This window comes from Myxocyprinus asiaticus, chromosome 20 (assembly GCF_019703515.2).
Source record: "Myxocyprinus asiaticus isolate MX2 ecotype Aquarium Trade chromosome 20, UBuf_Myxa_2, whole genome shotgun sequence".
Lineage (NCBI taxonomy): Eukaryota > Metazoa > Chordata > Actinopteri > Cypriniformes > Catostomidae > Myxocyprinus > Myxocyprinus asiaticus.
Window position 1 is genome coordinate 24,955,710 of NC_059363.1, and position 72,089 is coordinate 25,027,798.

The window sequence follows — 72,089 nt, forward strand, 5'->3', positions numbered from 1 at the left end:
GGGTTACACCCCTACTCTTTTACGAGAAGTGCCCTGGGATTTTTGATGACCACAGAGAGTCAGGACCTCAGTTTAACGTCTCATCCAAAGGACAGTGCTTTTTCACAGTATAGTGTCCCCATCACTACTGGAATGTAATTACCCAAGTAAGTACAGAGTAATACATGATCAATAATATGAAACAACATGTACTTAATATGTAATCAAGTTATGGAACAGCATGTACTTACACATTGTAATTATGTATGTGTAATAGACAAATATTAATACATATGTGTAACAGGCCAGTCTTGTAACATACCTGTTTGTGTAATTAGAAGATCACTAGTTTCAATGCAAGTTTACAGTTCACCCAAAAATGAAAATGATCATTTACTCAGCCTTATGCCATCCCAGATATGTATGACTTTTTTTTTCCATCTGCTGAACTCAAATAAATATCTTTAGAAGAATTTTTCAGCTCTTTTGGTCCATATAATGCAAGTGAATGGGTGCCAAAATTTTGAAGCTCCAAAAATCACACGTCAGCATAAAAGTAATCCGTACGACTCCAGTGGTTAAATGAATGTTTTCAGAATTGATATGATAGATGTGGGGGAGAAACAGAACAATATTTAAGTCCTTTTCTTACTATAAATTCTCCTCCCTGCTCAGTCAATCTCCACTTTAACTTTCACTTTAACATTCTTCTTCTTGTGTTTTTGGTGATTCACATTCTTCATGCATATCCCCCCTAATGGGCAGGGAGAAGAATTTTAAGCAACAAAGGACTTAAATATTGAACTGTTTCTCACCCACACCTATCATATCACTTCTGAAGATATGGATAAAAACACTGGAGTTGTATGGATTACTTTTATGATGCTTTTGTGCTTTTTGGAATGTCAACTTTTTGGCACCCATTAACTTGTATGAACCTACAGAGCTGAACTATTCTTCTAAAAATCATAATTTGTGTTCTACAGAAGAAAGTCATACACATCTGGGATGGCATAAGGGTGAATAAATGATGAGAGAATTTTCATTTTTGGGTGAACTATCCCTTTAAGCACAGCTTGTTATGTAGTTACACTTGAAGTACACATAACACCGTCTAGAGACACCTTATTTTAAAGTGATTGATACTATGTTATATTGTGTAATTTTAATGTAATTATGAAGCCATTACGTGTATTCAGCTGTGTACTGCCGAGTTAATTTAAACTTAAGCACAGCTTGTTAAAGTATGTACTCACACATGAAGTAAACTGGCAGTGTAGCTCACATAACTTGGTGTATTCTTTTTTTATTTTATTTATTTATTTTTTTTTTTTATGCATTACATTGATATTTCAATATTTATCTAATTGGAACAGTAAGCCAATTTTGACACAACCTACTTATGCCCATACTCACAATAGACCCATACTGCTTAGAATAAATTATGTGGAAATCACACAGAGAAGCAATTGTCTCTAGGTAATAATTTTAGGGGTTTTTTACAGTTGGAATAGTCTTTGACCATGCAAAGCCTGCACAAGATTTGTCTGTTCCACATACAGTGTGCAACAAGATCTTCCAATTGCACAAATAGGTGACAAGACTGGCTTGTTACACATATGTAATAAAACTTGTCTGTTACATATACATAATTACAATGTGTAAATTCACGCTGTTCCATAACTTAATTACATATTAAGTACATGTTATTTCATGTTATTACATTACTTATTAGGCTACTCTGTACTTAGTTGGGTAATTACACTGTAACATGGACACTGTAAAAGTGTTACCATGTGCGAGTCCAATGAATTACATTTTTATGATGGGGGAATCATGCTAAGTCAATTTTATGTTATATATTCGTTTCTCTAACATGGGATTTGTGACTCAAATGCTGTAAAAAAAATGGAACACCACAGCGTTACGTATTTGTGGAAGTTGTCATTTATCTTTAGTCTCAGTTTTTTTTCCTAGTTTGTACTTTGTTGTTGTTTTACCATTACCATTACCAATTTAAAGAGACAGGATTTATTCATTAAAAAACCTAGAGGAAAAAAAATTGATTGGCAAATGTTTTAAAACAGTGTCAGTGTAAATTAGCATAACACAAGAGACCATTGCATCTATCGGTTTTCTCTCCACAGTGAAGTTTAAGAGGAGTGCATGAACTGCTCTCAGCAGGCCTTTGCTTCAAGTCCCCCTTCTTAAATGTCATGTATTTGCTCTTACATAACATTCAGAAGGGCTCTTTTAATTATGTGCAGAATTTAATCTTGCATTAGGATTTGTGGGCTGTGGCAGTACATCTATGTGGCCTGCTGTTATGTGCTAAAGTCCACATTGCCTGCAATGAATTGGTTAGAGTAGTCACCAATAAACTATTGCCAGAATTTCTCAATGAACCATGCTGTGAGATTTATAGAGGCACTGAGTAAAACTGAGATCTCAGGAGGACAGGGAGACTACGGTTTACACTGTCATAATTCTCTTTTGACAAAGGGCATAAATCAATTCAGTATAAGTGGAGCGCAGAACAGAAACTCCCAGCAACAGTTATCTAAAGCCCAATCAATACAAAGATACAAAGACAAACAATTAAATGTAATATCTCTTCACAACTGAGCAGACCAGACATGCCACAAATCAACAACTGATCAAACAGAAGCTTTTAGCTTTTGTAAGAAAACAGACTCGTTCTGTTGGAAGCACTTAGTAAATCACTGAGTTTATTTCTAAAAGTAATAGTTGTATGGATAAACAATTTAGATGCCTGTAAAATATGATGAACATCATTTTGTAGCCCAGACCATCTGGTTCCAAAGAGCATCTATCTCTTTTGACGGCCATCTGCCATTCAAAAGTATAACTATTTATTCTAATTAAAATACATTTTTTGCAAAGCAACATATAATAATTTGCAAATATTTCATTCTATCATGTAAACTATCAGTTACCAGGGCTCTTAAAAGCATGAAATGGACTGCCATAGGGATCAATGGGAATGCTAACAGAAAGCCAGCTATTATAGACCTTTCGCATCAGACTCTTTCAGATGATGATCCAAGATTAATTTCAGACGACCAGCTAGTTTTCAGGACACATGGACACTAATTTGAATATCAGTAATCACATTAACAAGGGGTAAAAAAAGGGGGAAAAAAAATTTCAGCCACGACTAATTTGATTTTGTCAACACACCTCTAGAAGGTCAGGCCGGTCAATCATTTATCTTTTTTGTCGAAGTTGCCTGACACTTCACGTTAGTCCACAGATTTTGCCATCTTATTCAATCTCTGTCCATGTGCGGTTGAATTAAATTTGCTGGCAGAAACAGACTGAGTCTCATTGCTCCATACAGACATTTTCTCTTCTCTGTCCAGAAACACAAGACAGCCATCCTGAATGTATTTTCCTTCTGAGACTCCTTGACATACACCAGATTGTTACTTCCAAGAAATTTTCACTCAGATGTCAGAAATGCCAACTGTCTATTTTTTCTGCTTAAACATATGTCCAATACTGTTCTACTAAGACAACTATTAGCTCTGCAAACATTGTTATATATGGTTGTATAGACTATTATAACAACTGTGCTGTGAGCAAACTCGCAGACATCCGGCAAGCTTCTCCCCTTTGCTTGTTTTCAGCCTGCAGGCAACATGCTTCTTACTCAATATGGCTATTGTCAGGGCCTTGAGACATTGCCAGAGCCCCATGTCTTCTGTCTAATATAATCACTCCCAGTAAATTACTCTCCCATCTAATAACATTATGACCCTGTGACACTAATTTAGTCCCTTTTAGGCTGGGGTCCTCTACTCCCTCATATTACATGGTTAGTTTGCCTCATCTACTGTCTGAAGAGATTTGTAAGAAAAATATGTGGGAAAATATTTTCTGAATATTTGGCAAATAATGTCCAATGATCAGCATTTGAGGGAAATTACAAAGGTTTGGGTTGAGCTGGCACTTGTTTGGACATATGTTTGTGCCAGTGCGAAGAAGAACAAATGTAGTCTAAAGTAAAAATGTGTAAAACAGGAGCTCATCCAAGTGACAAGATAAAATGATTGAGTGGAGGACAACAGAAACACTAAAAGAGAGCCATTCAACAGTGTTTATGGATGCCTGTGGGCACAAACTGAATATCAGGCATTACTATTAATACACCAGCGCATCTGGGTTCTTGCCCTTAACCTGGCATAAAGTCATATGACCATGTTAACATTACCAGAAACCATGTTTTTTATTTTTATTTTTACATTTAATTTAGCGGCCCCAACAAAAGAGCCATCTGTGCCCGTTTTTATGCATATGGAGAGGAAAGATGAGAAATTTGATTAACAACCAAGTGACAAAAACATACTGACAACCCTGTAAAACATCTGGTTGAAAAAAAAAGCACTGTGCAAAAGAGCAGTGTCCTGACAGGTTATTTCTGTACAGGCTGGAATATAACTTTTTGTATTCTGCTGTAAATAACTGTGCTATTGTGAATATCCACAGTCATTATTTGGATTTTGTTTGGCCATGAGACAATGCTGTTCATTTTAATTCATTTAAATTTTACACAGAAATTATGGTTTTGGTGAAGGGGGGAACTGAACAGGGTTTGTGATTTTAAAGGAACCAAAAGGAACTTACTCATGCCTTATGCCGTTCCAAATCCATTTAACTTTCTTTCTTATGCTGAACACAAAAGGAAACATTATGACATAATTACACATTATATCTTTTCAACACAATGGCAGTTGATAGTGCCTCACTTTGAAGCTTAAAAAAGGACCCAAAAGGATCATATAAGTAGTCTATGGAATCTTTGTCTTCTGAAGGCATAGGATTTGGTGAAAAACAACACAAATGTAAAATTTTTAATGAACATCCATTGCACATTGAAGTGCTATAAGAGAAGCTCATTCACAGTGGCTCACATGTTCATGCAAGAATTTTGTTTAGTGGTAAAAACAAAGGCAGTTTTTATGTGAACACGTGAGCCACTATGAACGGGCTTCTCTCCATGCAAATGTCAAGAATTTCACAAAAAATTACTTACATTTTGGGATGTTTCTCACCAAAATTGTATGCTTTCAGAAGACTTGGAATATGATGCATGACTTGCATGATACTTTTGAGCTGCCATAATTTAATTGATGGATCGAGATATTTATTAAAACATGTATGGAGCAGATTTGGAACGACACAAGGGTGAGTAAATTATGACGAAACATACATTGTTGGGTGAAGTATACCTCTAAGTATTTTTCAAGTGGTAAAAACAATTCTGTACATTCCCAAAGTACTGACTAATGTTCTTGCAATATCATTAGAAAGGTGGCTCTTAAAATAAAAAAATGTCAGTGAAGGATGGAAACATTTTGCTCCTTTTTTTATTTTTTCCTTGAAATATTTTTTTTATGTGGATATTAACATTTGAACTTTTGGACCAACTATTATTTCAAATGAAAAGTTATTAGATTATTACTTTGTAACATTTTCTTTTTTGTTGCTGTTATTTGTTTTGTTTTAAGGAGAATGCTTGATGGAAAAAAAAAAAATTCTGACACAAAAATATGTTGCTAAAAATTGTAGTAATATACACATTTATTTTAAAAAAAAAATGTATTCATTTTTGTTGTGCAGCTAGTGAAAATATTGGCAGGCATGTAAATCTGAACTTTTGAACTGACCGGCCCAGTATAAAAATTCTTACTGCTGAACCCTAGTAGTGCCTTAAAGGGATAGTTCGCACAAAAATAAAAATTCTGTCATCATTAACTCACCCTCATGTCACTCCAAACCTGTATGACTTTCTTTCTTCTGTGGAACACAAAAAAAGATATTTTGAAAAATGTCTCAGTTTTTTTTTTTTTTTGTCCAATTTTGTTTTGGATCCCATTGACTTTCATTATATAGTCACTTCAAAATATCTTCTTTTTGGGTGATCTATCCCTTAAACATCACCAGTTTTAAATAAATTTATAGAAAAGCAAAACACAAAAAGTGCATCGTATCTGGGATATTGCTAGTTCATAAACAAGTAAATGGCTTCAAATTCACATCAACAGTGTGCAGTAGCATCAAGTTTAAAATGACACAAATAAGTCTTAAGTCGACCAAAACAAATTTGTATACCTAAGATTGAATAGTTGTGATCCTATTGAGATGCTGTTTTGCCTACAGGAGCCGCAGTGGAACTCAGTGCCCCCTGCCTGTGATATAATTTATTTATTGGTTGATTTCTATAGGGACAGTACAAAAACATGATTTCAGCACAACTAAAAAAGATGCTCTGTACACAGAGATTATAGCACATGCTAATTTGCATCTCAGGTCCCTAGATAGGCTTTTTTTCATTAAAAACTACATAAATCAAGCAATATAAACTATAAAATAATGATAAATGGCTAAATAAATACTAAGGTTGCTCCCACCCCTGGTGACATACAGCTCTGGAAAAAATTAAGAGACCACTGCAAAATTATCCGTTTCTCTGGATTTACTATTTATACTGTAGGTATATGTTTGAGTAAAATGAAAATGTTTGTTTTATTCTATAAACTACTGACAACATTTCTCCCAAATTCCAAATAAAAATATTGTCATTTAGAGCATTTATTTGCAGAAAATGACAACTGGTCAAAATAACAAAAAAGATGCAGTGTTTTCAGACCTTGAATAATGCAAAGAAAACAAGTTCATATTCATTTTTAAACAACACAATTCTAATGTTTTTACTTAATTTTAGTTTTTACAGAAATAAATATTTGGTGGAATAACCCTGATTTTCAATCACAGCTTTCATGCGTCTTGGCATGCTCTCTACCAGTCTTTCACATTGTTGTTGGGTGACTTTATGCCACTCCTGGTGCAAAAATTCAAGCAGCTCGGCTTTGTTTGACGGCTTGTGGACATCCATCTTCCTCTTGATCACATTCCAGAGGTTTTCAATGGGGTTCAGGTCTGGAGATTGGGCTGGCCATGACAGCGTCTTGATCCAGTGGTCCTCCATCCACACCTTGATTGACCTGGCAGTGTGGCATGGAGCATTTAGTTGGAGAACATTGTCAGAGTAGAAGGAAGCAAGTTTTCTTGAAGGATAACATTGTATGTGGCTTGATTCATGCGTCCTTCACAAAGACGAATCTGCCCAATTCCAGCCACTGTGGGTGCGAGACACTGTGGCTTGTAGGCCTCTCCAGGTCTCCGTCTAACCATTAGACCACGCCTAGTTGGAAAAAGCTGAAAATTGGACTCATAGAAGATGAGCTTACTCCAGTCCTCTACGGTCCAATCCTTATGGTCTTTTGCAAACCTCAGCTTGCCTCTTCTTTGCTTCTCATTGATGAAGGGCATTTTTCGAGCTTTGCACAACTTCAGCCCTGCCCCAAGGAGCCTGTTTCGAACCGTCCTCTTCACCCCAGCTGCCGTTTGCCATTCTTTTTGTAGGTCACTTGATGTCATCCTACAGTTGTTGAGTGACATTCGAATGAGTTGGCGGTCATCCCGGTCAGTGGAGAGTTGTTTTCACCCTCTGCCGGTCTGTAGCTTTGTTGTCCCCAGTGTCTGCTGCTTGACCGTGTTCTTATGAACCGCCGTCTTTGAAACTTTAAAGGATGGATGCAACCTGATGCTCACTGTATCCCTCTGCCAGTAAAGCCAGAATTGAACCCTTTTCCTCACTGAAAACTTTTGTTTTCAACTCTTTTGGCATGGTCAATAGTTATTTTTTGATTCCAATTACTTTTGAGGTACTAATAGCACTGTTTTTGCCATCCAGCTGGTCCTATTGAAAGAGGGTAGTGATGACCACAGCAGTGGTTTTTATACTTTTCCTCATTAAATAAGATTTGGTTCAGGTGATCACCTAATCAGTACCTTATTAAGTAGAATGAAAGGGTGACTACTTTGAAGATGCTAAAATATAACACAGTTTTTATTTATTTTGGATTTTGTTTAGTCACAACATAATTCCCATAGTTCCATTTATGTTATTCCATAGTTTTGATGACTTTACTATTATTCTAAAATGTGAAAAAAATTATAATAAAGAACGAGTAAGTGTTTCAAAACTTTTGACCGGTAGTGTATATGTTGAGATGCTGATTTTTTGTAATTAACATTTTTTATTGATTCAAAGAAAATAACACAACAGAGAAAAACACATCATATACACACTGAATCAACATTTAACTTTTAACCCTCACTAATATCCCTCCCCAGACACCAACCCCACCCAACCCCAAAGAACACCCCTGTGGTCACATAAAATAATACACACACAAAATGTTTTTTTTTAAATAAATACAAATACATAAAAAATACAATATATAATAAACATGCATAATTAAACTAAACTTCCACTAGAGTCCCCCAAAACTGCCAAATACCTACCCCACTTCCTGAAAAACAAGTCCTCCAGCCCCAGCCTTCTATCTGTCATCTCCTCAAAAGCCGCCACCCTCCCCATCTCCGCCGCCACCCTGGAAATGGTGGCGCTCCGTCTGACTTCCAACCCCTTAAAATAATTTGTCTGCCAATCAACATGCTAGTCAGAACCCAATTTTTTATATATTTGTCCCCCAAATTTATAACTGCCCCATCGCCCAAAATACAAAATCTGGAGCAAGTAAAATTTTAGTGCCCAAAACGTCACACAAATAATTCTGAACCTTTAACCAAAAATCTTGGATCTTAACACATCCCCAAAAGACATGGGTTGTGTCTCCAACTTCTGATTGGCATCGCCAGCAGGTAGGTGTGTCTTTAAGACCAAGCCTATATAATCTAGAGGAGGTCCAATAAAATCTATGTAAAATCTTAAATTGCATAAGTCCACACTCCTTCCTCCAATACCAAGTTCAAATCTTTCTCTCATAATCTCTTGATAGAAGTTAAAGCTCCATCCCCCAGACTCTGAATAAGCAGGGAGTAATACACTGATGCCTTATAACCTTTCCCAAAAGCAGTAATCACCTCTCCCAAAGTATCTGTTGCTTTAGGGGGGGTGTGTGCTACTCCCAAAAACAGTACAGAGCATGTGGCACAGCTGTAAATACCTATAAAACTGAGATCTGGGAATCCCAAAATGATGACCCAAATTCTCAAAAGATCTCAACACTCCACTCTCATACAGGTCGCCGAGTGTAGTAACCCCCCTCACAATCCACTCTGACCAACAGAAAGGGGACTTGTTGATACATAATTTTGGGTTAAGCCATATGCTTGAGGCAACATTTAAATAAATGTCCGAATTAAATACTCTGGCCACTCTTGTCCAAATCACATGCAAATGTGAAAATAACGGGGTGTGACTTAACTTCTCCGGTTAGTTTGACAGAAAGGTTTTGCAATGGCGAAATAGGGGCAAGAACTTCCTGTTCAATAGAAAACCAGGGAGAGGCTCTTTCAGGTGGAAGCGACCAATGAGCCAAATGCCTGAGACCGAATGCATAATAATAAAACAAAATCTTGGGTAGGCCTAGCCCTCCTTTGTCAATCGGCCTATGTAATTTGTTGAAATGTAGTCTGGGACGTTTACCATTCCAAATGAAGGACTTCTCTATGCTATCAATTTGCTTGAAATAAGAGAGGGGGGCATCTATAGGGAGTGACTGTAGCAGGTAGTTGGATTTTGGAATACAGTTCATTTGAATAACATTAACCTTCCCAATCATCGATAAATGTAATGAAACCCACCTGTCCACATCACTCGAAAATCTTTTTATTAAAGGGTCAAAATTAACTCTAACTAAATCAGACAAATTTGCTGGGAATAAAATACCCAAATACTTAATGCACTGTTTCAGCCACTGGAAGGCACCCGGCTGGAAGGCCGTTACTGGACAGGACGCTGTCAGAGCCAAAGCTTCGGATTTTGACCAATTGACTTTGTATCCTGAGAGCTTGGAAAAGGAATGAATAATTCTGTGGAGGCAAGGCATAGATCTGGTAAGGTCAGAGACATATAATAAAATATCATCTGCGTAAAGCAGTAGTTTATGTGCCACACCTCCCGACATCACCCCTGGAAAATCATCCTCTTTCCTTATCATGGCTGCTAATGGTTCCAGGGCAAGACAGAACAATAATGGGGAAAGAGGGCAACCCTGCCGAGTGCCCCTATTCAGAGTAAATTAATCTGAAATTAATCAATTTGTTTGTACCGCTGCTACAGGGTGTCTATAAATTAACTTAATCCAACCAATAAATGTACTCCCGAACCCATAAAAATCTTAAAGATAATCCCGTTCTACCATATCAAACACCTTTTCGGCGTCAAGTGAGATGGCAGCGACCGGAGACCGATCATTCGATACTGACCACATGATACTGATGAAACGCCTAATGTTATCAGAAGAGTTACGGCCCAGAATAAACCCCACCTGATCTATAGAGATGTCATAACTTAACCAGTTAGCCAAAATTTTTGAAACAATTTTTACATCTAGTTGGATCAGGGAAATTGGACGGTAACTTTTACACTCGCTTGGATCTTTGTCCTTTTTAAGAATCAGACTGATCCGGGCTTGTGTCATGGTTGGGGGAAGCTTTCCATTCTTTAATGATTCCGTATAAACTTCTAACAAAATTGGAGCCAATTCTGTAGCATAAGATCAAAAAAATTCAGCGGCAAAACCATCTGGCCCCAGAGCCTTTCCTGTAGGTAAGGCCTTAATTACCTCGTCAAGCTCCTCCAAGGTTATCTCAGAATCAAGAGAATTTTTTTGCTCAGTCGTCAATTTAGGGAGTTCTAATGGTTCCACAAAGTTTCTAATATCTTCATCAGTAGACGAAGACGTGGAACTATAAAGATCAAGATAGAATTCTTTAAAGGCATTATTAATATCAATGGCCGAGGTAAAAATTTCACCACCAGCAGATTTCACTGAGGGAATGGTAGAAAAAGACTCTCTCTGCTTTATATATCTAGCCAAAAGCTTCCCTTCTTTGTCGCCTGACTCAAAGTATGACTGTCTCGCCCTGGATAAAAAAACTTCCACTTTCCATGACAAAATAGTATTATATCTGTATTTCAATTCTCTGAGGCCATCAGACAACATTTGGTGCTTCAGCTCTGCCTCGGCACTTTTAATATTCCCTTCCAATTCCATGACTTCTCGTGTTTTGGATTTTTTGGTAAATGAGGCATATTGTATGATTTGACCCCTAAGAACCGCCTTAAGTGCCTCCCAAGCCACGTCCACAGAAGATACTGAGGACCAGTTGGTCTCCATATAAACATTGATTTCAGTCTTTAACATTTGTTGGAAATCAGAATTTTGCAACAGGGATACATTAAAGTGCCAACTATAGGATTTCTTTTCCTCCATATGTGGCAACATCTCTGAACTCACCAGGGTGTGATCTGAGACTAAGATGTTTCCAACTGAGCAATCAACAACAGATGAAATGAGGGACTTAGTTATAATAATAAAAAATCTATTCTAGAATAAATCTTATGAACTGATGAAAAAAATGTATAGTCCCTACCAGATGGGTTCAAAAGTCTCCAAATATCTACAAGACCAAGATTTTTACACATCCTGTGAAGCGTCAATGTTGCTCTAGGGGGCTTACATACTTTTGCTTCACTATGATTAAGGACTGAGTCCATCAAAAGATTAAAGTCTCCTGCCAATATTATATCATGAGGGGTGCTTTAATCTGTTTGAGAGATTTGAATTGTAGATGTTTACTTATCAATGTAATGACTCCCCTACTCTTACTTGAGCCAGCACTAAAGAAAACATGCCCACCCCATATCTTCCCAATTTTTTCAGCTTCCTGCGAGGAAAGATGTGTTTTTTGAAGAAACACTATATCACATTTCTTACGGTTAAGAAAAGAAATAACCTTCCTTTTTTTTTATGGGGTGCCCCAACCCATTCATATTCCATGTGGAAAAAGATAACCCACTCATATTAACATTTGATATAAAAATAAATTGTGTGTCAAATGCAAGATTATACAGCCCACATTCCTCATTAGTGCAACAACCAAACCCAGAACTCCCCCCCCCCCCTTACCAAACAAACAGAAAAAAAGAAAATTGTGTGCATTAACCCCGCGCACGACAGCGCCAACCGGCGTCAATCCCTCTAAACTCAAAAGGTCCATGTACGCCTACGAGAGCCCCCATGACAACTTTGCCATCGGATTGCTCAATTTTGCCTCAAATTTGTGAGGCAAAATTACACAACAGAAAATACTTTGTAAAACAGACCCCAGCCGTTAGGCAGAATAAACACAAAGAATGTGTTGATTCATTCACAGAACTGTTTTAAAGGTGTGTTCCTCCACAAAACAAATTCCAGCCAATATAAAGCCATTCAGTTTCCTCTGACAGACAAACAAGTGTTCAGTGAGCCAGCTGTTTATGAGTGCAACAGATGACATAATCATTCCAATGTCCCACAAAAATACTCCACATAAACAAACTCCAGCCAACAGGAGGCATAAGCACAAAGAACAAACAGATTCATCCACAACTGTCCCGAAGCAGTGTTATTCAACAAAACAAGTTCCAGCCGCTAGGCAAAAACAGGCATCCCGGTTCCTCGGATGGTCAAGAGTCAAATTCACTCGGAGGGAGATGCTGTTTTAAGAAAATTTTTGGAGTGGCCTCTTAATTTTTTCCAGAGCTGTATAGTATAAGTCAAGTCAAGTCAAGTAATTTTTATTTGTATAGCGCCTTTCACAACACACATTGTTTCAAAGAAGCTTTACAGAAGATCAGGCATTAACAGAAAACAAAACTGTAATATCTATAATGTCTTTGAGTCATCATTGTGTAGTTTGATAAAATATGATTGTGAATTGTGTTTAAAAATAAGTAATTAAATAATAATTGTATTTATAACCCCAGTGAGCAAGCCGAAGGCGACTGTGGCAAGGAACACAAAACTCCATAAGATGTTGGTTAATGGAGAAAAATAACCTTGGGAGAAACCAGACTCACTGTGGGGGCCAGCTCCCCTCTGGCTAACATCATGAATATAATGCCAATATTACTTATGTATAGTGCAAGTCATGGTTTCAAATTATTAAACTAAGTAAGTGTTAAGGGTCAGTTTTTAAACAAAGATTTTGTATGAACTGTAAGATTAATGACTAATGTCTTTGAAGTCCATCCTGGATTTACTGCAGTAGTTCACATAGATGCAATTGTCTTTGTTAGTTGGCTGATGAAGGGTTTTGTTGGCAATTAATTGATAGTCTATGTATTCCATTTCAAGAGTGTAGTCCATCATTAGACCGAGATGATGCAGTCAGAGATTAGTAAGGTGCATCGCAGTTCAACCTGGCCGGTAATTTCGGTGAGGTCTATCCTAAGTCCAAGGTTCAGGCAATGGCATATGAAGTATCCCATGTCTTATGGTTGGAGCTGGCATCAGTTCATCCTCTGAAGTCCATCGTAATAGACTGAAGTGATGTTTGGCTGGCACCGGCTACAATTAGACATCATCACACAGCGACACGTAGCAGTGGAGTCCAACACGAAGCAGGAATGGAGCTGGATCCCGCCAGTTCTGGTGACCTTCAGGACAGGAGTCCCGAGGTTGAGACAGGGAAACAAATAAAATAATATTAGCATAGATGCCATTCAATTTATTGCAGAGTTATAGATCACAATCAATGTTTCTGGTTTCTGGTTCTGGCAGACCTAACTAAAGCAGCCTAATTGTGAGTTGAAGGATAAATTAGGTGTATGTCTGGCTAAATAGATTAGTCTTTAGTCTAGACTTAAACTGAGTGAGTGTGTCTGCATCTCAAACAGTGTTTGGGAGACTATTCCATAGTTTAGGAGCCAAATATGAAAAGGATCTACCTCCTTTTGTGGATTTTGATATTCTAGGAACTATTAACAGGCCAGAATTTTGCGATCGTAATGAACGTGAACAGAGAGCATGTGTCATAATTTTGTAATATTTCTTAGGTGGAAGAATACTGTTCAACAAACATTGGCAATTTGATTTTCAAAGGACAGATTGGTATCAAATATAACACCTAAGTTCTTCACTGTTGAAGACGATGTAACAGTACATCCATCGAGAGTCAAATTATATTTTAGTGGCTTATTTTTATAGGTTTTTGGTCCAATAATTAGTACCTCTGTTTTGTCGGAATTGAGCAGAAGGAAATTTCTGGCCATCCAATCTTTTATTTCATTGATACACTCTGCTAATTTGGAGAATTGTGAAATCTCATCAGGTTTTGAAGAAATATAAAGTTGGGTATCATCGGCATAACAGTGGAAATTATTCCACGATTCCTGATAATATCTCCCAGGGGAAGCATATACAAGAAGAAAAGCAGAGGCCCTAAAACTGATACCTGTGGCACTCCATACTTTACTTTTGTTTGGTTTGACAATTCCTCATTTACATAGACAAAGTGGTAGCGGTCTGCTAAATAGGACCTAATCCATGCTAATGCAACTCCACATATGCCAACATAATCCTCCAGCCTATTCAAGAGAATATCGTGATCTATCATGTCGAATGCAGCACTAAGATCTAAAAGCACTAGACGTGAAATGCAGCCACGATCAGATGATAAGAGTAAGTCATTTGTAACTCTGATAAGTGCAGTCTCTGTACTGTGATGAGGCCTAAAATAGAAATATACTATTTCTCTGTAGAAATGAACATCTTTGGGAAAATACTACCTTTTCTAGTATTTTCGACATAAATGGTAGATTTGAAATCGGTAACTAGCCAGTTTGCCAGGATCAAGCTGTGGCTTCTTAATAAGCGGTTTGATAACAGCCATTTTAAAGTTTCTTGGGACATGTCCTAAGGATAGCGATGAGTTAATAATATTAAGAAGAGGTTCTGAGATTACAGGGAATACCTCTTTTAAGAGCTTGGTTGGTATTGGATCTAACAAACATGTTGTGGCTTTTGACATTTCGATAAGTTTTGTTTGCTCTTCATGATCTATGACGACGAAGGATTGAAGTTGCACGTGAGGAAAATTATGAGACACTGTTTTCTGAGGTACTGTGACAGATGATTGCATAATTCCAATTTTATTCCTGATTATTTCAATTTTATCAATAAAGAAATTCATGTAGTCATTACTATTGTGCTGCAACGTTATATCTGGTTCTGCTGAGGCTTTATTCCTAACCAATTTAGCCACAGTACTGAATAAACAACTAGGATTGTTGTGGTTATTTTCTATAAGTTTGCTAAAATATGCTAACCTGGTAGCTTTTAGTGCCTGTCTGTAGCTACAGACACTATCCTTCCATGCACCGCGAAATACCTCTAATTTTGTATTCTTCCACTTGCGCTCCATTTTCCGAGCTGCTCTCTTGAGAGCATGAGTGTGATCATTGTACCATGGTGCAGGGCTTTTTTCTTTAATTTTCTTTAATTGAAGGGGGTCGACACTATCATGAATGCTAGAGATGACTGTATTTATATTTTCTGTTATTTCATCAAGTTCTTCTACTTTTTTAGGTTTACTGAGTGTATGAGATAGACCTGGAAGATTATTAGTGAAGCTATCTTTAGTGGTCGAAAGAATAGTTCTACCTGAACGATAGCATGGTGTAGATTGAGTACCATTAGCTGATCGCAGCATACAAGATATGAGGTAATGATCTGAGTTGTCATCACTCTGTGGCAGAATTTCAATAGTATCAACATCAACTCCATATGACAGAATTAAATCTAGCGTATGATTATGGCGATGAGCTGGTCCTGTTACATTTTGTCTGACTCCAAGAGAGTTGAGAATATCGATAAATGCTAATCCCAATGTGTCATTTTCATTATCTATGTGAATGTTGAAGTCACCAACAATTAAAGCTCTATCTACAGTAACTACAAGATCTGATAAAAAAAAAAATTGCAAATTCACCAAGGAAATCAGAATAAGTCGCTGGTGATCTATATACTGTAGCAAGGGTAAAAGACGACAGAGAGGTTTTTTTCATTTATATCTATATCTGACGGTGTCACATTAAGCATTATTAGTTAAAAAGACTTAAATTTATATCCTGTCCTCTGAGTAACACCAAAAACTTCACTGTAAATTGTAACAACACCTCCTCCTTGACCCTTCAGACGAGGCTCATGTTTATAACAATAACCTGGGGGAGTAGATTCATTTAAACTAATATCTTTATCCAGTTTAAGCCAGGTTTCAATCAAACAGAGCACATCCAAACTATGATCTGTAATAATTTCATTTATAATTTTTGCTTTGGTAGAAAGAGATCTAATGTTTAGTAGCCCTATCTTTATATTATTTTTTATCTTTAATTTTTTTGTTTTGTTCAAGTTTGACCATAATCAAATTTTTTCTAAATGATTTAGAGAGGGTTTTGTGTTTGGTAGTTCGGGGAACAGACACAGTCTCTATGTGATATCTAGGTGATACAGTCTCTATGTGTTGTAGTTTATGTGACCTGTGTGACGTCTCAAGGCAGCTAGCAGATGTTCAGATTAACCAGTTTGTCTGCTTCCTGACCTGGGCCCCAGTTAGTGAAATTCTATCATTATTAAGACTATGAGCCAAATTACTAGAGAGGAGAGTGGCACCTTCCCTGGAGGGATGGAGTCCGTCTCTCTTTAGCAGGTCAGGTCTACCCTAAAAACTCTTCCAATTGTCTATACATCCTGTGCTATTCTCCGGACACTACTCAGACATCCAGCCATTCAGTGACACTAATCTACTATAACCATGACAAGCACGGAGGGTGCCAGAGCATATTACAGTGTCTGACATCGTTTTTGCAAATTCACACACCTCTTTAACATTATCTCTAGTGATCTCTGACTGGCGAAGCCAGACATCATTAGTGCTGACATGAATAACAATTTTAGAAAATCTACGTTTAGCATTAGCCAGCACTTGTAAATATGATCTGATGTCAGATGCTCTGGCACCCGAAATGCATTTAACAATAGTGGCTGAAGTCTCTATTTCCACGTTCCTTACAACAGAATCACCAATAACAAGGGCTCTTTCAACATGATTCTCAGTGGGTGCATCACCGAGTGGGAAGAATTGATTGGAAACCCTAACAGGAACGGGAGAGTGGTGTCGCTTTGCTGAGCGAATATGCCGCTGAGACATCACCCAAACGCCCTGCTGTGGGGGCTTCAAAGTATGTGTGTTGCTCTCTGTACTGCCTGCATCCAAAACAGTATTTACTGGCTTCTCTTTCTCACTGATCTCCACTAGCGTTTGGATGCGTGTCTCTAACTCATTAACCTTCTCCGTCAGTCTAATTCCTTACATTTATCACATGTGAATCCCTCACTGCTGACGGAAGAGGCTATTGTAAACATGTGACATGCAATGCAGGAAGAAATAACATGAGCGTATGCCATGACTTACCGCAGTTGTTTGTTGTTGTTGGTTGTTCCTGAGAGGTGAGGGTTTGAGATCGATGTGAATCCCTCAAGCAATTGTTTGTTGTTATGGTTGTTCTTGATAAGCGGTGCTTTGAGATCGATGCAATAATCCGTGTAACACAGTGGAGAAAAACGGGTGCGTGCTGTAAAATGCAAAGTTTAATCGCGATAAAAATAGAAAGCGGATGCACGTGGAAAACGCACGCAGTTGAATCGCGATAAGAGAATAATGCAGGGGGAAACCAGATGCGCGCTGAAAAATGGCAGATGTTAAGGATTAAAGGCTGAAAACATTTAGATAAGCGATGCTAAAAAAGCTAGCAGGCTACAAACACAGACTCGAGCTAGGCGCCAGCAGCAACAGGTAAAATACACACAGATGAAACAGTAGAAAAGCAGAAAAACCCAAACATGCTGTAAAATGACAGGATTTATTTTATATATAAAAGATTAGGCCTAAAAAAAAAATTGAAAATAAAAAAATTAGTACAGCTTTTTTTTCTTTTAAACCATCACTTAACCAATATTATGAAAGATTTTATGTCTGTTATTGATTTTATTTCAGCTTGTAGCATGTTCCAGAGTTGGGAACCCTTCACAGGAAAGGCCCTTTGCCTGAGTTGTTTATTCTGCAATAGTCAACCCTATAGTTACCATTCGCTCTGCTCCTTGTTGTTCTACTACCATCCTGTCTATTTAGCAAATTACATGACCATTTTATGTAGGATTCTTTTTTTTTTTTTACATTCTTTAAAACTAAGAATGTTTTTTTAAATAATGCACATGATTTGGTTTATTTTCCATGATTTTTAATGCATGATTGTAAAGTGAAATTATGCGATTTACTGTGGATTCACTTGTTTGAGTCCAAACTGTAATGCAGTATGAAATATGAGACAAAATCATTGCTTGCATAAAGAGCTGAGATGCTTTGCTTTGAAATGCACTAATATATTTGAAAGTTAATCTTTATCTTTTTTTAAAGTTTCTTTCCGTATCTATCAAATGTGAGTAGCAAATCTAAAATATAAGAAATTGAACTCTTTTACTTCTATTTCTTTGTATCTTAATTTTCATTATTCCTTTTTGTTTTCTATAATTAAGAGAAACTCATAGAAACTGTTTTTCCAATGGTCAAAGTGAGGTGGATATTTTGGAGCCACTGAGATATCCCCTCCAAGTTTGCATTTAAAATCTCAGCTCCCTTTGCTGGTGTTTTAGCTGATGTGTAAATAATGGTGTCGTCAGCATAAAGCTGACACTTAATATCTGGGCAGCAACTTGGCAAATCATTAATAAATAAACTAAAAAGTAATGTACCTAAAATTGAACCTTGGTGTATTCCTAGATTATTGTTAATAAAAAATACTTTTTTCCTGCTCAATTAAAACACATTGCACTCTTTTTTGTAGGTAAGAGGCAAACCACTAAAATTAAAAGCAGTAATTTAGACAAAAAGAATATCATGGTTAACAGTGTCGAATGCCTTTTTCAGGTCAATAAAAACTGCTCCCACAACATGCCCCTGATCTAAAGAACATCTTACATTTTCCAAAAAATAATAGTTTGCCGTTTCCGTAGAGTGCTGGGGCCTAAAACCAAACTGCTGTGGGTGAAGGCAATGATTACTCTCTAAGTGATTTATTAATTGTTCTGCCACTACCTTCTCTAAGACCTTAGACAGGTAAAATTGAAATTAGATCTATTAAAGTTGTTCTACTTTTTGTAATTCTTCTTGGACTTTTAATAAGCTGGTGGTACTTAAATGTATTCATAATCATTTAAAATTTTTGTTTTCCACTTTTATCCAACCAGTTTATGTTATAATCTCCATACAATATAGTTTCAGTTTGATTATCAAACATTTCCGATAAAATCTTTATTTCATCATAAAAAGATGCAGTGTATGACAGGGGATTATAAAACGATAATATTCAAATTCATGCGAGGAGTGTAACATTTAAGGCTAGACACTCAAGCGTAGTATTTAATTCAATTTCCTTACAATTAAATATACCTCTTATGTTTATTAATACCCCACCACCCCTGCCCGATGATCTATCTTTTCTTAAACAGACATACCCAGGATTATCATACCATATATCATAATCTGAAGCCATTAGAAGCGTGTGACTAGCATTAGCAGTGCTCACAGGAGGGCTCATTGTCTTCCACTGGCAAGCTAATAGTCAGCATTCCTATAGAGGCTAACAAGCAACCTCTGCTTTTCCCATTCTTTCTCATTCTGCTTTAGAATTAATTCCTTAATTACATTTAAAGACAACAAGAAAAGGAGGAAGCTGCAAGCAATAACAAAAACATAAGTTCCCTATGCATTCATAAGGATAAAACATCATGCCATCTTTCCTGTGCCCTACTTATACTAAATAGTCGACTAGATTTTTACATGTAGCCTCAGTGAAGCTTGCCCATGGGTGTAGCTATGGAGTTGTTAAGATGTTCTGAGAGGTTGCCAGGTGGTTGCTTACTGGTCCAAGTCTACGATATTGTGGCCTCTAGATATGTTTCTTTATGGGTCGTTTTTACCTGTTTTATTGTCCACCAAGAAAAATGTATAAGTCATAACTCATAAGATCACATAAAAAAAGTAACAGCACACCTTCCTCAACAAGTGGCAAGATCTGAGGTATTATTCATGACTGTAATAAAGATATTGCGGGACGTGTTCCAGTACCAAAGTTTAGGGGTTTTTCAAACCCCCTTACCCCAAGTATGAACAATTGTAATAGTCTGAGATCATTTAAAAGACAAACTCAACAGCAGTAGGCTAAAGGTAGACTGTAGTTTTAAGATCAAACAGTGACCAAGGCTTTCAATCATATTTTTATCGAAAAAAGGTCAAGTCAAAGTTAAGGAGAAAAAACAGATACCCCTTTATCTATTTTTGCCCACAGGCATTTTCTATATTTGATTTTGGTCAAGCTGCTTTTGTGGTATGGTAATTTAAGTATTGTGAAGGGTGAATGATGTTTGTTTCACAGACATAAGTAGAGCATGCTGCTCATGCCTCTCTGACTCATCTCAGTACTAGTTGAAAAAAAAATAAAGAACATTTAGTTATTTGAGATTCCCCATGACTGTTTCTGCAATTAAAGAATCTCTAAACTAACATTTGTTGTGTTGTTTCAGTGCAGGGAATCTACCTAACTGCTCTCTTTCCCATCAGTTGTAATCATAAATCTACATATGGCTTCAAAAAAATTGAGAATAAGCCACCTGGACTATTTTACTGGAAAGTACGCAATGATATTTGCACCATGCCAAACCCAAAGAAGACAATGTTCTGTTCAGGGAACCACACAGTTTCATGAAATACACATACAAAAAGTTTATTTCAAATTCTGTGCTTGGCTCTTAAAGGCCATAAATGACTTAAGAGACATGGATAGTTCACTCACTATATAGCCAAATGTACATGGACACACTCTTCTAATGAACAGGTTTGGCTTTTTCAATAACTCGGGTGAAAACAAACCCAAGTGAACTCCTTTTGGGATGCAAAAACAACTTTCTCTAATTTATTTGGGATGCACACAATTCTCTAAAGTCATTAGATGGTGTAGCATTTAGATTTGCCCACATAAAATTACTTGAATAGCCAAACCCTTTAGTTAGAAGGGGGTGTCCACATACTTTTGACCATGTTGTTTAGATCCCCCAGGCCAGGAGAAGAGCTTCTAGTACATCTGGGACCATAAGGTTTTTACTCTTCACCTCTGTTCCTCTTTCTCCTCTGTTCCCACAACGCTTTCCAACCTGCGTGCACGGATTGGGGGCAGCTGTTCATAGGTGCTGAAGCCTAGCTCGGCATCCTGCTGGGGCAGCCGGAAAAGAAGCAGGTGGTTCTTTAACACCTGGAGAAACAAAGAAACCAGACGTGCCACTGAGAAGTAGACAACACAAAACAGAGCGAGGCAGAGAACATCAAGAGAGAGAGACATATAGTGCAGATGAAAGCAGCTCGATTAAATGATAAAGGAAATGTAATGTCTCTTCAAAGTGGAAGTGAGTGCTTTGTGGTACCTCATCTGTCAGGTAGTAGGTCTTTCTTAGCATGCTGCGACGTGCAGCATCAACCTCCTACAGAGAGTGTAAGTCAAATCATTGTCATAACTCACAGCACAATGACAGTAAGAAAACTAAGAGACTATCAATCACATTGGCTTCACTGTTGCAGCATATATCAAACGAAACTACTCCATTTGTCATTATGTATAGCTCTATAGTGAGAGAGCACTCGCATATATAAATTACAGTTTGCCACGGCTGTCTAGAAAGCACTCCTTTTTCCCCCCAGAGAAAGCTATCTTAAAATATATTTTACCTTTCATAGACTTGCCATGATATCATAATTTTCACACTAGTACGGCGTTCACATTCAAACCGACTAACACCTTTATTACCGCTGGTTGGACACTAAGTGGTTCTATGGGGTAATTTTCATTAAGCAATAGCCTACACAATAACGCAAGGCAGCTTTGATTTCAAACTTTGAACTTTATCATTTATTTTAACTACATATTCAAATGAAACTGAAAAAAAAAATTAAGTGCAATTAAAATGTGTGTTGTTCTTTGGCAACAAACCTACTTCATCCGTGCATTCTCTCCATCATGGTCGGGTATTTTGTTGTCTGAGCAAATACATCACTTATTGTGGGTTGTTGCGAGTTTAATGTTTGCGTTTTATTACCTTTCATCCCAGAACCGAGTTTAGCTGCTTTGGAAAGGTAATGAATAAATTTGTTTTGTTCCCTCCTAGGGCTGGGCGATATTCAAGAAATATGTTCACGATATAATTATTATTTTTTTTTTTAAATCACAATATCAAATTGCATCGTCAAATCGTCAAAAAGAAATATGTAAATCCTAAAAAATAGGCTAAAATATATATTTTTTGAGTGTAAGAAAAAAAACTGGTTTACTTTTTATAGATGTTATAGATAACCTTACTGTTGTTGATACGAGTAAATTTACATCTGCATCCAACTCAAAATCAATGCTGTAATGTAGAATGAGCATTTTAGTCTGACAAAATATGCAATATTATTGGTCTTTTCACATATTTTTTAAATATATGAACAATATCACTTTTATTATTAGTTACTGTTTTCACATTTTCATTTTATAGGCCCCAGATATAGCCCTCCATCCGTTTCAATTCGAGAATCGCAAGGTTTGGTCTCACATTCATGATGCGTAAGCCTGCTGAATTTATTAACAAAACTTTAAAATTATGCAATGCATCAAAGTTGCATCAAGCAAATTAAGAAAATAACACAAATATTGAGTTTTGTGTTTTAGGTTTTTTTTTTTTGGGGGGGGGGGGGGGGGGTTCATCAAAAAAAGGTTGAGAACAGCTGTCATAGACGATACTACTCTTGCAAAATAACAAAGAGTGAGAACCCTTTACATACGCGTGTTCCACGAGACTGCACACCTCTGAACAAACAGCGTGTCATACATGCGCACAGACAGCTTTTCTGTGATCTGTTCTTAAAAATATAATAAAGTGTGTTTATTCAAGCACATGTCTGTGTCAAACAGCATTTCTTGTGTCATTCCAAATCCGAGATGTCTTACAGTTACCCACCATGCATATTATATTCGCTACCTGCAATTAAACATCTTCTGTCAGTTCGTGTACTTTGCTGCCTGTGTAATTTGATAAAGAACATCTGGCTTTCAATGTGTTATTTAGGTTCATTTATCATGGGTCGCAAACTCTTCATTAGGCATCTATTCTTTATTTTAGGCTATTCTATCTGTTAGGCTATTGTATTGATATTGGAAGTTCCATTCATAATGTTTCCCCCTTTTACCCGGTATAAAATTTCACACCGGTGTGGTCCCTTGTACCAAGTAAAACTGGTAACACCGTACACCGTGGCAACCCTATTTCATACAGACATCTGACTTCAACTTCTGATGCCCTTATATTCATCATAAAAGAATATCAGGGTGAATCTAACAAAACCTGTCCATATCATGTCCGGCTTATATTTTGTCTTGGTGCCCTAGCACTTTACCTCTGCCACGGCATCCTGAGAGAAGATGAATGCATTGAGGTGGGCAACAGCCACAACATACAGCACAGGACACCAGTTCCTCTTCAGAGCTCCAGTAACTAGTGCCCGAAAGTACAGCCACAACAGAGGTAGGGAGTCCTCCATTGGGGATGTGAACTTCTCCAGCGGAATGGGCAGCTGTGCAGGAAAAGCAAATCAACACTTTTCAGATGCAATGCTTTGCCTTTGTTTTGACATCTGTCATGATGGTCAACTAGTTTATCTAAATTGTATTCTTAAATATATTTTGTTTTGATATTTTTAGCCGTATTGCTTTAATTACCATGCTGTGCGAATTAAGCAACAGTGATTTTACTGTTAGACAGCCGGCATGGTAAAACTAAAGATATGCAAATCTAAAAATTTTAATAACAGACTAGTCGGTGGGTTTTCTGAACGACTATTCTGTGATAATGAACCCATGCATATTTAGGCTCCATCATGTTGAGGTGACCCGGATCAGACACATTTCAGAGAGATATACTGATGCTTAAGGCAGCACTTCAGTCTGGTAACTAAATTATATTCAACAAATAAATAGGCTGAATAACTATAACCTCTTATCGCACAAAACTATCAAAGCAAGAATTAAGCAAGGCTCCAATACAGAGGCACAAAACCACTTATGCTTATTCCTTCAGGGCGATCCTCGCTGCGCACGCATTAAAAAGCAAATAACTTTAAGATTGCTGGTACACAACCTCAAGGCGTGCCCCAGGGCGTGCTGAGTGACTCCAGCCAGGCTTCCTAAGCAACCAAATTTGCCCGGATACTAGGATGGGTAGAGTTACATTGGGGTAACCTCCTCATGGTCACTTTAATGTGGTTCTAGCTCTCAGTGGGGCATGTGGTGAATTGTGCGTGGACACCGCGGAGAATAGCGTGAAGCCTCCACACGCGCTATGTCTCCGCGGTAACACGCTCAACAAGCCACGTGATAAGATGCGTGGATTGACTGTCTCGGACACGGAGGCAACTGAGATTCGTCCTCTGCCAGGAGGTGAGTCACTACGCCACCACGAGGACCTAGAGCGCATTGGGAATTGGGCATGCCAAATTGGGGAGAAAAGGGGAGAGAAAAAAAAAGGTCACAACATCCAGAAGTTTAAACCTTTTTACAGCAAACATTTATTTAAACAGTTTCAGACAGAATCAGCAAAAGACTTGTATCTCTCCACAGCACCTCACAAATACAGGAACATTACTCACACCAGAGGATTTAACGTCCAACAGTGATTTTCTGTAAACACAGTGCATAAAAAGAATAAACCTAAAACATTAAAGAGACTTCTAGAAAAGGGTTTAACAAGGCTGACTGTTATTCACTGTTAAAGCACAGCAAGCTATTGTTAGTCGACCCCACTAATCGACTAGTTGGTTGTTTAACAACTAGTCGATTAGTCAACCACCCTGGCACATCCCTAGGTAAAAATCGAAATGTTGTCTTTAAATTCATCCCTGTTAAAACTCTGCTGCTACAGCCATACAAATTCACACAGACTTCTTTCTGTGGTAAAAAAAAAAAAAAAAAGTAAAAAAAAAAAATAAAAAAAAAGTCCAACTGTCTGTTCTATTTTATTGTGCTTTGTTTTTGAAATCAAGAACAAGAAATATTAAGAAACAAGAAACATGTCTGATCCGGTGCACCTCCATCAGCCTAAATATACAGGGCTTCCTTAAAGTTGCACTCAGTAATTTTTTGTTTAAATTGTGCTGGTCAATATGGCAGTTGTCCTGGATTTACACTGACACCTAGGGGTATGGATGATCACTATTCACAGTCAGCAAAGATTAATTTAATCCATGAGTGAAAGTGTTCAATAACAGGGTGGTTACTGAGATTTATATATTATACTTTTATATACAGTAGGTTGATGATATGACTGGAGTCTTCATCTTATGTAAGTGCTTATGATTTTATATATGTGTTTCAAAATTATTTCTCATGCCCACGCATGCCCAATTCCCACTGCTTACTAGGTCCTCGTGGTGGCACGGTTACTCACCTCAATCTGGGTGGCAGAGGACAACTCTCAGATGCCTTCAGAGATAGTCAGCCCACGCATCTTGGCACGTGGCTCGCCATGTGCGACACCGTGGAGACTCATAGCATGTAGAGGCTCATGCTATGCTCCACGATCCACGCACAATCTACCACGCGCCCCACTGACAGCGAGTACCACTAATCATGACCACGAGGATGTTACCCCATGTGACTCTATCCTCCTTAGCAACCGGGCCAATTTGGTTGCTTAGGAGACCTGGCTGGAGTCACGGTAGTCAGCGTCAGTGCTCACTAAGCTACCCATCCCCTCATTTTGTAAAACTTTATTAATGCGGAAAATATTATTGAGTGCGCCTTTAAGATGAAGCTTCAATTTTCTAGTGACCTTGAAAACTAGGCTTTACAGTTCAAATCTCAGCTTGAATTGGATTGCAGCCCTAGATGCCCAGAGTTGGAATGAGAACACAACTGCACTGTTCCCATAATCATGCATAAGTTGTTCAAGGCATGGCAAAGCTTTTATACAATATGATCTGAGGCAAGACATACGATGTTGGACGTAGCATGTCTAATGATAAAACCCCCTTACCTGCTGCAGTGAGACCCCCAGTGATCGCAGCATCCCCACATGTTCCCCAAACACAGCCAGCCTCATGGTGACACTGTAGCATCGCTGTAGAGGCAGCAGCATGAAGCAGCCAAAGAGTGGGTCACCAAATGACACCGCCTCATACTGGGACAGCAGAGCCGAATACAGGTCATGAAAGGACGCCAAGCCTGGTGGAGGTGAGACTAGATCCAGCGCCTCCAGCTGGGCCGGCCGTGTCAGCCTGCGAAACATTGCCCAGGTAAGCTCTTGCACGGGCCGTTCAAGGAAAAGGTCACTGGAACACAGGAAGACACAGGCCAGCCGGGCTAACTTAGCAGCTGGTGGCACTACCTGAAGCACCTGCTCCCTCCAGCTTTCCAGAACAAGGACCCATTGAAGGCAGTGAGTGGCTGACTGCACTAATCCAGCTGGGAGAGACTCAACCTGCTGTCCCTCGCCACCCGACAATCTCATTTGCTCATACAGGCTGATGAGTGGTAAGAAGGGCCAATCAGATGGCAAAGAGGGACCAGTAAGCTCAGGTAGGAAATGAGAACTGACAAAAAGAGTTCGGCCGAGGTACCGGTCACGGGATACAAGGACAGCAGGTTCCATGTGTGCAAGATGGGTGAGGTAGCAACCTCGGATGGAGGGTAAGTGAAGAAGAGCATTGTGGAGGAGAGAACCAATGCTAGGTGAAGTCTTCTCCTTAAGTTGCAGCTCAGCCAATGCAGTAACATCTGGTTCACCACTACCACCCTCACTAAACATGAAAAAACAAAAATGACTCCTGATTACAGAAGTAAAAACAGGTAAATCCCTTTATGGCAAAGAAAAATAGAACTTGGCAGCATGGTACTGCAGGTATGGTTGATTTTAGTATAACACATTCCTTATGTTTCTCATTTGAAAGTCCCTTTGGATAAAAGTGTCTGCTACATGACTAAATGTAAAAATATATTACAGTATAAATATATGGTATATTACAACCCAAATTCCAAAAGTAGGGACAGTATGGAAAATGCTAATTGAGTTGAAACAAAAAGGAGTGATTTGTGTAAATTCGATTCACCCTGTGCTATATTGAAAGCACAACAACAACACATTCTTTGATGTTTTACCTTATGAATTTATTTGTTTTTTTATATACACTCATTTAAAATGAGATGATTACAACACACTCCACTTTGAGACAAAGGCAATTTAGGACTAATAGCAATCTGATGAGTTGAAATAACAAGGTGATGTGAAACAGGAGATGTTAAACAGGTGAGGCAATTGTGTTACAGTATTTAAGGACCCTCCAAAAAAGCCTAGTCCTTCAACAGCTAGGATGGGCTGAGAGAGACTCACCAATTTGCCAACAGATACATCAGCAAATAATCCAGCGTTTTCAAAACAGTGGTTTCAATAGACAAATTGGAAGGATTTTGGGCATTTCACCCTCTACATTGCACAATACAGTTAAAAGATTCAAGGAATTTGGTCAAATCTCAGTGTGTAAAGCGCAAGGCCGAAAAAACATTTCTGAATGTGCATGATCTCCGATCCCTTATACATCACTGTCTTAAACCGTCATGTGTCGGGGGGCCTGGGAGGCTCAGTGAGTAAAGATGCTGATTATCACCCCTGGAGTTCGCAAGTTCGAATCCAGGGCGTGCTGAGTGACTCCAGACAGGTCTCCTAAGCAACCAAATTGGCCCGGTTGCTAGGGAGGGTAGAGTCACATGGGGTAACCTCCTCGTGGTCGCTATAATGTGGTTCTCATTCTCAGTGGGGCATGTGGTGAGTTGTGCGTGGATGCCGCGGTGGATGGCGTGAAGCCTCCACAAGCACTATGTCTCCGCAGTAATGCGCTCAACAAGCCACGTGATAAGATGCACGGATTGACGTCTCAGACGTGGAGGCAACTGAGATTCATCCTCCGCCACCCGGATTGAGGCGAGTCACTACGCCACCACGAGGACTTAGACAGCATTGGGAATTTGGCATTCCAAATTGGTGAGAAAAAGGGGAGAAAATACCAAAAATACAAAATAAAAAAAATATCCTGCTTCTGTAATGGATTTCATGACACGGGCTCAGGAATCCTTCAGTAAACCTTTGTCAGTCGACACCATTCACCGCTGCATCCACAGATGCAAGTTAAGGCTGGCAAAGCAGAAGGTATGCAAATCAGAAGTCATACATCAACACTGTCCAAAAATGCCGGCGACTTCTCTGGGCTCGGTCTCATCTGAGATGGAAGGTGTACTGTGTACTGTGGTCTGACGAGTCCACTTTTCAAATAGTTTTTCGAAAAAACAGCCATAATGTTCTCCAGGCCAAAGAGGAAAAGGATCTCCATGCTGTTATCAGCGTCAGGTCCAAAAGCCAGTGGCTGTCATGGTATGAGGGTGTGTCAGTGCCCATGGCATGGGTAACTTTTACATCTGTGAGGGAACCATTAAAACAGAAAGAGATGTACAAATTTTGGAGCAGCATATGCTGCCATCCAAATGGCGTCTTTTCCCTGCATTTTTCAGCAGAACACTGTATACTGCCTGGATTACAAGTGCATGGCTGTGTAAGCAGATAGTGTGGGTGCTAGACTGGCCTGCCTGCAGTCCTAAACTGTCTCCAATTGAGAATGTGTGGCGCTTTATGAAGCGCAAAATACGACAACGAAGGCCTTGTAAACTGCGCAGCTGAAGATCTGCATAAAGGATCAATGGGGGGGAATTCTGCTTGCTTAATTTAACAAACTTGTGTCATCACTGCCCAAACACTTAAGTGTTACTAGAAGAATTGTTGATGTTACACAGTGGTAAACACTCGAAAGTCCCAACTTTTTGGAGCATGTTGCAATCATGTGATTTGAAATAAGTATATATAAAAAAAAACAAAAACAAAAAAACATGTTTTACTTACCTTTAAATTCATAAGGTAATTCAACAATGTAATGTATTTTCTAATAAAAAATTTTTTTATTCAAATGCATACAGATTCACTATAGAATCAATTAGACCAATTTGTGAAATGATTTGACAGATTAATTGAAAATAACTGACTCAAAAGAACAATTCACTCACAAATGGGACTCACTATGGCACTATAGCTTTTACTCTACAGAAGAGGAATATCTGTCCGATTAATTATTTTTGAGCAGAACATGTTGTATATTCACTGCAAAAATGTCCATGCCTATTCTCTATTTCCAGGATTTTCATTACTACAAGAACCATGAAAGTAGCCAATACTTAAAGTTTTCAGACACTTTTTTATTTATTAAAAATAACTAATTAATAATAATAATTAACATAAAACGATAGTTCCATTCACGGATGCTGATTGGTTAGGACAGTGTTTCAGTCATTTTGTATTATGATGCATATATCACTGTCTATTAAGCTTAGCACTAGGTAGGTTTACATGTCAAGGTCTATATCTATTAGTAGAAAAATGGCACTTAATTACCATAGCAAATTAACATTTAATGAAAAATGATGTCCTAAATATTTATTTTTATTTTTATTTTATAAAAGAAATAAGGCACACTAGGCCTTATAATATGCTATATTGTGAATGTAGTTATTCTCCTGCCTCACAACAACCTTTAGCCATGACTATGTTCATTAAAAACCTTATAGCTTAAGTGTTCTGTAAGGATACACAAAATGAAGGATTTGTTAACAGATAATGACCGCTGAAGTCAACTGTCCATGGAATGGCTATATCCTATTTGAAGCACTATTTGCTGCCCTCTTGTGAGTTGGATGTGGTACTACAGCTGAAAAAGCAGGGAACCTGAAACCTAAAATCTGTGATTCATTTTCAGAGTGCAAGAGTTCACATCTGGTTTGCTCAGACTTGCTTGAAATGTATGTAAATTGAAAACTCATGGAGATCAACATCTTTACAAAAAGTTAACACCATCAAAATGCAAGCAACACCATAATAACATGCATTTAAATCTAAATATACTGTACAGCCACCTGAGCAGTTTAAGACTGGAGACCCTTTATACAATCTCCCCCATCGTGTTTAAGCTTTTATCTGGTTGCAATTAAGGAAAGATGTCTGAAGAGGCCTCCACACTGTTTGTCAAGAATATTAATTCTACCATTTCAGATCAAAGCTACAAAATAGACATGAACAATCACATGACACTGAGATACTACAGACTCCAATTGATTCTCAATAAATCACATCCTAAAGCCCTCCGAACTGTATGCACCTGTACTACCTCTTATCAGTACTTAAGCTCAAAATAAGAAATGAGGACTGAATTGGTTCAGTACTCACTTGTAATTAAATAAATGATATAATTATGGGACATTTACAGAGACCCAAAAAAGCATTTGGACACCTAAACCATACATATAAATGAATAAATTGTATTGCATTAAAGGGATAGTTCACCCAAAACTGATAATTCTGTCATCATTTATTCACCCTCATGCCATCGCAGATGTGTAAGACTTTTCTTTCTTTGACTTTCATATGTGAAAGTAAAACTAAACAGGCACCACATGTGACTTTCAGGTGTAAAAGTGAAAGTGGAGATTTAGAGTTAAAAAAAAAGGACATACATTTTGATCTGTTTCTAACCCACACCTATTATATCGCTTCTGAAGATATAGATTTAACAACTGGAGTATTAAATATTACTTATATTTCCTTTATGTGATTTTTGGAGCTAAAAAGGTCTGGTCACCATTCATGCATTGAATAGACCTACAGAGCTGAGATATGTTTCTAAAAATCTTTGTTTGTGTTCATCAGATGAAATAAAGTCATACACATCTAGGATGGCATGAAGGTGTGTAAATGATGAGAGAATTTTCATTTTTGGGTTAACTTTTCCTTTAAAGACCACAAAGACTGTAAGGCAAACATTGACAGGACAGAAGTGTATAGTAAAGCTTCACTAAATACTTACGGAAGGAGGCTGTGGCTAAAGATCATGGTGGACATGAGTTCATGTGCCAGGTATTCACAGCCAGGAAGCAACCAGGACACTAAAGCCAAGGATACTAGGTGGAACAAGGAGGCGTTTTTGGCAACCTCTGGGTTAACTGGGACCTAAAGGTATTTCAGTAACAGAGTTCAAGTCATGTGTTGCAATTAATAAGGTGAATTAAAGAAATGTGGGACAATGGTAATGTGGGACACCTAAACTCATAAGCAAGTCTTTGTTAGCATAAACTAATTCTAGCTGGGTTGTCATGTGGTAGCCCCATTTGTTGTTCTGAAGTTTTGGGGTGACAATAACAGTACAGTGCAGAAGTTGAAAGTGGGGGGAAAAAAGAAAAAAAATGTCCCAGACTGACTTAATTCACCCTACTGAAAGCAAACCAATTAAAATACATGATCAAATGCTTTAAGGAAACACCATCATGCTTTTGAAACAACCTTTTTCAGGTCCGAAAATGTCAATTAAACACAATGAAATCTATTAAATGTATTTATAATTCTCAATATGGATAAAAAGCATGTAAAAAACACCTACAAATGGGGTATTTAAATGTAGAGGTTACAGTACCAGCTTGTGAGCGAGTCTGAGTAACAGATACAGCAGGTGGTGCTCATGGCGAAGAATCCAGGCGCTTGTGTGAGAAACAGAGGGCATAGCTCCGATACAAGCCCGCAGATAACACAGCACAGAGTCAGAAAGGAGCAGAGAGCTGAACTGATGAGAGAAAGAATAAAAAAAGAGAAGAGACAGAGAAAAATTGTAGGTTAATTTAACACTAATTGGCAGCATAATTTTATTTTTGATTTACCATGAAAACAGTTGAACTAAAGCAAAACTACCCTCTTAGTTAGGCCTTTGTGGATGGAGGTGATGGTGTTCAGCAGGTTTAGGAGGGCAGTAGGGAGAAACAGAAGGGAGTTGGGTCCTGCCAGAGTGCTGGTAGTCTTTAGCTTTGAGCAGCCAAGTCCTGGCAAACTGGGCACAACCTCCCAACCAGTAGCACTAAGCCCAGGGTTACAGATCACAGAACTAGATCTGCAGCAGCAGGATAACATAATCCATCATCCACTTATTCAATATTTATGCCTTGCATGGCCAGAAATTCGTTAATAAGGCAGACTTTAAAATTAGGATAAAAATATGATTCTCAATTCTAACATACTATCTATTCAATAATCAGCTCAGAAATATTTTAAAAAGACTAAAACATATAGTCCACAGATAGATTTGATTTTGTGGTAAAAACAGTTAGGACATTTTACTTTGTTTAGCAACAACATAAATATTATTAACTGTACATACTGTAACTGCTAACTTCATTTAGCTACTTTATTAATGCAAATGCCTCTGAAATACAGTATTACAAGTGATTGTGTTTTCTAAAAGCGTGTAACTGATTTATTTGGGGGGGAACTGGTGAATTAAATAATCTAATAAATACACATTTGGTCCATCTCAGAACACTAAGCAGGCAAGTCAACACCCCACCTGAAGCTGCTGATCATATTCATCATGGCCTGATGTGATATCAGCGGCAGAAGCACCTCTGAAGTTAATGACTCCAGTTCCTGTAGACACTGTACTGGCTGAAAAGAACTCTAAAACAACCAGTGGAAAACAAAAAACCAAACATTTAATGTAAAGATTGTGCAAATTACACATGCAATTGACTGTTTTATTTAAATGGAAGGTATCTGCACATTACACCCTAAGAGAATCAGTGAGAAGGCCTCTGTGTTGATAAATGCACCAGAGACTATGTGCATAGCACTCAAGCTCTACTAAGAGTTAAAAATATATATAAAATTGTAAGATATTTTTGTGGTTACATTATCAGCAGCTATTTTTACATAGAAGGCACTATCTTGTCTTCAGGGACATGACTTGCAAATACGCTGAACAAAGTAAAATAATCTCTCAGATTTGGGCGCTTTTGAATTGTTTATCTCAGCAGAACATTTGATTCAGGGCAGTTTTGATCTGAATATACCACTGAATATCCACTTTGAATGTTTGGAATGAGCTCCTAAAGTTTGACATATCATTAAGGCATACAGTTGAAGTCAGAAGTTTACATACACCTTAGCCAAATACATTTAAACTGTATTTTTATAAAAAGTCCTGATATTTAATCGTAGAAAACATTCCCTGTCTTAGGTCAGTTAGGATCAGTACTTTATTTAAAATATGTGAAATGTCAGTATAATAGTAGAGAGAATGATTTCTTTCAGCTTTTATTTCTTTCATCACATTCCCAGTGGGTCAGAAGTTTACATACACTTTGACAGTATTTGGTAGCATTGCCTTTAAATTGTTTAACTTGGGTCAAATGCTTTGGGTAGCCTTCCACAAGCTTCTCACAATAAATTGCTGGAATTTTGGCCCATCAGACTGAGGTCAGGGCTTTGTGATGGCCCAATATCAACATTGTGATGGCCAGTACCTTGACTTTGTTGTCTGTAAGCCATTTTGCCACAACTTTGGAGGTATGCTTGGGGTCATTGTCCATTTGGAAGACCCATTTGCGACCGATCTTTAACTTCCTCACTGATGTCTTGAGATTTTGCTTCAATATATCCACATCATTTTCCTTTCTCGTGATGCCATTTATTTTGTGAAGTGCACCAGTCCCTCCTGCAGCAAAGCACCCCCACAACATGATGCTGCCACCCCCATGCTTCATGGTTGGGATGGTGTTCTTCGGCTTGCAAGCCTCTCCCTTTTTCCTATAAACATAACGATGGTCATTATGGACAAACAGTTACAATTTTGTTTCATTAGATCAGAGGACATTTCTCCAAAAAGTAAGATCTTTGTCTCCACGTGCACTTGCAAACTGTAGTCTGTTTTTTTTATGGCGGTTTTGGAGCAGTGGCTTCTTCCTTGCTGAGCAGCCTTTCAGGTTATGTTGATATAGGACTCGTTTCACTGTGGATATAGATACTTGTCTACCTGTTTCCTCCAGCATCTTCACAAGGTCCTTTGCTGTTGTTCTGGGGTTGATTTGCACTTTTCGCACCAAACTACGTTCATCTCTAGGAGACAGAATGCGTCTCCTTCCTGAGCAGTATGATGGCTGTATGGTCCCATGGTGATATACTTGCATACTATTGTTTGTACAGATGAATGTGGTACCTTCAGACATTTGGAAATTGCTCCCAAGGACGAACCAGACTTGTGGAGGTCCACAATTTTTTTTTTTCTGAGGTCTTGGCTGATTTCTTTTGATTTTCCCATGATGTCAAGCAAAGAGGCAAGGAGTTTGAAGGTAGGCCTTAACATACATCCACAGGTACATTCAGTACACCTCCTATCAGAAGCTAATTGTCCAAAGGCTTGACATAATTTTCTGGAATTTTCCAAGCTGCTTAAAGGCACAGTTAACTTAGTGTATGTAAACTTACCCACTGGAATTGTGATATAGTCAATTAAAAGTGAAACAATCTGTCTGTAAACAATTGTTGGAAAAATTACTCTTGTCATGCACAAAGTAGATGTCCTAAACAATTTGCCAAAACTATAGTTTGCTAATATTAAATCTGTGGAGTAGTTAAAAAATGAGTTTTAATGACTTCAGCCTAAGTGTATGTAAACTGTATATTTATAAACCAGTGATGCATTTTTTGCAAAAACACACTTCAAACCATTTACAATAGAAATTGTGGAATCTGATGTACAGTTAAGCATTTAAAAAAACTTTATGTATGACCATTTTATTACCACTTAGGCAAAACATTCCTCCAAAGGAACAAGGCTGCTTTAAAATCCATTTGTTTAGGCAGATCACGTGTGACATTGGCTTTGATTTTTCATGTCTTTCACAGGAACACTGACCTGCACACTGAGCTGTGAATAATATGTCTCCATATAGAGCAGGTAGGATGGAAGCAGGATAAGTGCACTTGACATTCGTCCTGGGTCATCAAGAGCTCTCACACAGCCCTTGAGTAAGCCAATGACAGTGGGCTTCAGACCGCTCACATGACTCCATGTAACAGGAGCAGGTGGAGGGCACTCTGTACCCTGAGAACTGTCAATGGAAACAGCAAAACTGACTAAAACAATATCAAAATTGTATAATAAACAAATGAAAGTACAAGATTAATGAACAAGATAAAAATATTGTTGTGGAACAAAGAAAAATCCTCCTACATTCTTTTAACAAAAAGTAAAACATTAAAACAGCTGCTAATCTTACCAAGTGATTTCAATGTTCTTGACAATTCATTTTTTATAGCCTCATTTAACAGAAAATAGTTAAGCTCTTTGATTATTATTATGAGTATTACTATTATTAATAATAATAATAATAACTACATTTAGTCATTTAGCAGATGCTTTTATCAAAAGTGACTTACAGATGAAGAACAAAAGCAATTGTTATGATAATAATAATCATTATTATTATTATGATAATCATTAATTATTATTAATAATAATAATCCTTTAAAATATTTTAAAATAATAAATGTTATCTATTGTTTAAAATCAGTCACAGACTAATCAGATGACACTTAAATATAATTTGTAATATAATTAATTAAAATTATCAACATAATGGGTAAACAATGATTTTACTGTTTGTTTGGGGGGGGGGGGGGGGGGATCAAAACAAAAGCCATGAAATTTAAATTTATGTGGTTAGAGTGTCAATGTTTTCCAAAAGTGTAGCTTTTTTCATGATAGTCTCACCTGACCAGGCCTCTCTGCAGCTCTTCATGGCAGCCTGCCGTTTGAGTGACCCAAGTCAGCAGCACCAGCAGAGCTCTTACTCTTTCCAGCTCCAGAGATAGCACAGCCTCCGAGGAAGCACAAAGCCAGCTCCCAGCCTGCAACCTCTTCACCAAGACAGGATAAAAGTCTCTACAATGAATGAGACACCAGATTCTTCAATCACTAAAACCAAATGTAGCCAAAACTCACACATCTGCATATGATTTGTCACCATCTCAATACCAACATTGGTAGCAATTCATTTACATAACATTATAACAACTGCAGTATATTTTAATAATTGGAAAAGGAAATGGAAAAAGTCACTCTTACGTATACAGACTGCAGGCCTGTCCGTAGCTTGCAGCCACTGCGAACAGCCTCAGTGCCTCGGTACTGCAGCGAAGTGCTTCACCTGCTTCCAGCAACATCTCTGATGGTTCCGCAACAACAAAACGTGACAAAAGCTCCTTTCCTCCAAGAGAATTCAGCTAAGACACACAAACGTGGTGTGGCCAGGCTTTTATTTTAATATATCAAATGCTAATTTGTCTGGACAAAATATACAATTAAAAAGGTATAAGAACTTCAGACACAGAAGTGTGTAATGTTTGTGCCACTAATGTCACAAAACAAACCTGCAAAACTTATGGCTGTTTTCAAACAGGTTTCCCAAACCACTGTTTAAACAGACAGCTCCGCCCTAAACTCATGCCACTGGTTAAGATGTTGTTGTTGTGTGAACATATACACAGTAGACATTGATGCAAAACTATGACTTGACATCTAAGTAGGGGAAGGCCTCTCAATCTTGTAATAAGTATCATAATCGTTTACTAAAGTGGGTCGGAGATCTGTCAATCTTCTAACAATTATCATAATCATTTACAATTAGTGGGTGCTTGACACTGTTAACCTACACCACTCACTGGATACTCACTATTCTTGCACAAGCATGCCTCCCAGCACTTGCTAAAACTCGAAGCAGCTTCATTGCCAAGGCAACAGGCAGACCATACAGAGACGACGGAATCTGTGAAGAGGGAGGAGCCCATGAGCATGGCAGAAACTCAGAAATCACCGTGTCCATCAGCCGTGGGCAGTCCAAGATCTAAGAGTACACAAAGGTTTGCATGTTAATACGGGGTATCTGCAGGTTTGAAGAAATGAAATTTAAGACTTTAAGGCCAAATAAAAGAAATATTTAAGACCACTTTCGCAATAATGAAAAAAACATTAAATAATTAATTAGCAGGTGAATATAAAACCACTGAGGCTACTTGGATGTCTATGGACATGTTTTTTTTTATATTTTATTGTGCATTTCAAATCACTTTATTGTCACACAGCCATATACACAAGTGCAATGGTGTGTGAAATTCTTGGGTGCAGATGAAGTCAGAAGTTGAAGTCAGAAGTTTACATACACTTTAGCCAAATACATTTAAACTCAGTTTTTCACAATTCCTGACATCTAATCGTAGAAAACATTTCCTGGTCAAATTGCCTTTAAATAGATTAACTTGTGTCAAATGATTTGGGTAGCCTTCCACAAGCTTCTCACAATAAGTTGCTGGAATTTTGGTCCATTCCTCCAGACAGAACTGGTGTAACTGAGTCAGGTTTGTTGGCCTCCTTGCTCACACATGCTTTTTCAGTTCTGCCCACAAATGTTCTATCAGATTGAGGTCAGGTCTTTGTGATGGCCACTCCAATACCTTGATTTTGTTGTCCTTAAGCAATTTTGCTACAACTTTGGAGGTATGCCTGGGGTCACTGTCCGTTTGAAAGACCCATTTGCAACCGAGCTTTAACTTTCTGGTTGATGTCTTGAGATGTTGCTTCAATATATCCACATAATTTTCCTTCCTCATGATGCCATCTATTTTGTGAAGTGCACCAGTCCCTCCTGCAGCAAAGCACCCCCATAACATGATGCTTCCACCCCCATGCTTCATGGTTGGGATTGTGTTCTTCAGCTTGAAAGCCTCACCCTTTTTCCTCCAAACATAATGATGGTCATTATGGCCAAACAGTTCAATATTTGTTTCATTAGACCAGGGGACATTTCTCCAAAAAGTAAGATCTTTGTCCCCATGTGCACTTGCAAACTGTAGTCTGGATTTTTTATGGCAGTTTTGGAGCAGTGGCTTCTTCCTTGCTGAGCAGCCTTTCAGGTTATGTAGACATATGTTGATATAGGACTCGTTTTACTGTGGATATAGATACTTGTCTACCTGTTTCCTCCAGCATTTTCACAAGGTCCTTTGCTGTTGTTCTGGGATTGATTTGCACTTTTCACACCAAACTACGCTCATCTCTAGGAGACAGAATGCGTCTCCTTCCTGAGCGGTATGATGGCTGCATGGTCCCATGGTGTTTATACTTGCATACTATTGTTTGTACAGATGAACATGGTAACTTCAGGCATTTGGAAATTGCTCCTAAGGATGAACCAGACTTATTGAGGTCCACAGTTTTTTCTGAGGTCTTGGCTGATTTATTTTGATTTTCCCATGATGTCAAGCAAAGAGGCACTAAATTTGAAGGTAGGCCTTAAAATACATTCACAGGTACACCTCCAATTCAGTACACTTCCTATCAGAAGCTAATTGGCTAAAGGCTTGACATCATTATCTGGAATTTTCCAAGATGCTTAAAGGCACAGTTAACTTAGTGTATGTACATTTCTGATATAGTCAATTAAAAGTGAAACAATCTGTCTGTAAACAACTGTTGGAAAAATTACTTGTATCATGCACAAAGTAGATGTCCTAAACGATTTGCCAAAACTATAGTTTGCTAATATTACATTTGTGGAGTGGTTAAAAAATTAGTTTTAATGACTTCAACCTAAGTGTGTGTAAACTTCTGACTTCAACTGTATATATCAGATAGAGAGGAGGAGATGAGAGATATAGCAGGTGTAACTCTGCAGCGGAGTAGTTCTGTTAGCTTTACAATTCTTGTCAAAGGTGATGTGAAATAAGGAAGCGCCACGATTTGAAAGGCGTCAAAGACCGCTCCAACCTTGAGCGCTTGCAAATTGCAACGTTGACAGCTTTGTTGATTATAAACAGGAGCGTTAGTGTTAGTGCATCGCTCGCTTACAGAGGCGCAGAATAACAGCATTTGCATTTCGGAAGAACACGTTTATGAATATATGTGTAACATCGTAAATTCAGTAAAAAAATGCACTTGCTTATGGCCTTAAATTTTAAACAGTAAATGTAAGACTTTTTAAGAACCTATGGGTAGGTACCCTGTAATAAAAAATGATACAAAGAGAAAATTAAAAACTCTGAGCAAATTATATTAGCATAAATTAGGCTACATTGCAACAGTACAGTCGATGAAACTTTACTAATTAGTAGGGCTGTCATTCCATTTATATTTAATTGATTAATCATTACAATATTTTTCATAGTTAACGCATTCAGTTTCTTTTTAAGAAAAATAATTAACAGGTGTAATTATTACACTTGGAACTTTGGCCCTGTTCCCACCTGGTATTAAAATGCGTTTTCGGTGATCCAATCACATGTGGTCAGCCGAGACGTGTTCCTCATTTCGAGGGTAGGGTCAATGATTTCATGACGACATCAATCAATATATCAGTGTGTTACTGCCTTATAATAAACCGCATAAAAGACAAAGAAAGCACAGAAAAAAACGGCACACTCTTTCTCCCAAATGCAGCTGAAATGTAATCTAAACGCAACATTTCGAGCAGAATTCATCCTTATGTTAGCATTAACCTGAGTTTCAGATGTGTGTGCTTGTCATCTGTGTCCCTGCATTTTGATATCAGACAAGCTGAAGAAGTTCTGTGAAGTTCTCATCCTTGTATACTATGTATTTGCTTTTTCACATTTCTGACAGTTAATTGCTTTTAAAGTTGCACGCAACCGGTAAAGTTAAAACTCTAGTTTTAGCAAAGCGTTTGATTGACTGGTGAGGGGTGGCGCTTCGCTGCTGTCCAGGATGCATTCAGGACGATTGCGTTTCACACCTCAAATGTGATGTGGTCACATGCATTTTTGACTACCTCTGTATGTGGTTTTTATGATCCAATCACAAAACATTTCAGACCGCGTTTCCACCTGTATTTAGAGCTGACTACTTGTGATCGGACCAAAAATGCATCTTAATACCACGTGGAAACGGCCTTTGTGCAGATGTACTGTAATAGCAACAACATTGCTGTTTAATCATCTCACTCATTACTCAAAATTCATGAAAACGCAATGGAAACTGGTGGTAAAACACATGCAGCTCAATGCTAATCTGTAATAATTAAATAATAATAAAAAAAACTCCCCCCATGGATGTAATTTACAAGTGTTCTGTAAACGAGACAGTTATAATGCCAAACTGACTAAATATGGGTACAGCGTTAAAAAAAATAATTTTTTTAAATAAATTTATTTAATTAAATCGCATGCATTAACATTTTAACTTTGACAGCCCTAGTAATTTGAAAACATAGTGCTGATGTGTTGGTGATAACAAGGAAACAGCAGGTATGCAATAGTATCACTCACACAAATTTTGGATCAGGGTTCAGCTCATGTTTACCTGTATAGCTGCTGCGGACGAGTGACGAGCAATTCGGATCAGAACCTCGAGAGTATCAAGAACAACCCGTGGAGAGGGTCGCACAACCTCCAGAATGTAGCGCAGCCGAGAAAGACCCTGCATCTTTAGAAAGCCCTGAGAACAACACAAGAATCAGATAGGACGTTGAAACTCTGAGATATTCGGCCTTCCCAACCTGGAATTAAGTGCTATCAGTGATACTAGCAATCTGGTATGAGCACTTGCTTTGTCTTAAATTGTAACTATTTCAGTAATTCTACATAAATGGAAATGCATGGAAAATGTAACAGCAGAAATTTTGCAGGATTTAATCTTTTTTTTTTTTTTTTTTTTACTGTTTTGACAACATATTTTAGAGGAAACAAGACGTTGTCTTTATTTTTGGATTTCACTCTTTTGCTGTGTTCTATTCAAAGTCGGACATGGGATTAACGACTTGATCTTCAAGGCATTCCATCACCCCATGCTCGGAAGATGATATATAAGAAAACAAAACGGCAATGTTCCCGTTAGTTTAGCAGGTGTTAAACTGTCACCAGATACTTCTCCTAGCAACCAAACTGATAAACGTTGTTGCAATGCTAGCATCTGTTGAACAGCTGTACGATTATCAAAAGAGAGTATAATTTTTAGTTTTGTTTTGAACACCTGACTCTGCAAATGTTTGCTAAACAGGTTTTTATTAAAAGTGAAGTAATCCATGTGACTCCAGTGGTTAAATCCATATCTTCAGAAGCAATGTAATAAGTGTGGGTGAGAAACAGATCAAAGTCAGATCAAGTCCTTTTTTTACTCTAAATCTCCACTTTCACTTTCACATCTGAAAGTCACATGTGGTGCCTGTTTAGTTTAAATTAGTAGGACTTAAATATTGTTCTGTTTCTCCCCCACACCTATTATATTGCTTCTGAAGATATTGATTTAACCACTGGAGTCACATGGATTACTTTTATGTTTTCTTTATGTGATTTTTGGAGCAACAAATGTCTGATCACAATTCACTTGCATTGTATGGATCTACAGAACTGAGATGACTTTCTAAAAATTATCTTGTGTTCAGCAGAAGAACTAAAAGTCATACACATCTGGAATGGCATGAGGGTGAGTAAATGATAAGAGAATTTTCATTTTTGGGTGAACTAACCCTTTAAATGGCAATCCATTGAAATTCCAACTTCAGACTTGAATGGAATGCAGCATTAGACCATCAGTTACCTTGACAACATCCTGCCTAGCAACATCATGATCTGCCTGCTTTTCTTCTTTCTCTATAGCTGTCTCTTTCATGCACTCATCCAGGCCTTCATCATCTTCATCTTCATTCTCCTGAGCTGTGGGCAGCAAAGGAAAGGTGGCCATCCCAAGCAGCCAAGGGAAAGTGTTGTCTAAGCACTCCTGGATGGGAAAAATCAGAAACTAGTCAGGAACTTTCTGTTTCCATTAAAGGTGCATAACTCCGGCTTCTAACAGAAATTATTCACAATATGATTTTTGCTCACTTCATCCTCAGATGAAACCAGCAGAGCTTGTAATGCATGCACAGCTGCTGACATGACTCCCTTCACACTGTCATCCAGGGAGAAACGCAGAAGGAAGAGGAGTCCTGCGTCCAGTAAAGAGGACACAACGCTGCCCTTCAGAGAGGACGTGTACTCACCGGCACGGGCCTGAAGATAAACCATACAGTTAAATAGCATTTATAAGTGGCAAATCTAAAGAACGAAAATGTTACATTTGAGAAACAGTTAACCAGTTCTGGAATATGACATAGATATTTATCTACCATCTATTGCTGGAGTACAAAAGGTTTTCACCTGACATACTTGTTTCTTTTCACAAGAGTAAAATATTTTATTTAAATGCTTTCTGTTCTAATCGCTTACATATGAATGTACCCAGAATTTGCTCTCTCTCTCTCTTCTGTCCCAGCAAAAATGAATTCCTATAAGGAATAATGCACCCTGGCATGGTGCTCAGGACCCAACACAAAGCAAAGGCGTCTTGCATCACCGTGAAAGGGGTTTATTTTACGATAATGACTGGCTGTTATCCCACTTATTACATGGCTACTTACTAAAGAAATAAATGGATATAAAATTTTGATCTGCGTTGAAATTGTTCAAGAAAAGAAAGCCATGGAGTGACACAAGTATCACAAAACTAATGCAGTTGCCATGGACATCTGTCAATTATACAGTTAAAAATGTATGACTACTCATTGCCTTGATTGTCCAATCAGAATCAAGTATTCCAGAAAGTCTGTGATTCAATTTCAAATTGAATTCAATATTAAAATTGATTCAATGAACTTCTAAGTTTTCAGTTTTATTTACTTTCGTCAGGATGTTAGCAAGAGTGCTGACGGCCAGATTCCGTTGTTGGTTCAGCTGACTGCGGGACAAGAGGAACAATTCCTGCAGTGAGTAGCCAGCCAGCTGGAACAGGAAAGACAGAAAATGATGGTTAGTATAACACATATAAATCATTGACAAATGTCTGCATTTGACTAATACAGGCACCCTTTAAATGTATTACTGGGATCAGTTCTATTTCACTGCCAGCTCTGAGTCTGAAGAAAATTTAGTAGATAAAGGAACCCACTAACCTCTGGCTCCTCTCCATGGTGATGCAGGCCTAGATGGGTGGGCAAGTCTTTGGTTGGTGGGATGAGAGTGCCAGTAAAGTCAAAACGGGCTTGCATAGCCTGAAAACATGATGAAGCATTCATACACACAGGGGCACAGACTACAATAGAACATTTCACATCTCTGCCTAATTTTACCAACCAGTGAAGTCAAAATGACCAATTCCTGAACAAATTACTTGTATGAGTCGGTTAGTTTTAGTTAAAGTAAAACATGCAGCTTGACCAGTGTCATCCGATTCCCATATGAATGACTCTTTCGTCAAGTCCACCTCAAAATGAAATAAGTACTGTAATTGTGCTATGTAATATTATACTTAAGGCTTGTGAGACTTCAATCAATCAGTGCAGTTCCTGACTGGTTGTTTAATGACAATGTTTAGTTAAAAATACAAACGAGTACTGTTGTAAAAAGTCGAATTTTATACAATACTAAATGGATGAATTAAACATGTTATCACATTTTTTATTTGTTTAGAATTTTTATTTAATATACAGTACTGTGGAGAAGTCTTAGGCACATTAGATATTTCAGAAAAACTTTTGTCTTGAGGGGATAATTCGCCAGGAAAATTCTCTCCATTTCTTTCTTTTTTCTGCTAAATACAAACTGATTTTTAGAAGAATATTTCAGCTCTCTAGGTCCTCACAATACAAGTGAATGGTGACCAGAAATCAAAAGGTCCAAAAAGTAAAGTAGCAGAAAAGTAATCCATACAACTCCAGTGGTTAAATCCATATCTTCAGAAGAGATGTGATAAGTGTGGGTGAGAAACAGAACTATATTTAAGTCTTTTTTTTTTTTTTTTTACTCTCAATCTCCACTTTCACTTTCACACTTTTTTCTTTTGTTTTTGCCGATTTGCGTTCTTCATAAATATCTCGAGAAGAATTTATAGTAAAAAAAATAAAATACATAAATGTTGATCTGTTTCTCACCCACATCTATCATATCGCTTCAGAAGATTAGGATTTAACCACTGGAGTCATATGGATTACTTTTATGCTGCCTTTATGTCCATTTTGGATCTTCTGAGTCCTTGTCACTATTCACTTGCATTGTGAGGACCTACAGAGCCGAGATATTTTTCTAAAACTCTTTGTTTGTGTTCAGCAGAAGTCATACACTTCTGGTGAACTTTTCCTTTAAGACGGTTATTACATATCTTCTGCTTTAGTGTGTCAATAGGAAACATCAGTTTTAGATTCCCAAATATTCCTTTTGCAAATAAAATAAAATAGATGTAGAACAAGGAGTCCTGCAAGAGATGGCATTGCCCCACAGAGCCCGGATCTCAACATAATTTGATCAGTCTGGTTTTACATGAAGAAACAGAAGCAATTGAGATGGCCTAAATAGATAGAAGAACTGTTGCAGTTCTCCAAGAAGCTTGGAACATCCTATCTGTCAAAAAACAAGAAAAACTGTCCAGGTGAACCTAGAAGAACTGGTGCTGCTTTAAAGGTATTAGGTGGTCACACTAAATATTGATTTTGTTGTTTTATGGTTACTGCACTTTGTATGAAGTTAGCTGAAGAATAAAAATTATTTACAGTATAACTTCTTTTAACAAAGTCCTCAATATAATTTTTTTTTATCACTGCCTAAAACTTTTAGACAGTACTGTATAGCGAGGATCAATTGAATTTATTACAAAACTGTATTTAACTAACTGCTTAAGTTGTTCTTTTGAAATCTGCTGAGGGCATTGAGAACTGCATTTCTTATTTACAAATAATTGTACAAATAAATTATTCCTAGAAAGTACTAAAGAATCATTAATGGAACCGTTAAGGATCTGGAATCATTAAGAGGAATCAGAATTGGAACTGCACTCACTAAATTTCTTACGATTCCCATAGTGTTGTTCTGGGTGTTTGTTAGAGTATCACTTCAAAAGAGACCAACTCTATGATACTGGGTGAATTCCAGTCGAAAGTAATCACCCCTAAGCCCTGCTCACTCTGAAGGACAGTCACCCCTATATGGCTTGGGATCATCTTTCAGTGTATGTCAATGGGATTATTTAGCCCATTTTATGCACCAAATTTTAAAACACTAATTAAATTTTCTCCAAGGTTTCGTTTGTACCTTTTTGGTGCTCTGCCTCATTGGTGGAGGCAGGTCTCTTGTCCATTCCAGTTTTTCTGGCTCCACCTTGTCCATGTGAAGCCACTCCTTCTGCAGCTTGATGGGCAGCTCATCCACTATTCAAAAAGCAATACCCATATTCTAAATGATAGCATTAATAATAATTTAAAGAAAACAAGAAAAAAACACCACAAGCCCATCCAACTTTTAGCTAGCTATACACTCTATTCCTTCCCATGTATGCTGACACACTAAATACTACCAACTGACTGCAATGCAACTCCAGTTTTCTGAACAGTGACCCAAGGTGTGTCTTATCTATAAATGTCAATGAGTCCCTCTTATCTCTATTACACTAAAATGAATTGGTGCTTGCTCCAGCTAACTCTGGTCTAATCAGACTAATTGAAATTGATGCATCTGCCTGAGCATGCTGGACACACAGCTAAGCCAGATAGATCTGCCAAATGGACAGTCCTGGATATGTGCAGCTAGTTCCAAGTCCAGGGTGAATAAAGAACTGGCAACAGTCCAGGTGCACTTGAGCTGACAACATTGAGAAAACCACTTCCAGTACATCAGATGAACTTTCTAATGCTGCATGCATACAGTTCAGTCCGAAAACTCCATTCAGCCTTTTTCATGAGAATAATGTGATGCTGTAACACAGCCTTTTAGAAATACATGACAAAACCAAAGATATGAAGGTGATGGATGGTGTCCTCTGTAAATAACATTCTTAGAACATTCCATCCCAGTGCAATGGTATATTATCTGATCTGTGTTGCTGCAAAACAACCAATAAGGAAATCAAAGAAATGGAATCAAAATGAGACATGTGTAGCAGTAAGTTTCTGCATGGTAGCTTTGAGGCCAGCATAAGTCATCTGTATGACTCCAGTGGTTAAATCCATATCTTCAGACACAATATTATAGGTGTGGGTGAGAAAAAGTTACATTTTTAAGTCTTTTTTTCTTTTTTTTCCATAAATTCTCTTCCCTGCCCAGAAGGGGGCGATATGCACGAAGAATGTGAATCACCAAAAATGGAAAAGAAGAATGGGAAAGTAAAAGTGAGGTGGAGATTGACTGAGCAGGGAGGAGAATTTATAGTAAAAAAGGAAATATTGATCTGTTTCTCACCCACACCTATCATATCACTTCTGAAGATATGGATTTAACCACCAGAGTCATTTGGAGTACTTTTATGTTGACCTGATGTGGATTTGGAGCTTCAAAATTTTGGCACCCATTCACTTATATTGTATGGACCTACAGAGCTCATATATTCTTCTAAATATCTTTGTTTGTGTTCAGCAGGTGAAAGAAAGTCATACACATCTGGGATAGCATGAGGGTAAATAAATGATAAGGGAATTTTCATTTTTGGGTGAACTACCCCTTTAAGTTGATTTACGCATTTCATTTTAAAGTCTTTCTCTTACAGTAAAGAAAATCATGGTTTGTAGCAATGTACCAAAAGATTATTGGCTATTTAAAAAAGTGAATGACCCCTTTGATTTGTCCCACCCAAACTTCATGTTTCAATAGGAAATACAGCCAAGCAGGAGAAAATTCAGTCTTTAAAAGCATCATAATCATGAGTCCTGTACCTGCCCAGTTCATTCACTTCTGAATAAAGGTCTCTCTCACTCACTCACCTGTGACTGCAGGTTGGACTGCAGGCTCATTTGATTCATCTTCCTCCATGGTAACCCCCTGAGATTCCTGAGCTTTTATTGTGTGGTCTAACTCTGGAGTAGTGCTCTTAGGTGGAGGTTCATTCAGGGAGACTTCTCTTTGCCCAGAACCGGATGCTGACTCAGAGGCTGGGCTTTTCTCTGCCTTCCGAGATCTCACAAAGTCCACTAGTCTAGGGTCTGACAAAACAGGACAATGTGAGGTCAAACAAATTCCACAGTTGTAGTAAGCAGGATCAGAAATTAACCAGGGCTTGGGATAAAAATGCTACTAAAAGTGATAAAACTGGCCCAGATATTAAAACTGTCAGGGGGAAATGCTCCTGGAATGAAAAGTTTTTCTGTTATCTAACATGTGTTGTTTTTAACAATATTCTACTGTAGGTCTAATGTATCTAGTAATGGATTTGTATTTATTTATTTGACTCTGCAGACACTGTAGTGACTTCACCATTGATGTATGTGTGTCTAATATGAAGTGGTGTTTGATGAAAAAAAAAAAAAACAATGAACACGAAAAAAAAACATCTCCCAACCACTCAAAAACTTGAAACAACAATTAAATCTACTTAAAGAGGTCATGACATGAGGAATTACAGATTCTTTGATCTTTTCAAATGTAAGAGTTCATAGTTCTATAAAAACATTCTGTAAGTTTCAGAACTCAAAACTTCCTCCTTGTTGCTTAAAGAGCAATTGTTGAAACCAAGCTGCCAAAACGACTCGTTCTCTACTTCCTCCACATTGTGATTTCTGATGTAGACATTTGCATCTGACCGCCTCCACAACAACACATCAATGCCTACTTTACCTTATCCCTTCGGAAGCCTCGGCCAGTAGCGGTGAGCAGTGAGATGACAAGGAGAGAGAGCAGGTCAGTCAAGAGCAGAGAGCCAATCATAACAGTGGGCGTTAACTGTCAGGTCTTAAAGGAGAAGCAGCATCAAAACCAATCGTTTCTGACATAGGGTCAGAATGAGAGTGAAAAATGATCACGTTTTACATATATGACAACATTTATTTTTTATTTTTTTACTTTACTTATATTATCAGTGAACATAAATATAAAATAATAAAAAAGGCATGTCATGACCCCTTTAAAAGTATATTAAAATCTAGTGTGGGAAGTAGATAACAGAGATCTGTGAAATCTAATATGGGGATTATTTAAAAAGTATTCTAGCTTAGCATTTATTTGTGTGATGTTTTATGCATTACTTACAGCTAATTTTGTGTTTGATGTAGATTTGATTTTATAGTTAACAGCTATAACTGTTCAGATTGAGAATATATTACAGTTAATCAATTCAATTGAAGTATTTGACATATATGGATACACACTCTGTTTTTATATGGTAAGAAAAAAAAATCCTCATAAAAACTACATTTCAAGGGGGCAAATATTTCTCCTTTATTGTTAATTTAATATTTTATTTCTTACACTGGCAGTAACAACATTTGAGGTGTAAAATTTTGCCAACTGGCTGCTAAAACTTCAACTGGCTTTTTGCTGCAGATGTGCATTTTACACAGTTTGCTCTTTGGCACAGAAGTGTTGGTAATGAGGATGTCATCCAGCTCACCTAGCTGGGCCAGCAGCTTCCTCTGTTCTTCCAGTATCTCACTCTGGGACATCACCTGCAGCTTTGCCTGATTCTCCTGGTAGATTTTCACTGTCTCCATGGCACTGTTTGCAATTCCAAGTCCTTGACCTGACACTAGCAAGGGGCCAGCAACAGTCTCTATAAAAGACAAAGATAGAAATATGAGATCTCTGTTTACCATTACATTACCTCATTTTTTAAAATGTGAAACACTTTCTGTAATTAGCATATCATGCCAGCAACTAAAACATGTCATTTTGTCTTGGATTTCTCTCTCTCTCTCTCTGTAATGTGTTTTACAGGTGAAAGGAAAAAAAGCAACAAACACTCACTGATAGCATCTGATTTAGGTTGCTCAGTCTCCATGCTCCCCAATGGTGAGGAGGCCAAATTTGAGGATCCACGATCTTTAGGCTCTGAACCATTTAAAAATGATGCATCATCCTTCTTAGCCATTTGTGCTGCAATCTGGCGTGCAAAAATACTTTTTCTGCCTCTAGGTGCTCTTACCTGCCCCTAGACACGACAAGAAAGCACAGACACACACTCAGACATAAGAACAAGGAGAATTAGAAGGGAATAATTAGTGCTTTTTTTTTTTTAAGAGATCCTCACCTCACTATCCACTACAGATCGATGTAGGACTTTGGGGAAAGGAGTGCCCGTGATGCATGGTAGTGACAAAGGCACAGCACTTGTGTCCCTCTCCTTAATAAACAATAAACATTTGATTATGGTGGAATTAAATTACACATCCAAAAGAAATCGTATATGCATTACTCACAATGATCCTGGAAAGGACAGCACTGATGTGAGTATCATGCCTGTCCAGTTGCTCTTCTGGGTCATCATCCTCAAAATGCACTCGCTGCTCCTGCTTGAAACGAGACTTCTTTGGGGGTGCAGGTGTCAGGGTGGGAATCTCATCTGGGAGATCTGAATATAAATGCAGACATGCTTATTTGAGCTTTATAATGAAAAACATTTATTTTAGAATACAGCCAGATCATAGTTATACAGTACACTGTAGGTCTTGTATAAAAAATAGGGGAAGAGACAAAGTGACTTCCAAATAAGGAACATCAAGCAAGAAAATAAAAAATAAATAAATGTTTTCTGGTTCAAATACCAGATCTGAATTATAAATGTATAGATTTATTTTTATTTTATTTTTTTATTAAGCAAAAATATAGTATAATGATAAAGTTCTGATAATTTCCCCCCAGTTGAATTGCGTCATTGTTTAAACTGTATCACATGTTAGCAGGTGTTTAGAGTAAACATCTGTAACTTACCTGCTATAGTGACAACATCTCTCTGATTTCCCTGCTCAGCTGCAGCAGCGTCTCCTCTGCGTTTATCAGGACGCTTGACAACAGTGACATTAGGCTGACTGCCCGCCGCCAGAAACTCCTGCTGTTCACGGAGCAAATCCGCCTCTGAGTCTGAGGGCTTGGGACGTCGCAACATCCCAAAATCGTGCACGAAAACAGAGGCGGCTAATGTTTCAGAAACGAGTGTCAGAAATAATAATGAATCAGTATTTGGCTTCTAAACTGTCACTGCAACGTGCGCTCAACTGACTGACAGTCAACGAGTAATCTGGTTGGTTTACAGTGGATAGATGGAGCAGCACCTATCAAGCTCACTAGTATTAATAATTGGCAGCACATAAATTATGTACAAAATAATAAGTGTAAAACGTTTATTTAGCTGTGAAATGAGGCGCTGTTCTGCAGTCTCTCTATCCCAAATACTAAACTCATGTGTTTACAGCTATAATTTAACTTCCGGGTTATGTGTGACCATTACACAATAAAAGCCTTATTAGTTTAACATATCTTTTTTTACAGTCAGTAAAAGATTAAATGCATGTAAAATAATAAAATAATACCATGTATACATATGTGCATTTTATAATTAATTATATACTGTATATACGCACGCATATTGCATATAAAGTAATATATGCATAGATGCACATTTGTATTATATTATTATATAAATATAAAATGGTGATGATGATTGGCTTATTTGGCAATAATTTCTGTTTGAGCCTTTTAAAAAAAGAATGTTTTAAAAAATATTGAACGTTTCTGTGCAGGGGCGTGGCCAGAAGGGTGGCACGGGCTGGCAGCTGCCACCCTAGAAATGAGCTTTGCCACCCCAACTCGAACCCTGCTTGCATACTGGAGATGGTGCGCAATGGCTTAACTTGTCTGTGTATGGTTCATGACAACATTCCATGACAACGTCCACCCCCCCACCCCCAATAAAATCCTGGATATACCCCTGTGTCTGTGTATATCTGTATGTGTGTATGTGTGCGTGTGTTTTAGATAGATAGATAGATAGATAGATAGATAGATAGATAGATAGATAGATACGTAGATAGGTAGGTAGATAGATAGATAGATAGATAGCTAGATAGATAGATAGATAGATAGATGGTGATGATGATTGGGGAGTTGGCAATACATTATTTTTAAAGGGTTAGTTCACCCAAAAATGAAAATTATTTCATCATTTACTCACCCTCATGCCATCCCAGATGTGTATGACTTTCTTTCTTCAGCAGAACACATTTGAAGAAAAAAAATAGAAAAATATTTTAGCTCAGTAGGTCCTTAATATGCAAGTGGATGGTGATCAAACCTTTGAAAAGAACAAATAGTCAGCATGAACGTCATCCATACAACTCCAGAGGTTAAATTAATGTCTTCTAAAGCACTACTATCACTTTTGGTGCAAAAAATATAAATATTTAAGTACTTTTTTACTATAAAGCATCGATTCTGGTCAGCAGCAGTATGCGTGCGCGACATAAACGCATTGGCACCCAGAAAAGCAGTGCTGTTTACAACTGAGTAGGAGGAACGCTGTACAGAAGCTTTGTTCATTTTGGTTTAGATCTGTATTTGTATCTGTTTGTTTACTCACAACGGTGCATTTGTGTGCTTATCATGTCTCATCCAAGAGAAAACGTGAGTTTACATTTGTAACATGCCAACGCGAATTCATCAAACTCAGACGAGAGACCACGTGAACTCAGCGCTCGTGAATGCGAATACTGCTGCTGATTGGAAGCAATGGTTTAAACTAGTAAAAAAAAAGTACTTAAGTTTAGATATTTTTCAAACCAAAAGTTATAGTATTGCTTTAGAAGACATTAATTTAACCGCTGGAGTCATATGGATGACGTGTATGCTTACTGTCTGATTTTTGGAGTTTCAAAGGTCTGATCACCATCCACTTGCATTTAAGGACCTACAGAGCTGAAATATTTTTATATTTTTCTTCAGAAGTTTTCTGCTGAAGAAAGAAAGTCATACACACCAGCATGAGGGTGAGTATATGATGAGAGAATTTTCATTTTTTGGTGAACTATCCCTTTAAGGAAATTGGAGAGGAGCTTTATTACAGGCATACTGGATAATATTCCATTTCTGAGTGCCCTTACTTTTCCTTTGGTCACTTTGACTGTAACTAAATTTGGTGCAGGCGCTGAAACACAGTATGGCATTTACCCCAGAATCGGCAACATACAGAAAGAAAACGGTTCCACATTTAATTATTTATTTAAATAGTTCAGTTAGTTGCTGATTGCATTTCAAAGGAAATCATGTTTGTGGTCACCATAATATGCTGATGTTGAAACTGACACCTGATGATAAACATTCATCATTAAAGGTGCACTCAGGAACTTTTGTCTTTGTGTCATCTTGGACTTACACTGACACATAGCGGCTTGGATGCAGCATCATTTAAAATCAATAGTTTTCAGTTTCAGATGCCATTGTAGAAATGTAGTATTGGCAGTCAGCCATGATTACTTTAAGTTACTGATCTTAAGTTACTGTGATTAAGTGAGTAGTATTTGGCTGGTCGTGTGATTCTAACATGGCAGCCCCCATGTGCGGACCCTCTCCATGTAGATTAAAACAGCTTTTGTAAGGTTACTGATATGACTGGAGTCTTCATTTTAATGTGAGTGGTCATGATTTCCTACATATACTGCAAAATTACAATTTATGTCTTTAGGAGTTAAACATTTTTAATGAGGAAAAAAAAAATACTGAGTGCATCTTTAAATTGGGGGCATCCACAATTAAAAGCTGTTCTCTAATTATTCAGAGTCAACACATGACCACTCATCCCGTGCAGTTCAATAAGTTCAGTATTTTATTGTACACACGTAAACTAACAAAGCTGCTTCGGTCTCCTTTAGACTCTGGAGAGCGGTTCTCGTGTTTTTTCTCTGTCCTCTGCAGTCTCCCCTCGGTCTCCGCCCCTAGTCAGTCAGCCTGAATGGGAACACCCAGAGCGGGATCCCCGGCGATTCTGGCATCCATCCCAAACAAACACACCATACCAGGTCAAAGCAACGCTCTGAAGCGATTTTCATTGAGAAAAGCGGCGTGTTGGAGGTAAAATACTTGAGTGCAATGTCATACCTGTCGCAGGATGTTGTCTCTAGATCTGGAAACTGATACTACTGCGGAGGACACAGCGCCGAGCACCCCAGATGGTGGTGCGGAGACACCGGCCAGTCTCGATGTGCTGGAAGAGGTATGACATGATTGAACCTTATGACAGTGTCTTCACAGCCAGATGTGTCATAGCCTTGGAGGAGATGGGATTTGTGCATCTATATCCCTGTAGGCTGCAGTTGTCTTACTATGATTTAGCTTATTCAGGCTGTTACAGACAGTTATAGGCTGCACACTGTTATGGTATGTGTAAAATTCTAAATATTTCCCCATGTAAATTCAGTTGTTGAAAAGGAACTATTGTAGCCACTCAAAAGAAACTTTCTTCTTCCAATCAAACTTAACATTCAGAAGTTATTCAAAGTAATTTATTATGAAACCAGTTTTATTCCTTTGCTGTAGTCAGAGATCACTGTTTGCAGATCCTAAGTAATAAAGGCACTACTAAAATGTAAAACTTAATCTGAATTAGGATTGAAAATAGACAGTGGGCTACCTGGTCCATATTGGTAGGAGAATGTATGAAACACATGGTTAATTTTTGTGAAGATATTAAAATTTAGACAAACTACTGCTTGATTTATTTTAGATTTGTAACACATTTTATGAATAATAAATATGACAAAACCTCACAAGGGCAAAAACAGACTTGAAATTGTTAGAGCTTTAAGCATTTTGCATCTCACTGCATCTTACATTCACCGCACTCAGCTGTGTAGCTGTGTGTGTTAGATTATGTTTTATGCATTGATCAGCACCCAAAAGACTGCCTTAATTATGGAACTACCATTCAGAAAAAGTATATGCCTGTTACCTTGAGAATCACACTCATGGAGGGAGTTTTAGCAGTATTGCAATCTGTTTAACACCACATTTTGGACAAAGCATAACATATCATATCACACTTATGTCCTGGAGTTGATGCTGTTCCCATCCAGCATCTCTGAGACTGATGCTGTTAGTGCGTCTTGCCTTGAAAAGCTTTTTGGAATGGCCTCATCAAGCTAACACTTTTGTACAAATCTCGCCTGCTCTCAGAACTGTGAATTGTTCCTCTCAGACAGTTCATTAAATTGTTGTTAGATGTGACATGGTTTTTCATTTATGGGCATGTCAGTTATGAATTTATACATTGTAAGGGAGATCAGTAGAATCAGCAGCATTGCTTGAGCATAATATTTTGTTGTCTGCTTTCATTGTAAATCATCTATGCAGCAATAAACCTAAAACGGCATATATTAAGCTGAATCTAAAGCAGTAAACATTAATTAAATATTATCAAATAATTGAATATATTAATTATGCATTATACATGGGGGCCTGGGTAGCTCAGCAAGTAAAGACGCTGACTGCCACACCTGGAGTCGCTACTTCGAATCCAGGGCGTGCTGAGTGACTCCAGTTAGGCTTCCTAAGCAACCAATTTCCCCAGTTGCTAGGGTGGGTAGAGTCACGTTGGCTTAACCTCTTCGTGGTTGCTATAATGTGGTTCTCGCTCTCAGTGGGGCGCGTGGCAAGTTGTGCGTGGATGCTGTGGAAAATAGCGTGGGCCTCCACACGCACTACGTCTCTGCAGTAACGTGCTCAACAAACCATGTGATAAGATGCGCAGATTGACGGTCTCAGACGCGGAGGCAACTGAGATTCATCCTCCGCCACCCGGATTGAGGCGAGTCACTATGCCACCACAAGGACTTAGCGCACATTGGGAATTGGGCATGGAAAATTGGGGAGAAAAGGGAAGAACCCCCCCCCCCCCCCAAAAAAAATGATGCATTATACATGAATATATTAAAGGTGCACTCAGTAATTTTTTATGTACGTTGTCTTGGACTTGGACACCTAGTGGCATGGATGCAGCATCAATCAAACACAAGTTTTCAGTTACCGATGCCATTGTAGAAATTCACTATTCACAGTCAGCCATGATTAATTTAATCCATGAGTGAAAGTGTCCAAAAATAGGGTGGTTAATGAGATTAAGTGAGTTGTATTCGGCTGGTCATGTGATTTCAACATGGCAGCCTCCTTGAGGGGACCCTCTCCATATAGATTTAGACCGTTTGTATAAGGTTACTGATAGGGGTGTTACGGTTCTCTGTAAAAAACTGACCCACACGGTTCGCCAACCACGGTTCAGTAAGCATTTGCTCCACGGTTCATCTCAAGTTTAATAACGCATCTGGATCATACAGTTTGGCGAAGAAAATAAAGCGCCAAATAGACATGCGCTGTTGTAACCTCCGCTAATGCACCTGTATGGCTCTGTAGATGGACACACTCCGCCTATGTTTCACGTGGGTCAACTTTCTAGAGAGAGAAGCTGTCCTATTAACTGTTAGTGTGTTAAACCAGTTGATTACATCACAGTTCTGTACACGTTAGTTGGCAAAATTGCAAGCAGAGAAAACAAGCCGCAAGAGAGAAGCCCCTGTGTCATTTAAGTCTCCTGTCTGGGAACTCTTTATTTATGCAGTCAATTACAACATCGATGGTCAAAAAACATTAACAAAACAGGTACTGTTTGCAGACATTGCTCGATGCTCAATATTTGATTAGCTATTTACGCTGACATTACCCGAGGATATATAGCGCGGTGCGCACAGAGCCGCAGATGAGCCTGAAACTGCACACAGACACACTCCCTTCCGTCTTTAAGTAGGCACTCGGTGCTAGTTCGGACAGACATGAAACAAGAACTAAAGCGCTTGGGGTATTCATTGCCAAAGTTATGTTGCCCTTACTCTGTTGATGAAGATGTGGGATTTCCGTGTATGATTAAAATACTCGAGTCGCGTTACGACATCCATTCTCGTATTCGTTTTAATAGCAAGTTTATTTCTTCTATAGTGATGTACAGATTCTAAATGTTGAATATACATTTAATTGAGTTTGAAATGCACTTTATGTTGATGCATGTAGCGTAATAATGCAGGTATTAAAATGTTGAGTTAGTAATTAGAGAAAGTTTTTTTTTTTTTTAGTTAAAGTTTTTTAGCTAACGAAAATGAACCATGGTTTAACTATAGTAATATTGTAGTAACCATGACTGTAATAACAAGGATTGCTGTCACCATTGTTTTCTTGGCAGAATTCATAGTTTTGATACAATTAACCATTGTTTAACAACAGTAATACTGTAGCTTCCATATAGTAACCTTGATTTTACTATAGTATTGTAACAATGACAGTAACCATGTTATTTTTGTGGTTTACTACAAATACAATGTTTAAACTATGGTTACTGTAGTAAAAATATGGTGATTTGTAGTGAGGGAAGTGTCTGTTACTAAATAGAATATTTTTACTTTGGATTTGGCAGTAATATTTTTTTTTTCCACTGAACATAACAAATACCGAACTGTATCGAAAACTTGACCCTAAAACCGTGATAAAAACCAAACCATGAGAAATGTGAACCGTTACACCCTTAGTTACTGATTTGACTGGTCTTCATCTGTAGACCATCTGCACCTGTAACTGCTTAGACATCTGACCACTTGTGTTGTCTTATTCGATTGATGGATTAAACAGTTCAGGGAAAACCACTTGCCGAAAATAAGTGTTAGCAAGTATAACCAATGTGAGAATTGCCTGTCATAGCTGAATAATGAGGCTCCTTGCCAGACACCTATCTCAAAAGTCGCAATTTTTTCTTAAAGTGTATGCATATTTGGAGGGCTCAGATGTGAACTATGTGTGTGTGGGGGTGGCGGATTTTGGTGGTTTAGGTTACAAACTGGTAATTACAAGGGTATTATGCTATAAATGTGGTTTATGAGGACATTTCTAGTGTCCCCATAATTCAAATCGCTTAAAAAAGATACTAAACAATGTTTTATTGAAAATGTAAAAATGCAGAAAGTTTTTTGTGAGGGTTAGGTTTAGGGGATAGAATCTATAGTTCGTACAGTATAAAAATCATTATGTCTGTGGAGAGTTCTCATAATGATAGCTGCACCAACATGTGTGTGTGTGTGTTAAATTTGGTTTTGAGTCCCTTTAATTGAACAAAAATAAACCTGGGTAGAATATGGGTACAGAATATAAATAGGTTGATGAAGGAATGTCTATTGGTTTTATAGATTAATGAATGCTTTTTATTTTTCTAGAGACCACTCAGGTTAGCAGTTGCTTAAAATTATACTTCAATCCCCTGAATGGTAACCTATATTCATGCATTGTATTTCTTTAGTCATTATCGAGTTTTGGCTGTAATCTGCTTATGCATCTAATATCATATCATGTCCAAAGTTTCACTTATCCCGGAGCAATGGGTATAAGAGCAGGGGTTTTTTTTCAATATGCTTTTGAATTGCTGACTGTTAGCCTGTCACAGTATTCTCTTTCATGTGTGATTTCCATTATTGATGTTCTATCCTCCCCCCCCCCCAAAACAAAAAGCCTTTCAACCCGTATAAATATAAAAAGCGGTGGTATTAGCTGCAGAAATGTATAGACCCTTACTGGACAATGCCACACACACACAATGACGTCAGAAACCATATTGAGCAGAGTTATTACTTTCACTTTAAAACATAAATCACATCTCTGATGTGGTATCCCAATTTATTTAGATAATTGAATGTGGTAAGTGCTAAATTGAATTGAACTCACAGCTGTAGCTGAAAATGTTCAACATTCTAATACTTATCAGAGTGTCATTGTCTTTGCTTTTAATAATTAGTATTCAATACCTCAGTTGAGATAATTCTATAATGGGTGCTGTATAAAAAAAAATAAAAAAAATGAATGATGTTATAAACCTCCTTTACAAAAACTATCTTTGTACATATTTTTAAAATGTATGATCTCTCACTGAATTGTTTGGTCTAAAAAAGTGTCAAAAGCTATTGTTTAAAATACAACAATTACTTTTTTTTAGTCAAGAGTGTGTTCAAGGCAAGTCAGTCCACACAGCTGTCATCTTGAGAATGCTCCTGGGCAGCTATTTTCTGTGCATACATGCGGTGTAAAAGTACAGCTCCTATCAGTTTGAATGGGGAAAGACTGAAATCTCCAAAACGGTTGGTCAGGATCACAATCAAAGGACGTATTTCAAATCAGCAGTTAAATCTGACAACAATGCTATCATAAATTGTGCTTCTTTAGCTCAGATCATGGAAAAACCCCCACAATTTTTCAGGCTGGTCCAGCTAAGGCGCACATGCGCATTCTCTAAATGACGGGCAGGTGATGTCTGTATCTAAAATGTGATTGGCTCTGTTACCTCTAAGTGCTCCATCTTGGGCTAAAAAGTCTCTGGTAGAATATAGCTATATGTCCTGTCTTACAGTATGTTGATGGCTCTTTTGAGTCTTTTATGTTACTATTTTTTTATACTTTTTATGTTCATAATAAGCATAAATATCTTTCATGTTGCTGTTTTTTGTCATCGTTTGTAATATGCTTAAATGTCAACTACACAGATCAGTTGTCTGAAGCACCTAAGGCAGGTGAGTTTTTGTCTTAGGGATAATTAGACATAATTTGGAGCTTTTGTGCCAGGATGTAAGTAATTTTGTTTCAAGTGAAATATTGTATTGCTACAAATCCTCAGTCATGTCAAACCCCACTCTCACATAGATTTGTTTCCCTCTAGTCCTGTTAAGGGTTTACAGTCAGTGCGTCGTCTGCACTTTATTTTAATTTAAATGATTCAAATGGAACCATGCACTTTATTCAGTGGATGTGTACATTAAGAGTTTAAAGATATAATAGGACACTCAAGAAGAGGAGCATAATGTATACTGGACATCTGAGATCATCTGAACTTTTTGTCCAATAGTGTCTCATATCAGTGGCACTAACACTTGGGAATTGAAATCCCTGGTCTATATACTTATTTTACAGCATTCATAACAAGTTTATGTGCCTCACAGTATACTCATTTTCCTCTACCTCTCTTTCTCATATTTCCATGTAGCAATGGCCAATCAAGCAGTCCTTGAGTGCCTCTATGTGCCGTGAGATGCACTGGCGTTGCCTCCTCCTGTCCTTGCTCATGTACAGCTGCCTGGGTGCTATGGCCTGGTGTCAGCTCACCCAAGTCACCAAGTTGAGCTTTGATTCCTCCAGTACTTCCATTACCGCCTCAATGAACTCTCTGAGAGGAGGAGGAGGGCGCGCCATGATATACCATGACAGCCCTTGCTCTGATGGCTATGTGTTCATCCCCTTGGCCTTCCTGCTCATGCTCTATACCGTTTACCTCATGGAGTGCTGGCACTGTCGAGCCCGCAGCGAGCTCCAGTCCAAGGCCAACGTGGACAGTGTCTACGAAAGGGTTCTGCGCATGCGTCAAGCTCGACCTTGCATCTGGTGGAAAGCCATCAGTTACCATTTCGTACGTAGGACTCGACAAGTGACACGTTACCGGAATGGGGATGCCTACACCACCACACAGGTTTATCACGAGCGTGTTAACACACATGTGGCAGAGGGAGAATTTGACTATAGCCGTTGTGGCATGCGTGATGTTTCACGCAACTTGCATGGACTGGAAGGTCATGTAGCGACACGATTGCATTTCACCAAGTGCTTCAGTTTCGCAGGCACAGGGCCAGAAAATTCTTACCTCAACCAACGAGCGAGGTTCTTCTCGGAAATCGAAGGCCTGGATGACTATATGGAAGCCCGTGAAGGCATGCTGCTAAAGAATGTCGATTTCAAAGAGCACCTCATAGCTTATGTAGATCCTGACCGACTACCATGGTACACCTCAAGGGTCACCTTTTGGATGGCTGCTCTCCTCATGCTCTCTTGGCCACTTCGAGTGCTGATAGAGTACCGTACGGCTTTTGTGCACTACCAAGTCGAGAAACTATTTGGGTTAGAGTACAGCAACAGCAGCCCATCTCCAGAGGCGGTCGTTGCTGTGAGGAACACTCGGTACGGCCTTCCAAGAGCAGAAACGGTGGACAGCACAGAGCTGGAATGGCACATTCGCTCAAATCGTCAGCTTATTCCTAGCTACTCAGAGGCCATGCTGATGAATCTGGGGGCTTCGGGGTCAGACCACACAGGCAGCATATCCTCCAACCACTTCTTGTTGGACAACAACCCAGCACAGAGCTATGGGACATTGCAGAACTGTGAGCACTGTTGCCAACATGAGGGTGGACAAAGACGGCCAACCATCAGCTCAAGCTGTTCCTCCATCTTCTCTCGACACACCTTCCACTCCCGTTTGTCCCTGGATACCTCCCACTTCTCACTATGCCGAATGTATGGCTCCAGACGCACCATGGGACTGTGGAGGAGCCGTAGTAGTACACTTACAGAGCGCTGCTGTCCTGATGAGCAGTGCTGCAGGTCTTACACCAGTCAGCTGGCCCTCAATGACAGCCCACCCAACTACCAAGATGCTCGCTTTTTCCCAGTCCTTATTGTACATCGGCCTGAGGGCTGTGGGGACTCTTCAGAAGTGAGAAGGTATTATGTACGCAGGAGCTCCTGTTGTATGGAGACTTCTCTGTGAAGTGGCTTGAACTGGTCAGCTGACTGAATCAATAAAAGAGAGTGGTGTTGGCTTAATCGTTATTACTTGCACTACGCAGAAAGTAGACTTGGTGGCTTTTTGATTCCATGTGAGAAATTGCTTTGACTTGGATTCAAGTAGTCGACAGCAAATGAAGTGTATTCTGATGAATGTGTTCCTGCTCTAATGGCTAATACATGCAAAAAAAAAGTAGAAATGTGGCTTATTCAGTGCTGCACTGAACACTTTTTCTGTTTACATTTTTTATTTTAATCAAAGGGCTGGATTGGAATTACCCATAAATAGATTCAAGCTCTTCATACTTATAGTTTAACAGCTGGGAAAAACTGTTCAATGACAAATATTTCAGATTTAATTAATACATTTAAAAGAAACTCCTACCACAAACATATGTTAGAAAGCAAAACATGCAATGCTTGGTGTAGTAAACATTTGTGACATCAGAGTCACTGAACTTGAGCCAACAAAGAACAAAAGGTTATGAATGTAGACTTGTTCAGTGGAGAGATTAAATTAAGAGAGAAATAATAAATTCACTTGCTGCCATTTTCCTTTTTTAAATCATGTGGCATAATTATTAATAACACATACATTATGTCATAATATATGTAATTTCTTACAAGACCTTTCCTGTTGGTATTATTTGCATTTTTTAACATTAATGCATTGATCATTTCTTATTTAACACAACTTGGCCATAGTGTCATCGCAGAAGCAAATAAGAATTGCTATATAATTATTAAAAATAATAGAGATTTACTTGTCAGCCAATGAATGGAAGGAGAAAAATCCCTTTTTAATACATAGTTCAAAAACATTTCTATCTCTGTTCTCTGCTAATAACCTTTACAGTTGTCTTTTTTGTAAATTATTTTTGCTAATGCCATTCAATTTAATTAATTTGTTGGCATCACAAAGTTGTCTGTGGTGTCTGATGGTGCATATGGGCAAAAGTTACATGGCAATTTGCTCACCTTGTTTCAAAGAGAGGCAGTCTATAATGTATGCAGCTAGCAGGAAATTGTACTTCTGAAGAGTTTCCCAGACACAGCAATATGGTTCTATGCCTTGATAATGTATACATTTGAATTACATTGCCTCATCAAATGAGCTTGGTGAAAAAGACTCATCATTTACATCAATGCCCTTTAAACTACCGATAAATGTGATGGCCTTTGTGATGTGAACTTTATGTTTGAAATACGGATGTGTGAAAGTATAGACTGCTGCAGGCAAGCAATGCAGTAGGTTTAGTGCCGTTAAAATGGCAGTGACTGGTTAAAAAATATTGTGGAATAAAATTGTGCTGATGCTATAACATGAAAGTGTATCCTAACCATGTTATTCATCTGAATTATTTGTTCTTTTCATGTGCAAATGTGATCACGATTGCTTTTGTTTCCTCTGTTCTGTAGACAGCATTGTCTGCTTACACATTCTGTGTTATGTGCAGGTGTTGTGACCAACACAGTGTCATGACAATTTGTACGAGATTTTAAAAAAAACATACAATATTGCTTGATTTCAGTCATACGAAATCGCATACCTTTACATCACCCGATCACATTCGCTTCACTCATCTTCTTCTAAACCCTGATATTTCTTTTCTTCTGTAGTACACCAAGTATTTCCAATTAAAATAGGAAAGGGGTCGACTTTATGGTTTGGTTGAGGCAGTAAAAATCTCAAGAACGTGCATTTAATACCGGATGTTTCTTTTCCTTTTGTCATACACAACATGGGTATGGGGTTAGACCTTATTGTTGGGTTTAGGTTTGCATCAAAATATGTTATGTGTACCACGGAAAAAAATTAATATCAGTGTTTTCAACGAAACAAGGGATGTGTATGTGATTGGTTGGTTTAAAAGTCATACGTTTTGGTATGACCCAAGTTGTATGATATTGTACGATTTCGCCATCTCATTCTATACTTACAATTTTTCACGAGATCGGGTTGGTTGAGACTAAATCCTCCCCCCTATCAGGATTTTCTTACCACAAAATCTACATGCATTTTCTACTACTGCCTTGATGTTCCCTGTAAAAGTTTAATCAGATTACTTTGAAGAATACTTCATTAAAAAGTACTCAAATTACTAATTACTTTTAAGTAACTTTCTTAAGCACTTTTCACAGAAACGTTTTGTTATTCTGCACAACGAATTCCAAATAATGTCTCTATTTCCTCAGTGTGTATTGCCACACAAAGGTTGTGCAGCACCAAACGTTTCTCCCTTAAAATGACTTGTTAGGGGGCGCACACCTTTCAGCTGTTGAGAGAAACGCAAACAGACATTCATATTAACATGTTGTAATTCATGTTTTAAATTTATTCTACATAAATAATATTATTTTAGAAATATGTGACCCAAATAATGTACTTACAACTTAATTGAAAGTCAGTAACTTTAATCTGATTAAAATAATTTAAAATGTAATGCATTACACTATTTTTTTTACTTAAAAGTAAACTGATTACAGTAACTGATTACTTTGTAATCAGATTACACCCAATATTGATTTCCACCTATTAGGACATACATCCATAAGCATGACATATTTGTTATTAGAAACAATACAGTGTTTGTTATTTAGAAACAACTGAGGATTTCTTCTATTCAGTGTCGTTGATGTTGTGTGGTTAATAGTTGTTTTGTTTGAGGTCACCCTTATAATGAATACCCTGTTGACGTTTAGCCAATTCCCTTCTATAGCAAAAAACTGATTTTGTTAACCAGGAGAATAAAATAAGCTCAATAGTATATGGGAGGCACATTCTGTCAATTTTAAATAAATTAATAAAAGGAAACAAATTAAAAACACAATTAACCATTTCATTATTAAAAAGTGTCAACAAAATATGTGCCAAAATTCAAAATAAAATTAAATGATTTGATTTTCATTTGACTATTCACTATAAAAATGCATCATCCCTGTCAAATTAAAAAATAAAATAAATTGATGATTTGACATTTCATTTTCACTACAATCTCAAGGCAAGATTGCCAATTTTAAAATGAAAAGGCAAATATGGATAAGAAATTGCAAATACATTTTTTACAAAGCTTTTTCTTAATGCTCACGCAATAATAGTGGCAGAATTCAGTTTTAATTTTATTTTTAATTTTATCTTTTATTTTTCATTTTCACGTTTCAACATGTAAATTCTATGTTAATGAGTGGGTGTTGCTCAAGAGAGGATATTTTAATACAGTGCTTCTCACACTAGGGGGCGCAGAGAGATTGCAAGGGAGATGTTCATTTTATGTGTCCTTCCGTACGGCTTTTCGGGCCGCAAGAGTTGTGATATCAAGTTTAAATATACCAAGCATTACAGAAAAATGCAGAGCTGATTTTTGTTTCGTCAGCCAGCTGAATAAACGAACATAGCGTTGGAATCACACTTGTTAATATATGCATTATGCTTGCAGCAGGCTTTGACGTAAGAGTGATTTGTTTTATTGGCATAAGAGCAAGTTTAATAATAAGAGCTGTCTTTCCTAAGCAAAATGAATCAAGTGTAACACACCGACAGTGTCATGCCGTGATCCAGCAGTGAGAGACAGTCTCAAACTCGTGGAATGTGTCCGATGAAGTTATTTTCAGTTATTGGTCTCGTTTCGATTGGGATGCTTATTGATATAGGCGAAATATGGATGTAATTACGAAAAAATAACGTTTCAAACTTGGATGGAAGGTTAAGCAAAGGTAACAGTCGGAGTGAAATCTGGCGGCCTAGTTTTCAATTTAAATGTCATCCTACAAAAACAAATGTACGGAAAATAACACATAATAACCACTGTATAACGATCTGAGGTTACTGTTATAAAAATAACAATATGAAATAAATTAGTTATTAATATTAGTTGATATTAATATTTTCTTATACGCCTTATAATAATATTTGATATTATTAACAATAGCTTACATTCTTATTTTAGTTTAGTAAGATTTTTAATTATAACGTTTTGTTTTTTTTTTTGTTTTTTTTTCATTATTCAAAGGATTTAAATATAAAAGATCAGTGTTGCAAAATATTATATAAAGGATTTTTTTTTTTTTTGAGTGACTAGCATTGTGAATACAAATGTTTGCTAAAATAATTTCGAGATTAAGGAAATTTCTCGTTTTCTGAAGTATATATATATATATACACACACACACACATACATACACAGGGTTGGGGAGTAACTAAATACATGTAACGGGATTACGTATTTAAAATACAAAATATAAGTAACTGTATTCCACTACAGTTACAATTTAAATCATTGGTAATTAGAATACAGTTACATTCAAAAAGTATTTTGATTACTGAAGAGATTACTTTGCATTTTATTGTCATTTGTTTCTTTTAATATTTAGTCCTTTCAGATGGAAAACATTTATACATATAAATGATGCGATCCAAAGTGCATTTGAACAGCGGTGAAACACTTTCTTATGATGTGTTACATTCATACGAGCAGACAGAGAAGTAAGTTTGAAGTAAGTTTGGAGCAGAAGAAATAGAAATAAACCTTGTGTAAATTGTCAGCTTTATGCTAAGCTAAAATGCTATTTCTAGCCATTTTACATGCACATGTTACCAGGCACGATCATATTTTTTTATCAAGAAAATTCACGCTGGATCATAATTTCTTTTTTTCTAGTAAGACCTTTGATATTAGGGCAAAAATCGTATTCTTGATAATAATTTTTGTATTGTTTTCCTGTAAAAATATCTTAAAATCCTTAAAACAAGATCAATTTGTTTGATCTTGTTTTAGAAACAACACTGCATAAGATATTTCGGTTTTTCAGAGAATGTATTTTTAACATGTGTATTTTGTCTTACTGTACTGGCAGAGTTTTTATAGTCAAAACAAGTGAAAAAAATCTACCAGTGCTGAAGAAGTAATCCAAAGTATTTAGAATATGTTACTGACCTTGAGTAATCTAAAGGAATACATTACAGTTTACATTTTACAGCATGTATTCTGTAATCTGTAGTGGAATACATTTCAAAAGTAACCCTCCCAACCCTGTGTGTGCATATGTATGTTTCATAGCATACTGACTACTGACACGGATTAAGTTATTATTATCCGGACCTTTGCTGGGAAGGAAATGGAGAGATCGGACCTCTTGAAACTTCAATTGAACACCACTGGTGTATAGTGTGTCGTTCGGGACACAGCTTTGGTCTCTGCAGAACAATAATGGGCATTTCTCAATCTGTGGGTGTTTTCAAATCGGGGTGGGCGCTTTTCAACTGTCCAATGAAAATGAGGGAATCTCAATGTAGTATTCAGTGGGCGCTTCGTGTAAAGCGTTTTGCTTGTTGCTATGCCAACGTCTGAGCGCTGAAGAGCTGAAACAGTAACTTTCGCAGGTAGTCAGCGAACTGCTTTCCTTTTTCTCCAATAAAAAGTTTTATCAATAGAAAGTATTATTAATTTGATATAAACTGCTTTAACACTCTAAAATAAATATGGTAAACTTCTCACCGTGAGCTCCAAACAGTAATTCCAGTACAGTGCCTAGTGACGTGAAGGTAAACTTTTCATACCACCAAACTCACTGTGATTCAGAGAGCTTTCTTGTTCAATTCCGTTTACATTTGTGATTTTCAAAGAGTCTCGTGCAGTGTTTTAAAAAGCTGGCATCCAGATTTCTTTTTATAGGCCTTTTTTTGCAGTGTTATAAAGCCAGGAGACCTTAATAATCAAATGGTATTTGACAGGTGCATTATGTCATGTAATGGTGAGATTTTCTACAATGAAAGCAATGAAAGTCACCGTTCTTAAAATGAGCCCATGACTATAAATTTGTTCCCCTTTTTAGACAATTTTCCATTAGGCCTCACCAAGCACCATGAATTTACAGCTTGCGAAATGGAGACCAGAGCAACACAACAAGCACAGAGAGAAGCAACTTTACAGACAGTTTTTGAAGAATGCAAGCCAAGGCCTTTCTTTCTCTGATGAAGTTATGCATGAGATGGGGGCCATTTCATACAGGACACATGATTTTACTTGGCTTTTCCATGCCACAGGCTCTTTAAAGAAAAGTAAGAAACATAAGAACAAAGAATTACATTGCAATATTAGTCCTCTAACCAAAAATGAAGACAGGGTTTCAGTACAGGCTCCGGCAGTGAACACTACTGTATCCTTTAGAACTGCTAGAGATAAAAGCGAAGTGTACGATGCCTTTAGAAGGAAAGGACAGGTCAGGGTGTTAAATGTGCACTCCTGCCTGAAGGAATCTTCTGCAGAGGATAGGGATAACCAGAGCAGGAGCAGCGGATGGCAGGAGTTTGCACTGAAGAAGCTTGCCAAGACTACTGAACAGCAGTTTTCCAACCAGCAGATCCCCAAACAGTGTCAAAATAAGACTGGTCCACTTTTGTCTCTGAGGAAACAACACAAGTAGGTTTTTGTCACAGAATCTTTGCCTTTCATCAACATGGTTTTCAAAATCAATAGCTTCCATATCATATGGGATACTTCGATATACAGTGTATATACTTACATATTAGTTAAACAGTCAAATTATTCAGGTCTAAACCATACTTGCATTTTATGTTGTTCTATTTGGTATCCATCCTTAATTAAAGGGATAGTTCACCCAAAAATGAAAAGTTGTCATTTACTCACCCTCATGTTGTTCCAAACCTGTAAAACTTTCTTTCCTCCTTGGAACACAAAAGGAAATGTTAGGCCAAATGTTAGCCTCAGTCACCATTTGCTTTCGTTGTTTGGAAAAAAAAAAAAATGCAATGAAAGTGAATGGTGACTGAGGCTGACATTCTGCTAATCTCTTATTGTGTTCTACGGAGGAAAGAAAGTGAACTTTTGTTTTTACTTGGACAGAGTGCGGGGTTGCATAAATAAGACAGCAACCACTGTGAATATCATGCACACTGAGGTCCAACAGGCCCCTCGTCTACAGGAAATCCCGAATCCATGTGTAAGCAGCCAGGTTTATGAAAAAGAGAACATTATTGAAGAAGAGAGCTTGTCAGGTAGGCTTCAACATTGTCTTGCATGCTTTTAGGGTTTGCTAAGCATGTATATTGTCAAGGCAGAAGGAATCATGATTTGTCATGTATTAAATGAATGTACCAGAAGAATATCCAAGATTTATTTCTGTGTGGCCCAGAGAAGTGGATAGTCACCATTAGTGAAAGTGCATAGTGAAAGCATGGTTTTTGGCATCTGTTGCATTTTAACAGCATATTCAATTTCATCCAGATAAATGTTGTCGTGATATAATACATTAGGAAGATTCATACATGTGGATATAATTTGTATATATAGAAGCATGACACAAACCTTCATATTAACAACTTATAAATATGAAGGTTAGTGTAACTGTATTACATGTTTCTGTAGCAGGAACAGGAAGAGCTATGAGAGAGATACAGCAAAAGGTGGATTTGCCCATCAGAACTGACATGTTGGACAATGACCCCAAGGTGGATCGCAAACCTTCTGACTTAATCAGACAGGGTCCCAAGACGGCAAGACAGCAGCTGCATGTCAAGCCTGTGGCTGAACTTTCCACTCTTCGCTATGCAGTGGACAACTGGAGGACTTCCTGGAAAATCAGTAGGTGTTTATTTTAACAGCTCTATACCTCTCCTTATCTTATTATAAATGGAGAGTTGCATGTCTTTTTTATGTACACTTACACCAGTGATGTAACTTCAAAATAATGGTTGTTTTAATTGTTCCCTTTCGGTTGGTGGACCCTCTTTTAACCCGTTACACAATGCTGCTGCTTACCACCTACAGGCTGCCTGTTAAGTCACTGAGTTACACAGTGTTTGAATTGTGTCACAGCTCTTGGCGGGTCCCCTTTTACTGGATTTTTTTGTTGTTGTCAGAATTATGTTACATTGCTAGTAACAACTGTTTTATAGTGAGCCAGCATGTAGTTAGATAAATAAGGATACAACTACATGCATTTAATTGTGTGCACTGTTTAGTTCTAGTGTCATAAATCAAGAAGAAGTATAACTTAATATTATAGTGAGGTGAAACTTGGGCATACTTGAGCATGTGTAGAATTTCCCAATTGAAAAAAAAAATGAATTTTGATTACCTATGAAAACTGGGACAAATGGACACATTTTCATTGTGTCAGTGCATTAATTTGTAAAAAAAAAAAAAAAGAAAAAAAAAAGAAAAGCAAGTCTAGTTTTATGTTTTCAGTATTCTAGTTTCGATGACTCCCACCACACACACGCGCACGCACACACACGCGCACGCACGCACGCGCGCGCGCGTCTTTAGTCTTATGGGGGGTCTGCCCCCAGCCCTCTAATTCGAACATGGCACTTACACAAAAACTTTACATTTGTAAGCAGAAAATATACCAACACATAAATAAATCTAGATGTGGTATGTGTGTTGAATGAAGATGAACATACTTGATATGTACCTGTATACATTTTATTACTTTTGCATGGAAACACCTTTTGGAGAATCATTCGGTCTTTCTTCTAGAGTTGCCCTGGCAGAGTGTGACAATTAAGGGCCTAAAGAGGGCTCTTAATGACCCTCATTACTCTGTGCGGCTGGAGGCAATTATAACTTGTGCATCAGGAGCAGTTAATGGACCACAAGAGGAGCCTCGCCCAGGCAAAGTAGGTATGTAAGTCTCGTAGCTTAAATGTCAGCCTTTTCCAATGCATACACACTATATAATATAATATAAAAGAATAGAATAAGAATGAGAGAGAAACAAACCAGGTTTTTGATTTTGTCAATACACTTTATCTACCAAAGGTTTTTGGCCAGCTCAACATGGTAAGGCATCGAATCTACATGCAGTATCTCAGGAACTGCAGCCTCTCATCGTCTCAGCTCTGGATGACCCAGTGAAGAGAGTTCAGATGGCTGCTGCAGTGTGCCAGTATGCTATGAGGACACCTAACTTACGCGCAAGAGACATACTACAAAACACATTGAAACAAGGTGCGCAAAAAAATGATTGTGTGGAAGAATAGCAGTGCTTGTGACATAAGAAATCTTAAGATGCATAAAAAAATATTTTATAAAATTCTATAAACTTCATTACAATAAACACTGATGTCAGATGTAAAGAAATCTCTTCTACATAGATGTTGACTCAAAATGGCCATCATATGTTATATGACTCAGACCCTTCAGGCACAGGTGCAGACAGCTGGGTGGCAGCTCAGTGCCTGGCCATAGAGGGTGACACGAGACAAGCTGTCATACAGAGACTTCTTTCACAGCACTTCATCAGTGACTCACCATCAGATCAGGAGCAGTCTATGACTTTACTCTCCAGCATTAGCAGGAAGACTGTGAGTTACAGTGATCTGTGTGCACTATGTAAACTAGTTAACCTTATTCGCATGATTTCGCCCAGTCATTTATGATACAGTGTGTGTTTCCCATTCAGACTGTAGTGCGCTCTCTGCTGGCTGAGGAGTTAAACAGTGCTAACTGGAAAACTCGAGTTCAGGCCTGTCACAGCATTGCACAACTCAATTTTCCTATCAATAAGGTATTATAATAGAAACTCTTTTAAGTCAACGTAAACAGTTCACAACCCATTTACTTCTGTAATATGACATATTTCCGAGTGAAACAAGATATTCAGCAAGGAGTGGATTTGGTTTTATCCATTCCCTTCCAAAATATCTAGAGTTCTGGCAAACATGCCGCAAACTTGCTGAAAACTTGCCAACTTGCCAAATTCGGCACTCGTTAGTTTCATATGCAAATGAGTTTGCTATATTCTCTGCAAATATCTGCCTGAAGTTTCGGTGCTCTTCACTGAACTTGCAGCAAACCTTTGTCGACAATAAAGAGTTTGCCGCAAAGCTTTGCATTTGAAAATAATGAGTGGCGAATTTGTGGCAAGTTTGTGGCAACTCTAGATTTTTTTTGTAAGGGTTAGGAATTAATTAGGTCGTGAAAAGTGGAAGTAACATACCAGAATTGAACCAGCGGTTGAAAAATAAGAGGGATTGGTACATTATTTCAGAAGCAGAGCAAGTTATTACATTGATTAAATATTACGAAAGCATTTTTATTTTTTTTATTTTTTTCCTTTGGAAGAATGTGCATAGATAATTTGTGCACATTAATAGCAGGTTTGTGTATTAAGAAAGTTAATAGGGTCATGTTGGCATTTTTAATAATCATACATTCCATAGTCAAGTCAGTTTATTTATAAAGCACGATTAAAAAGAACAGACTGTTGACCAATGTGCTGTTCAACAATAATCAAATGAGAATAGGACATCATAAAAGATAAGTAGCAGGATAATTATGAATAACAAAAACAAATCTCAAAACTCTACTACTGTAGTTAACATAACCCAGAGTGTTCAACATAAGAAATACTTTCTTGCAGGATATTTGCAACAAACTGATGTACATAATGTGGAATGACTGGAGCCCTGCTGTTCGTCAGGCTGCAGCTCAGGCTCTTTGTAAACTGGATGTTGGCAGAGAGTTGCACAATGATTTGAGGTTATTGACTCTACCCAACAAATAAATAAAAAACTAAACTCTTTACTCTATTTATAGCATGACTACATCTTTTCAATTCATTCTTAAAAGACAAAGAATATTTCCATAGTGTGAAGCTGAAAGAGGGTCCAACAGCTTGCAGGGTGGAAGCGCTGGTGTTCATTGGTCAGCTCAGTATAATGACACCCAAGCTACTGCCCACTTTCCTGCAGTGCTTTAAGGATGACTTTGTGGCTGTGCGCCTGCAAGCTTGCTTGACTGCAGCATCTCTAAAGATGGAAGATCAGTTGGTGAGGGTGTTTATACTGGTACACTTCTTATTAGCTATCTATCCATCCATCCATCCATCCATCTTTTCTTCTATTTCTCTTCTGTAAATCTTTTCTTAGCAAGAATTTCATTTCACAGTTTGTCTGTTTCTCTACAAATGACAATACAGAACTTGACTTTAAACACTTAGGAACTTCAATCTGTGTAAATTACATTCTGAAACATGGAGAATAAAACTAGTCTAGTAGTAAAATAATTCTAAACATGAAGATCATTGATAATAAATAGCAAAATATACTGAAAATTGCTCATTCATTGAGGGTTCACTGGAATGACCACATTAATTCAATAGTAATTAAAACCCTTTCACAGATCCTGGATCATTTAATGAACTTGATGCAGAATGACCCATCATGGGAAGTGAAAGTAGAAGCAATTAATGGTAAGCTCAAAAAAGAGATTACAAGGAAACAAATTTCTGGTAAATATCTTCAAGTTGCACTATATTAAATTAATAGTTCACTCAACAATGAAAATTCTGAATATTCCTTTTATCACTCACAGTATGTGTACACATTCGATGTCTAATAAAGAATGTTAATTTTTATTTATATTACATTAAGGAATTATTATTATATAAATTAAGCTTTAGGAATAATAGGTTGCATGACCCAAGCTCTCCATGAGTTGTTGATCTGGGCACTTCACCATGAGGAGGAACCCAGAGTGCGCATCGCTGCCTGCGAGGTCATGAGCACTTTAGAAGCACAAGGCCAAGAGTTACAACATTTCCTACAAGAGCGCTATGCACTGGAACACAACACTGATGTTCAAAGGTCAGAGATCAGACTGGTCCAGAATAATTTTTGAAAGTAATATTTTAAAAATGATGTCTGAATGTTACCATAACCATATTTCTCACCAACAAGGCACATTGAAGGACTTCTGCGAAAATATGGATACAGTCTGGAGGGAGACAAAA

General features: G+C 37.8%; 3 protein-coding genes across 3 annotated transcripts in view; 2 read left to right on the forward strand and 1 right to left on the reverse strand.

The window, feature by feature from the left end:
- Positions 1 to 20,688: 20,688 nt before the first annotated feature.
- rpap1 (RNA polymerase II associated protein 1) lies at positions 20,689 to 50,127 on the reverse strand. The gene is made up of 24 exons (XM_051646090.1): positions 49,641 to 50,127; positions 49,130 to 49,281; positions 48,961 to 49,053; positions 48,678 to 48,861; positions 48,325 to 48,483; positions 46,703 to 46,921; positions 45,042 to 45,157; positions 42,911 to 43,009; positions 42,639 to 42,740; positions 41,805 to 41,972; positions 41,521 to 41,700; positions 40,285 to 40,419; positions 36,647 to 36,817; positions 36,040 to 36,197; positions 35,686 to 35,856; positions 34,828 to 35,023; positions 32,482 to 32,591; positions 31,833 to 32,028; positions 31,561 to 31,707; positions 30,958 to 31,100; positions 26,037 to 26,799; positions 23,404 to 23,580; positions 21,399 to 21,455; positions 20,689 to 21,229 (listed from the first exon to the last, which is right to left on the reverse strand). The coding sequence occupies exons 1-24, from the start codon at positions 49,813 to 49,815 to the stop codon at positions 21,086 to 21,088; spliced, it is 4,215 nt and encodes a 1,404-aa protein (XP_051502050.1). The 5' UTR covers positions 49,816 to 50,127; the 3' UTR covers positions 20,689 to 21,085.
- A 2,612-nt stretch (positions 50,128 to 52,739) lies between these two features.
- On the forward strand, positions 52,740 to 60,315 carry si:dkey-13p1.4 (transmembrane protein 151B). Its single transcript, XM_051646123.1, has 2 exons — positions 52,740 to 52,914; positions 58,762 to 60,315. The coding sequence occupies exons 1-2, from the start codon at positions 52,810 to 52,812 to the stop codon at positions 60,313 to 60,315; spliced, it is 1,659 nt and encodes a 552-aa protein (XP_051502083.1). The 5' UTR covers positions 52,740 to 52,809.
- Positions 60,316 to 66,194: 5,879 nt separating this feature from the next.
- Positions 66,195 to 72,089, forward strand: part of heatr4 (HEAT repeat containing 4) — a 6,250-nt gene continuing 355 nt past the window's right edge. The window contains exons 1-12 of the mRNA XM_051646460.1: positions 66,195 to 66,751; positions 67,196 to 67,347; positions 67,718 to 67,933; positions 68,834 to 68,977; positions 69,128 to 69,304; positions 69,491 to 69,660; positions 69,759 to 69,863; positions 70,719 to 70,837; positions 70,947 to 71,127; positions 71,480 to 71,549; positions 71,754 to 71,943; positions 72,037 to 72,089. The exon at positions 72,037 to 72,089 is cut by the window's right edge and continues 26 nt beyond it. Of these exons, the coding sequence (XP_051502420.1) occupies positions 66,195 to 66,751; positions 67,196 to 67,347; positions 67,718 to 67,933; positions 68,834 to 68,977; positions 69,128 to 69,304; positions 69,491 to 69,660; positions 69,759 to 69,863; positions 70,719 to 70,837; positions 70,947 to 71,127; positions 71,480 to 71,549; positions 71,754 to 71,943; positions 72,037 to 72,089 (2,134 nt within the window). The remainder of the gene's footprint in view (positions 66,752 to 67,195; positions 67,348 to 67,717; positions 67,934 to 68,833; positions 68,978 to 69,127; positions 69,305 to 69,490; positions 69,661 to 69,758; positions 69,864 to 70,718; positions 70,838 to 70,946; positions 71,128 to 71,479; positions 71,550 to 71,753; positions 71,944 to 72,036) is intronic.

Excerpts from the sequence above, each read along its gene's own strand:
- rpap1 (XM_051646090.1), bottom strand. The coding sequence starts at position 49,815 with ATGTTGCGACGTCCCAAGCCCTCAGACTCAGAGGCGGATTTGCTCCGT. Across the intron at positions 32,592-34,827 it reads ATTCACAGCTCAGTGTGCAG|AGTTCTTTTCAGCCAGTACA; the intron begins GTCAGTGTTCCT and ends TGGTTGTTTTAG. Across the intron at positions 32,029-32,481 it reads AATATGATCAGCAGCTTCAG|ATCTAGTTCTGTGATCTGTA; the intron begins GTGGGGTGTTGA and ends CTGCTGCTGCAG.
- si:dkey-13p1.4 (XM_051646123.1), top strand. The coding sequence starts at position 52,810 with ATGTTGTCTCTAGATCTGGAAACTGATACTACTGCGGAGGACACAGCG. Across the intron at positions 52,915-58,761 it reads GTCTCGATGTGCTGGAAGAG|CAATGGCCAATCAAGCAGTC; the intron begins GTATGACATGAT and ends ATTTCCATGTAG.